The sequence below is a fragment of the Gossypium hirsutum genome, chromosome D08 (genome assembly GCF_007990345.1).
Source record: "Gossypium hirsutum isolate 1008001.06 chromosome D08, Gossypium_hirsutum_v2.1, whole genome shotgun sequence".
NCBI classification, from domain to species: domain Eukaryota; kingdom Viridiplantae; phylum Streptophyta; class Magnoliopsida; order Malvales; family Malvaceae; genus Gossypium; species Gossypium hirsutum.
The window spans coordinates 16,884,761-16,956,849 of record NC_053444.1 but is presented as its reverse complement, the minus strand read 5'-3'; the positions used below and the strand labels follow the sequence as shown (position 1 = coordinate 16,956,849).

Genomic DNA, 72,089 nt, shown 5'->3' with positions numbered 1-72,089 from the left:
CATCCTTTGGCCAATATTTTTCAAGGTATGCTTCCAACGGAGCAAATGACATTGAAAACATATGGAAATGTGTGCACCCCACTTTCAAAAGTGGCTAAAAGTCCAAGTATTAAGTAATTGAGCGCATCCGATAAAATGCCCTTCCCCTTTCCTTCTACAACTATTTAGAGATATAAAAGTCTCAGCCAATATGGTTGGGACAGGATTGATTCCTTGCCTCAAAGTTTCAAAGAAATCCACTACCGCATCTTCAATGTGCTCAAGAACCTTCGAGAAGACGATTAGTTCGTAAATGGCCAAAGTAAACAGATCTATCCTCTTCAAGATATCTAGATGATGTTAAACTAAATCTCAAAGAGAAAACCACGGAACACAACTGAATTCGTTCTTCTTCCTTATCTGTTTTTCAGCCCATGTATCAGTCATCCCCGTCAACCTCACTAGCTTTTTCTTGAAGGTCATTGGTTTAGGCTCCTTCACGTATATGTTGTTGAGTTGTACGTTGTCAATGCGAAGTAGAGTAGAATACTCCTCTATGGTCGTAGTCATGTCCTCCTGATTGAAACTGAAACACTGGTAGGCTGGGTCCCAGAATCGACCCATGGCTTGAATCAACTGGTCGTCCACATTGATTGCAATCAAGTGAGCTATATCCCCGTACTTTTCAATGAAAATGCCTCTAGTATCTGAGTCCCACTGTTTCCAAATCCTAGTCAAATCTTCGAGGTCATTTTGATGACCGTTCGAAGTTGCATACTTGGGAAGATTGGAGATATATCCTTCATTTAAAGTGTCCCCTTTTACTTTCTGGGTCCTCAAAGACCAGTCTCGAACTACAACATTTTTCTCAGTTACTTGTGTAATTGACTCCTCCATCAGAAACCCTTTTTTTTGGAAAATAATCTCTAATCAAAACTTGCCTAATATGATGCCTATGATACATGATAAGAAACAAAAAGAAGACAAATAAACTTAGTTAGTAATCAAGAAAAATATAAACAGAGGAAAAACTATGGTAAATCTAACAAATTAAGCTTAATCATGCATTTTTGGAGAATCTGACCCACATTTTTACCCAATCATGTTTTACGAAGTAAACCTACCCTAGATATCTACCAGATAACCTACCCAATCCAATTTTATTAAACAAACCTAATTCTCTTGTAGAAACAAGCGTAAATGTCAAAGAAATAAAAGTAAAAGACATTTCTCCTATGTACTTATTTGGTGACTATTCAACAGACGGAGGTTCAGCATAACTCTAACTGGGTGGCTCGTACGGTTCACTCTAATTCTAGAAAGGTACTCGAATTATCCATACTGTCACCTACTAAGGCTAGTACAGAGCCTCGGTCATCGCCCATCACAGGCTCGCGAGCTCAATTCGAGAGGTTACATTTACTTATGCCTATGCGGAGGGACAAGTTAACTCACAAAAGCATAAGTCATATATAACCCGGAAGCACTTCACTAGCCTGTACGAAGGGATGAGTTAACTCACAAAGGCGTAGTGTTTTGCTTCCACTTAAACGGTAGAAGCTCGGGTGGAGAGCTCATGTTCTGTAAGAATGCAAGTGCACGGTGTGTGGGGAGAAACTCACAAACCTTTTGGTTTTTTTTTACTAAAAACCAAAATAGTAAGATTTAGAGTTGAAAAGAAAAAGGGTAAAACAAGTTTGAAAAATATTTACAACATGATGCAGATGTATGACTTTTCAAAAACAAAATTCAAGGATCACGATTAAATGTTAATTTAAACAAGGAATTTTAAAAAATTTGACAACACGCGTTTAATATTAGATTCGACTCTTTACTTTTCTCCCCAGTGGAGTCACCAGCTATAGTGACTTAAAATTTTTGCGAACACTAGTCGAGACGATTATTGAAAATTTGAAAAAAAAAATCTCAATTTTGTTTTTAAAAAAATGAGTCGCCACCGATCCTTTTTTCTAGGTGTGATCGGACACTTATTAAATTCTCTTTTTAAAGGAAAAAAATTTGAATTCCTTCACAAAGAGTCGATTTTAGGTCTGCGTTAAAATCTAGAGAAAATTAGAGTTCAGGAGTCAGTTACGCCCAAGGAAGGTATCAGCACCCTCATGACACCCAAAATTGGTATCTCGTTAAACGCGTGTTTTCTTAATTTTCAAAAATATATGTTTAACTTAATATTTAATTGTGATCTGATCGAAAACTGAGAATTTTGATGAATTACGTATTATTATATTCTATGTATACTTCAAAATGCAATTTGATAATTTACAAGTAAGTACAAAAAAATAGAGATTTTATTAAAAAAAATAAATTTTTTGACTTCCTCAATTTTAAAAAGGTGCCCCATATTTAACACAATGATATTCACCCAACATAGCTATGAAATCAATAGCTTGATGTCAAATCGATTCGTTGCCTTATGTATTAAAATTATTTAAATTAAAAATTGTAAAGGAAATATTTTGTAAAAGGCTATTTAGAAAATGTTAATTTAATTAAAATGAGACAATATTTAAATACATGGACTAAATAAAATAATACTAATAATAAATCAAGAGTTTACCAAAAACCCAAAGTTATGGGCTTGATCCAATGGGCTACACAATTTGGGCCCTTTTTCTTTTCTTTTTTTGTTTTTTGTGGTTGTGCAGATTGGGCCGTTGGGACTGGCCTGCTGCTGTGCTGGGCTGCTGGGTAGGGTTGCTGCTATTGGCATGACTGGATTGGGCTGCAGCTGGAGTGGGTCTGCTGCTGGGCAGTTGCTGTTGGGTTACTGCTGTTTGCTGAGTCAGCTGGTACCGGTTCGGGTCGGTGGTGCGGGTCGGGTCAGACCCGACTATTTTTATTTTCTTTTTTCTTTTTCTTTCTTTCTTTCTTTTTCTTTTTCTTTCCTTCTTTTTCTTTCTTTTTCTTCTCCTTCTCTCGACTCCAAGCCTGACCCTAACTTGCCGCCGTTGTATCCCTTGCCCGGTGGTGCCAGCGCTTTCCTTTTTTTCTCTTCTCCTTCTCTCTTCTTTCTTCTTTCTCATCTTTTTTCTTTTCTCCTTTCTCTTCTTCAAATCAAGGTTTTTCAGCTGTTGTTCGAGATTATTTTCGTGGTGGTTGATTTTTTTTACCGAGTGATTGAGATCAGACGATGAGTCATCGAGGGGAATCAGAGTCGGATCGATTGAGTTAAGCCCTAAACTAAGAAGGGCAAAATCGATGTGTTCGGTGTGCTAACGGTGAACCGATTTCTTTAAAATTTTTCTTTTTTTATTTTTTCTTGGCTGCCGCTTTTGGGAAGAAGAATGTCCTTTTTATTGTTGTTGATTTCCTATTTTCAGGTAGCAGTTTGGGGCCATCATGAACCTAGGCCGACTGTTGGAAATCGCAGAGGATAGGTGCGTGAAATGCGCCTGGCGGCTGCAAAACTGACGTAATGTGCCAGAAGGACTAGATTGTAGAGGATGCAAAATTTTTGGGGTCAAAATAAAATTTTAGGAAAAGTTTAGAGGTCAAAAATGTAATTTTAGGAGAAGTTAAGGGTTAAAATGTAATTTTAGAAAAAGTTAGGACCAAAATGTAATTTTAGAAAAAACTGGGGGCCAAAATGTAATTAGTAAAATTTTGTATTTTTCTAATTTTATTTATTATTATTATTTTTTAAATTAATATAACATAAAAAAAACAAAACACTAATGGGCTAAAGCCCAAACAAGTCCAAAATTAGATTAGTAAAAGCCCAATTATCTAATCACAACAGGCCCAGTCATTGGGCCCATATGAGACAAGCCCAAACCTTAGACCCATTGATCCAAAAAACTTCGAGCTCAAAATACCCAAACCCGTAATTTGGAAAAATTAAAACACAAAATCTGAACCGAACAAAATTCAATGATTACAATCAACTTCAAATACTTTATAAAGTAAAAATATATGTATATGACTCTTTTCTTAACGTTTTTTAATATTTCCCTAAACTTTTACATTCTATTCAATTTAGTCCTTAAAACTGAAACCTTTATAACTTTCACATTTAAACCTCAAATTTCAATCCAATTACAATCTTATCCTTTAACAACCCTCAAGTACCTATTTTTATATAAATTTCATACTAGATTCAACATTTTATTATTTTAGTCCCTAAACTCAAAAATAACAATTTTTACTTTAGAAAGTAGCCCTATTCCATAACAAAACTTCAAACTCTATCAATTAACATCCAAAAAGCTTCCAACACAACAATGGTAACTTTTAAAAGTTTAGCAGTTTCGAAAACAGAGGTACGAGTTAGCTGGATTAAGCTACAACAATATCAAAAACATAAATTTTACTTTAAATGGGTTTCAAAATCACTTACATGCAAGGTGGAGAGCTTGGCCGAAACTTAGAACCTCAAAAATGGTGGAAACGGTGAAAGAAGGAAGTAAAGAAGATGAACATGCCATTTTCTAATTTTTTTATGTTGTACTTAATTATCCTTAAGTTTTACATTATTTTAACATAAAATTACCAACTAAACAAGCTTTCACCATCCACTACAATGCATAATGGCTTTATTGCCATAATAACCCTTGTAAAATTCCTAATTAAACCTTTTAACTAATAAAAATTAATAGCGATTAACTTTTACAGTTTTTGCGAATTAGTCTTTGTACCCTAATTAAGCATTCAATATACCAAATTATTAAACCAAAATTTAATATAACGCTATAATAGTCTCGTAAATATTAATAACTAATATTTACTAACTTGATTTTTTTAAAACGGGGTTTCAAAACCACCATTTTTTATACCACTAAAAATTGACTGTTACAAGGAATGTCGCGACTATGAAGACAGTTTACACGATTGTTGCATCTTTTTTTACTCAAACCTGCCGAACACCAATTCCAATTAATCTAAATGACCCAAAAAAACTACCGAAATGGTTGTTGGATAGTGTGATAGGTCTCCGACGACTTCCAACCGATAAAGCTTCTGATTATCTATAAAACAAAGGAAGATAAGCAACGAGTGCTTAGTAAGCTCGTATAAACTTAAATATAACTTACCATTTCCTTTGCACAATTCATAGATTAAGTATAATATTAACCAAAACCACAAGCTTGACATAAGCCTATACAAGCATCACCAACTCACAAGTTAGTATACTTGTCCATGATACAAATGAATTCAACCATAAGATAAGTACGTTTCCATAGATATATATACATTTAACTTATCAACCTTTCCATAAATTCATGATTCATTCTATTTGCATACTTACCATTTCATTTCCATTTCTTACCCGTTGAACCATCTAAAATTGCATTAGATACTCGGGAATACTCACACACATAGTGTGCCTTTCCATATAACCGTAAACTTTCCTTTACATCATTTCTCACACGAGCTGTGGGTCGAAATGTAAGATACACAATGCTGCTCACACGAGCTGTGGATAATATGCAACAAATGCAAGACCTTAGTCATCGGTAGGACATCCAAGACCAACACCCAAAACATGAAATCCTTAATCACATGCCATTTGTATCCTAAGAATTCTTAAGTATCAAACGAGACTCGTTATCCGTCAATTCATCATATCATTGATACATTTATAATCCAATTCATTAATATTACAACAATATAGTAAATAGTTCATTTAACTAACATTAAAACGATCATAGTTCATACAAACTTACCTCGATAATTAGGGCGTAAAAATAGAATCGAACACTAATCCGAAGATTTAACTTTTCCTCGATTTAAGTCCAATTGTGGTTTATCTTGATATAAATAGATAGTTTCAATCAATTAAGTAATTCTAGTATTCAATGTAATCCATAGTTCATATTTATGCAAAATTATAAAATTACCCCTAGTACTTTGATTCTTCACAATTTAGTCCTTAAGCTTATAACTTAAAATCTAACCATTTTAACCTAGATCCATGTTAACCAAAGCTTCAAGAGACCTTGAAACAACCCATATTTACCAACATTTCAAAATAAAATCCATGAATTTATATTTTTAACAATTTAATCCCTACTTCCAAAATTCATAAAAAATCACTTAACAAAACATGTTTATTTTGCAACAAAGATTAATAATCTATCAACTAACATCAAAACACATTCAAAAAAATTCATGAAAAGTCCCTCAAACTATAATTTGTTTTGCAAATTAACCCCTGGGCTAACTAAACTAAGCTAAAACAATTTCAAAAACATAAAAATCATTAAAAAAGGGCTTAAAATCATACCATGCAAGGAATTAGCCCTAGCCGAAACTTCAAGCTCCTCCTTCCATGGAATTTCAGTTGAAACAAATGTAAAAGAAAGAAGATAATAGTATTTTGATATTAGTTTGTATTTATTTAACTAATTAATAATTTACCCTTGCTAACTTAACTTTAAAACAACTAAATCATGTCCATATTTGTCCACCATAAATGTGAATGGCATAATTGCCCATTAGATACATTAATTTACTTTTTCATAGCCATCTAACCCTTTTAACTAATAGAATTCAACTTTTACACCTTTTATAATTTAGTCCTTTTTACGTAATTAACCATTCAAACATCAAAATTTCTTAACCAAATTTGAATACGACCTTAATAAAACTCTATAAATATTTAATAAAAAATTTATAGCTCAGTTTATAGAAATAAGGTCCCAATACCTCATTTTCTAAAACCACTTAACGTTAGGAACATACCACTTGAACCTAATTATTCTTTCATTTAACATAAATCATTAAATCAAAATTTATTATTACACTATATTTGACTCATAAATATTAATTAATAATATTTATAGACTCACACGTCAAATTTGTGGCCCCTAAACCACTGTTCAAACACCATAGAGAAATGGGATGTTACATTCGAAATAAGGCCACACGGTTGTGTTGTAGGTCGTGTGCCAGACAGTGTTACAAACTGAGTTGCACCACATGGCCGTGTCACAGACCGTGTCTCAGACCAGTTCACATATTTACTTGAAACACACGACCGTGTGTGGCACATGATCGTGTGACAGCCCATGTCCCAGGTTGTGTACTTCACAAAATACCCCTAAAACAAGCCATTTCATGCACTAATTCTTGTACACCAAGCCAATCCAATCCCGCATGTATTCATATAACTAAAGCACATTAAAACACACTTCAAACATACCAAATCAACCATCTTATATGATCTAACCAATATGCCAATGAAGGCACCACAATTCACGTATCAAACTTAATTCAATTCAACATGTTAAGATAATAACTTAAACTGTAACAACCCATTTTTAATGAAATCAGAACAAAGGTTTCGGGACCAAAAATATGATGAGTAAATTATTATTTTATTTTTATTTTAATGTCTATGGAATATTAGTAGGGTCATATTAAAATTTTGTTAAGAAATTTTAATGTTTGCATGATTAATGAAGTGAAAGAGACTAAACTGTAAAAAGTGTAAAAGTTGAGTTCTAATGGTTAAAAAGGAAAAAAGGCTATAGAAAGGAAACCTAATGGAGTTAAATGGTAATTAGACCATTTAATGAATTAGTGGATAGTTATGGACAAGGTTTTATTGAAATTTTGATTATTTTTAAAGGGAAAAATGGTAAAATGGTAAATAAAGATAAAAACAAATAGTTTAAAATCATCATCTTCCCCCTATTTGTTTTCTGTTCAATCGATTCTTCAATGCAGAAATAGTTAGGGTTTGGCCAAGCAGTTTTTCACTTGCATGGTATGTAGCTTTGCTCAATTTTTAATGATTTCTATGTTTTTTAGGAGTTTTAGCTTAATTTCGCTATCTCGAGGGTCAATTTGTAAAATTGTTAAAGATTGAGGGTTATGCCATGAATTTTATTGAATGGTTCTTGATTTTAAGTGGTAGATTATGAATATTTGTTGATAAATAAACAAGTTTTACAAAGTGATTTTTGATGAAATTTGGGATTAGGGACTAATTTGTTAAAGGTATAAATTCTAGGGTTTTATTGAGAAATGATAACAAATATGGGTTGTTTCAAGGTCCATTTCATGTTTAATTAACTTGGATTTTGATTAAAATGGTTAGATTTTAAGTTATTAGTCTAAAGAGTAAACTGTGAAATAGTTAAAATATTCTGGGCAAAATAGTAATTTTTCATAAATGTGAAATGTGGACTAAATTGAATACTAGAGGTATTAAATGGGTTGCAATTTATCTATTTAGATCAAGATTAACCACGTACGGACCTAGATTGAGGCAAAGCAAAAGCTTTAGAATAGCTCATTTTAACTTCTACGCCCCTAGTTATCGAGGTAAGTTCGTATAAATGGTTATCATATTAATGTTATTTCAAATTGTATGTTATTGTGTTATTGATAATGTAAATCGATGAATGAATAAATCAATGCTATGACAGTTATCGAGTTTCGGTTGAACCTTAAGAATTCGTAGGATGCAAATGACATGTCATTAGGGATTTCATGTTTCGTATGATGGTCTTAAATGTTCTACCAATGGCTGAGGTCCTACATTTGTTGCGGATACTCCACAGCTCGTGCGAGTAGCATTCTGTAGCTTACGTTTCGACCCACAGCTTGTATGAGTAGGCTTATTTCATAGCTCGTGTGAGCAATGATGTAATGGAAAGGTTACAGTTATGTAAAGGCACACTTCGTGTGAGCTTTCCTAAGTATCCAATGAAATTCTAGATGGCTCAACAGGTATGAAAAGGAAATGAAATGGTAAGTGTTCAAATGAAATGTATCATGAACCTATGGAAAGGAATGGTGATCTAAATGATGTGAGTACATGAGTAAAATTACTTATTATGGATGAATTCATTTGAACCATGTATAAATGCACTAACTTGTGTATTTGATGATGTTGTATAGGCATTATGCCAAGCTTATGGTTTAGTTGGTATTACACTTATGCTATTTACATTATGCAAATGAAATGGTAAGTTGTGTTTATGTTATACGAGCTTACTAAGCATTAATTGCTTACATAGTTTCTTTTCTATGTTTTATAGATTATCGAAAGCTCGATCGGTTTGGAAGCTCGTTGGAGATCTCTCACACTATCCATCATAAATAGCGGTAGTTTTTGAATGTTTTGAGCAAGGCTATAATGTCATGTATAGGTTGAATTGTAATGTCATTTTGTTGAATGGTTAGTTGGTGAATTGACTTATATAAGTTATGGATGTTATCTTGGTTTGGTACCATTTGATACCTTGCTATATGGTGTTATTTTGGGTTAACTTATGATGCATGTTTGGAATGACTTCCATGGTATATTTGAAATCATGTGGTCATGGTCAAGTTGTGGCATGTTTGATAAGTTTTGAACTAGGATTTGATAATTGAAATGTAGTAAAATTTGCATGTTTATGTAAGGGTTATTAAATGCATTTGAGGTGCCTTTGAATGACATATTGGTTAGTTGATTTAGGGTTTTGGAATGGCATATACATATGTATGTTTAGGTAAGGTTTGATGCCTTGAAGTGATGCACAAATGGTCCAAATGTTTATGCATGAATTGGTATTGGAAATGGCTTGTTTCTAGGAAAATTTAGGTCCATAAGGCCTGAGACACAGGCGTGTAACTCAGACGTGTGTGACACACGACCTGATGACATGACTGTGTGTCATCTGAGAATTCCTTTATATGCAAGTCAGTGAGTTACACAGCCTGGCACACGGCTAGGAGACAGCTGTGTGTCCTTAGTTCGAAGGTTACACGGCTAGAGACACGAGCGTATGTCTCAGCCGTGTGAGGCACATGGTCGTTTGACCTCTATTTTCAAGTTTTTGTAACTTTTTCCTAAACTTTTCAAATGATTTCAAATTGGCCTTGAATTTTTTCTATGATGTTTCTAGGGCCTCGAGGGCTTTATTTAGGGACGATGTGTATGTATATGATTGGTTTATGATTTGATTATGTTATTAAATGATAGTAAGTTTAAATTTTCCTAATTATATAGTAATGCTCTGTAACCCTAACCCGGCAACAGATACGGGTTAGGGGGTTACATATACCTATACCAATCATGCCCAATAACCATTCCAAAAACTTGCAATTCTACCATATGATATCTTCTATCAATAGAGCATGTATAAGTGTCCAACCACACATATTTACACCATTATTTACATGCCAACAACTAACAACATTAATCACAACAAGCTTGGCACAACTCAAAACAAGCCAAACCACTAGAATGACCTTATAACCCTATTACATGCCATTTATAAACATTTACCAAAATAGCCAAAAACTACCAAAATGTTGGATGGATAGTGTGATTGTGCTCCAACACAATTCCAACCAATTGAACTTTTCAATGATCTATAAGACAAAGAAAAACAATTACATAAGCAAATAATGCTTAGTAAGCTCGTATAATCTTAAACGTGACTTACCAATTAAGCTCAATTTATATAACTCAGGTATACTACCATTTGCATCATCAATAGTTAACCATTCCCTGTATACATCATGAAACTCACAAGTTAGTGAATTCATAAATGAAACATATAATTTATCCATATCGTGTACATAAACTCAAAACATAGTAATAAACATTACCTTTATCATCTTTCCAACTTGTATCATTCATTCATTTTCTATCAATTACACAAACACTTTCCAACATTTAATTGCAACCATATCATATAGTGCTCACACGAGCTATAAAATGGGCTTACTCACATGAACTGTGGGTCGGGATGTTAGTTACACAATGCTGCTCACACAAGCTATGGAGAATCCGCAACAAATGCAGGACCTTAGTAATCAGTAGGACATCTAGGACCAATACCCAAAACTGTATAATCCCTATGACATGTCATTTGTATCCTATGTATTCATGAGGTTCAAACGATACATATTTCATATTCAATCCTTTAACTTCATTCCATTATACCACTTCTAATATACATCCATGAATTTCACATTTTTCATACATAACCATCACTTTGAATAATATTACCATTTAGTCCAAATCATTAGTTAACATTTTGAAATCAATTAAAATTATACAAAGCATTTCATCTAAAATAGAAATTAACAAGCTTAATCATTATACGAACTTACTCTACCAAAACAATTACAAACTCTTTGCTAACGACTAATCCTCTATTTTAGTTTTTCCTCGACTTGTGTTCGTTTCGATTTTTTATTGATCTAAATAATAATTTCACTTAATTATATAATTCAAATAGCTTAAAGTAACCAATGCAAGCCTATAACCCACTTTAATGTGAATTTATGAAATTACCCTTGATAGTTTAAATTTTATTCAATTTAGTCCCTAAACACGAAACTTGCAAATTCAACATCTTTTAATTAAAGACCATGCTAGCCGATTCTTAATAAGTTTACAAACAACCATATTTATCTTCATTTTTAACCTATCAATATGATATTTTACTATTTTCACAAATAAATCCCTAAACATTAAAATTACTAAAATCACTTAACAAAATTCATCTATTTAACAACCAACCTTAACAATCTACCAACTAAATTCATAAACACTTCCTATTCATTTATGAAAAGTCCCTAAACTTTTAATAGTTTTACAAATTGACCCTCGGGTGTCAAGGTTTTTCTAAGCATTAATCAAGCTAGTTATGGCAGACTGTCGAGCTAAGGCACCAAACATGTCTTCTAGTTTATACAGAGTATTGGTCACGCTTGCCATCATATAGCAACAATCTATCTCATCATACTCTTCCCAGTATTTTCTAGCCTCATCTTGAGTGGTTGGAGGGCACTTAGTATCAGAAATTGTTTTAAGTTTCTCACAATTTAGAACAATTATCAGGTTCTTTTTTCATTCCCTGTAGTTGTTTCTATTCAGTTTGTTTTTAGTGAGTATGTCCAATAAGGGAGTTGGTGTCATTTTTTAATTGAAAATAAAACATTCATATATTAATATCTTTGTATTAAGAAAATATTTTAAAATGTTTTGCAACATTACAATGTGCACTAAGATGATGCATGCGTCTTACATTATACCTTAAAAACATTTTTAAGTCGTTGTAACGATAATTCCCACACGCATTGAATCAAGCCACCGTAGGGTGATCATGATCAACTAGTAAGAACATGGATTTCCATCCAATTAGTACATGAACTTAATTCCTTAGGCATTCACACGTACTAATAATCGTGTAACATTTGCCCATCATTCTAACTTAAGTAGAGCTTTGTGGGGAGTTACTTAACTAGAAGATCTTGAGTGGATAACCATAAACTCAACACCTATCGCATCAAACACCAAAAATGAGTCATCGTGGGACAATCTCACCATGTAACATGCTTTGACTAGTTATCCTCCTTTAAGACATAATTTCTTAATGTATCGCATGATAATACCTACCATAGGGGCTGGTCCAACTATCATATGATCATAAAAAAATTCTGCTTAATTTCAAGTCTCCTCAATGAAATCCACATGACAACGTTTAGTTTTGGGCATATTTATTTCATGCCATCACAAGAGACTATTGATGGAGGTCATAGGTCTTGTCTAGGGACCTTCTCCCACTCAATATTTTAAAAAAATTGCAAGGTTTTTAATTTTCGGTTTCAATCATGTATGACAAATATATGTATGACAAGTACATGTGACATTCTTTCCTAAACTATATAGCATACTTATATCGTGTATACATGACATGCTTTTGAAATTTTAGAATATTCATATTCATTCATTCATAAGAGTTCATCAAACAATTTTCATTCTCCACAGTTTTTCTTTTAGGAAAAAATCGAAGAAGTGAATGTGACTTGTGCACCAAGTAGGTTCCTAGGAAACGGAGGTGAGTCGTATTTGACCTCTTAAAAACCCAGCATGTCCTTGCCAGATCCAATCCTAGACATGCATCTTCTCATTATCACACTTCTCACAGTAATCAAATAGCCTAAAGAAGTGAATGAAACAATATAACACATGAATTTTCTCATTACCACACTTCTTATCTTTCATAGATCAACTGTGGATCATCTCATACATATATATCATAATTATATCATAAATAATTATTAAACAAATATATAAAGAGATGGGTAATAAAATAAAATTGTCAATCAAGGTATCCATGGTTATATTTCTAGAAAATAAATTTAAAAAAACCAAAAAAATACATAGTTTTTCACCACAAGGCATTCCTTATGTCTTCGACCTCCATTGCTCCATCTTCTCCTCATCATGGTATCCTTTTTGGAAAAATTACATTTATATCCTATGTTCATTTTTTACAAACAAGAATTCTAAAAAATAAAAATAATCCTACGTGGAGATTACAGTCTACGATCTATTTCTTAAGAACCACAACCTTGACAAAAAAATAATTATATAATAAATATATATAATATTGCATTCATACACATACATTCTCCTAAACATGTGAATAATTATAAGAATGTCACATCTTATAAAATATTAATCAAACAAGATGAAGAGAGAAATTCAGCCTCAGTTTACACCATAAACATAGCACAAGTTGGTTCTGATACCAATTGTTGGAAAAAATCTGGTTTGAAAACAGTTTTCTTACACTGCGAAAAATTAAAATTTTGAAATTTGACTCGATTTGTGATATTTATAGCAATAAACCTTAACCGAATTCGTACCTATTTTTATGGCTTAGTGAACATTCATTTTTCTCGGCTTTCAACCAAATGATCTTCTACGTTATTCTCGTACCATGAACTACTTCGAGTATGGGATCGAACCAATTGAATTGAAACACAGAACTAGAAAAAGTTTTCTCTCCTTTTGGGGTGAAAACGAATTTTCTCTCTTCTCAGTAGAGATGGAATTTTTTATCCTGAAAAAATATATATGTAATAGTTGAGAATAAACTCTCTATTTTTTGGCAAGACAACAATCTCTCATATATTTATAGGAGGAGAAAGTAGAACCCTTGTTAAGTTGTGGTGGTTTATTTCAAATAGAAAAAAAAAACCTTCCTACATAGAGTAGGAGAGGAGTGGACGACACACCTTAGTATTCCTACTAGTGGTTTATTTCAAATAGAAAAAAAATTTCCAACTTCATGTTACATAAGGGGTTTTGGGCCTCTATCACATTGAGTCAATTACAAGTAATTCCTAGGCCTTTTTAACTTAGTATTCTCTAATGTGATTCAATCTAATTCAGTTTTTCTATTTCCCAAATTAAACTTTAATATTTATATATAAAATAATTTTCACATTCTTATTTTACCCTTAGTAAAATTTTGACAATTTTATTCTTGGTAAAATTTTGACGAATTTGTCCTTGGTAAAATTTTAAGAAAATATGTTCAATATTTCACAAGTCAACATATTCACTATGACCAAATAGTTTATTTTCATTTTTGGGCTTCAAAATAATCCAAAAATATAAACTTATTCTTCCAATCATTTTTTTAAGTAATCTATATAGGATTGCAAATTTTCATCTTCATTTTCATCTTCATTTTCATTTCCATTCTCCATTTCGAAGAAAACCATAATCATTCTCGAATGTTTCTCATTTCTCTTTTTCTATTCATTTCGTTCATTTCTATTTAAACATGCAATTCATTTCTTGTTCTAACAAGCTAACGGAGGGAACGATTGAAAATATGTAGTTGAGGCTCAAATGATTGATAATTAAGTTTTGGCTTTTCACCTATTAATTATAAAATCATTTAGTCACGAAGTCATTCCACTATAGTATCGTAACTGAGCTCTCACCAACAACATACCATTATGAAAGCAACTACTCAATGCTCGTCCAATGACCTTGTCATAAGTGTGTTAATTTCATAGGATATCCTTAATCTCTTTGGGATAATATCTATTCTCCCAATATAATCCTATTTTATCTCATGGTAACCATTACATCTTCCTTCATGAAAAGTCAATCACTATCAAATAGTGGTCAAGTCATCTATCACAAAAGTGGACGACCCGTGGCCACGTTTACTTTTCATCAACCATGTAATTCCAATGAGAGGATATCATTTACCAATGTTTTAGGCTATTAATTTCACTATTTTGAATGACGCTACATACTACAGAAGTCTTACAACCAACACATCAGCTTTCGGTTCTTTATCTATTTAAACTCAAGCTTTTACTTACATCAAAGTGTACGAGTCACGCATACATAGTCCGCCATCCACTCAGGATTTAGGCATGTCACACTATGAACATAACAAGTGAATAAATCCATAAACGGATTCAGGATCTATTTTGCTTAGGTCCTGCCCGATGTACTATCAGTTCAGTCAATCACATCTATATCTCTATCTTTTAGGAGTCATCTGCTCTAATGTCTAAGAAAATGCATCTCCTCAATTTGACTTAATAGATGACATATTAGTCTTTTAACCGATTTTCTCATTTCTGATTAAACTAAGGACATGTTTAGGTTCGTCAACTAATACAAGTTGTTTTTCCGTATTATGTTTCGACCATATAATACCGTTTAGTTTCAGTTTAAACAATAGACAATAAATAAGCAACATTTACTTCTATTTTGTTTTGTGCGCAAAAACCTTGAGGAAAATAATACAAAGTATATTAATTGTAACAAATGAATTTATTTTATTAACCAATCTATTCGAAAAAATTACAAGTGTATATTGACGAAAATACTACACTTAAGGCACCAGATCCAAGAATTGGTTCATAAGTTTTTTACATATATATACAATTATAAATTATACAATTATAAATAATAATTTGATCTATATTGCAAAGCTTAATTCTTGATCTACTTACTAAGCTCTTGCGAGCTTAACGCATTAATTTTCTAACACGTAGGTGGAAAATTGTTTTGAGGCTCAATAGTGAAGGTTGATCTCAACTCATCTTATCACAAATCAAGGTTTGGAAGAGAGTATAAATCTAAATTTTTGGCAATAGTTTATGGCATAGACATAGAATATGTTAAGAATGTTTTTGGATGAATTTAATGGAAGAAATTAATGGTTTTTTATCTTCTTTTGAATTTTTTATCTTGATCATGTATGATGTTTGTTAGGCCCAATATTTGTCCGGCCCAAACCAGAAATAAATAAACAAATAACAAAGACCAAATGAAAATAGTTCAAAAATAGTCCCATTACACTGGGATCAATATGGCCCAAACTAAACACAACCCACTACCCAAAATCAAGCCCAAATATCCCCAACACAATCATCTAAGCCCAAAACAAAATCATAAACAGAAACCCTAGGGTTTCTGGAAACTAAGGCGCCGCAACAGTAGCCCCCATGCGCCACGCCGAGCCGCGCCACATCACCGTACAGCCTTGCACCTGTAGCAAACGCAACAAACACACAGCAACAACGAATAACAGAAAGCACAGCAGCAAAAGAAATGACAAAAAAAGCGCAACAAAAATAAAATAGGAAAAGAGGGAAGAGAAAAAAATAGATGTATTTTGATTTATTCTTCTTTCGATTCGGCTATATAAAGCCATTTTCAGCATTTGTAAGTTTTTTTACGGAGGCAGTATCAATACAAAAAATTGAAAAGAAAGTTTTCTTCTTTCTCTTTACCATTTTTTTTCGGTTGCTTTTCTTTCCTTCTCTGTTTGCTATTAATCATTCGTAATAGAATATATATAGAGATAAAAATAAAAGAGAAAATGGGGAAAGGGGGATCTTACCTTTGCGCGCCATTGGAGCCATCCTCTACTCTGTCCGAATCGGAATGAGAGAGAGGAGAGTTCTGGCTTTCAAGGTGGCGGAAGAGGAAGAAAAGCTTACCCGATGGCCTACTCTCCTTCTACTCCGTCGCAATCGGAGTCGGATGGAGGTTGAAGGGCTCCTAGTTGGATTGGGCATGGAAAGGCGCAGAGGTCGTCCGTTTCCTTTTAGGTTTTGTGGAAAAATGAAGAGGATTTTTTAGGTTTTTAGCCTTTAAACGCAGAGATGAAACGCCGTCGTTTGAAGCCAATACAGTGGCTTCGGAACGGAATCATTTTGTAGACCCAGATCCGTGCGCGACCTGACCCGCTCTATGGGGGATCCACGCGTTTTGATTAATGGGTTATTTACAACCCTGGTCCCTCCCATAACGCAGCATTTCGAGGTGTTGGGATTATTTCCCTTTTAGACCCTCGTGTCATTCGCGTGTTGTAATTTAGTCCTTGTTATTTATTTTAATTCTGTTTTTGTTTTTATTTCTTTTATTTTAATCGCATTTTGACCCGCATTTCATTTAATATTTGTTTTGTTCCTGTCAATTCAATTTTAATTATGATTTAATCCTTTTATTAGTTAGCTTGTTAATTAATTTATTGTCATTACTATTATTATTATTAGCACTGTTGTGGTTCTCTTTTTTACTTATTTAATATATATATTTCGTTTTTTTATTTTTTATATATATTTCTATTTTCCTATTTATGTACACATTGCTTTATTATTTACTATTATCTTTAAACTAGTTTTATTATACATATATGTATGTACGTAATGTATATATTATTTAATTTTGAACTTTATATTTTATATACCTATTGATACATATAGTTGCTTTACTTATTTTAAATATCCACATATATTTAGTTTATTTCACTTTTTGCATATTAGTATACATTATTACTTCCATGAAGTTTTTCACTCCCTATATATTATTCATTCTAAATTAATATATGTATATTATTTTATGTATTTGATTCTCTTCTTATATGCTATTTACTTTAAAATTTATTCGATTCTATCATTTTATGTAGTATTTGTTTTTAACCTTATTTTTAATTTATTTCAAATTTTCATACATACATAATTTATTTTAAATATATTTTAACATTTAACTTCCTTTTCTTCATGTTATTCTTCAAAACTTGTTGCATTCTTTTTGCATCAATTTACTTGGAGCTTCGTTTAAGATTAGTTTTTTAGTTCATTAGCTTTCGAATATTAAAATGATTATTTGTATGTGATGTGAGATAATTGCTCTTACACATATCATATTGTTCGCTCGTATCCAACGATTCTTTGTCGTTCATTAGCATACATTTTAATTTACGAATCACCATTTCGCGTTGTACGTTATTATTCTATTGCATTTTATTCACTTAAAAGGTTATGTTTCATATCATTTAAGTATCAAAACCAATTTATTCAAAAATCGTCAAAATACTCAAAGTTTGGAATCCTCGAGAGAATTGAGCCCTAACGTATTGGGTTCCAATTTTCCTTGTCGAATCTAAATAATCAAAAAATTTTCAAACATACAAATTTCAAATAAAAACCCATTCTCGGGAATTCGACACGTTGTGTTCTAACGCATTAGATAAGACATGTTATTTTCTCGAGATGAGGATTTTAAAAATAAAGGCAATATTCGATATTTAGGAATTTTGTGAAATCGAGCCCTAACTTACTAAGTCTTGATTTTCTCATTTAACCCAAATAATCGGATATCCTTCTCAAAATGCATAGGTTTTAAAAGTCAAGAGATAAACTTAATTTTGAGAGTTTAAAATGTCGCACTCTAACTTACTGAGTGTGACGATTTATTTCTTCGAAATAAGTGAATCTCATCGCCGAATTCATTTTACTCAAGTTTTCTTTTCAACGGATCGTATTTTAAAATCTTTTCAAAATTTTGACATTAAGACATTAAACAATCGATTCGGCACCAATTTTGGGCGTAACAAGGGTGCTAACCCTTCCTCGTGCGTAACCAACTCCCGAACCTGTTTTTTCAAATTTCGCAGACCAAAATTATTTTCAAGGTGAGCCGATCACACAACAATAAAAGATCGGTGGTGACTCCCATTTTAAAAGTCGATCCCCATTTCATTTTTTTCAAATATAAAAAAAAGGTTTCGACAGCTTGGCGACTCCGCTGGGGACCTTTTAGAGAGTCAAGCCGTAAAATTGATTGTTTTTTTTGTCGTATTGTCAAAAATTAATATTTGATTTGAAAATTACGATCTTCTCTTTGGATTTACTTGCATGATTACTGTAAATTGAGCTCTTTACTTTGGCATCATATTGCATAAAGGCTATTTTGGTCTTACCCCTTTAAGTGGGACTGAGAAGCTACTCCTTCGTGAGGTTTTCACCTCCGTGCAGGATAGTGGATCACTTTCGGGATACATCCGTACCTATGTCTTCGTGAGATTTTCATCTCCATGCAGCCATAGGGAAATGTATTCCCCTGAACCGAACTCGGTCTATATGAGCCTATAATGGGTGAAGATCGAGGAATCTACTGGTTTGGGTACCTAGAATTCAGAGCCAAGCCGCATATAGAAGACCTTAGGAACCCATCCTAGGTAGAGCCCCTCAAAACCCCTAGTGGTACCCGACTAGGTACTTTTGTTTTCCTTGTTTGCTTATGTTTTTTTTACTAACCCCTTTTGTTGTGTTTTGATTGCATTGCATTTGCATCTTAGGAAAGAGATATTGATCCAAATCCAATTACTAAATTAGAAAGCTTGTCATGGAATACGGATTCCTTGATAAAGTGGAAAATAATACGGTTGCCTAAATATATTCTGAGAAACATAAGAAGAGCGATGGAAGAGTTCGTGACCTTGCTTCGTGGCCTGAGGATGCAAGGCGTTCGTCTAAGAGCCTCTAACGTTCCAATCCCTTAAAGAAGCTGATGAGCCTTATGAAGACGGGTATATGGTGGATTGCGACCAAGATCAAGAAAAGGAGCTAGCAATGGCATCTAAGGGCAAGATTACCTCAAACGTGCGGATGAAGAAAAAGATTGATATTGTCTCTTGGAATATAAGGGCGAAGCCGTACATGCCTCTGCTTTATGTAAAGGAATTTGCTTTCTAGAAAATTTTTCTAAATGTATTTCAATCAGATTCAACGTCTCTTTAGGCATTCATTTCATGCATTTGCATCACATGCATTAAAGTCCATTGAAAGAACCTAATTGAGTAAATTTGTTTCAGCTAATCTGGAAAACCAACCAACCAAACATCCTCATGTTACTCGTCGCAAAACTAAGGAAATGGATCAAAGATTAGACAAATTGGAGCAAATGCAAAAGGATATGCAAGAATGGTTACAAGTACAAATGCAAGAGCGGCTAGATAAAATTCAAGAAGACATGATGGGAAAATTGATCAAGGCTTAAAAAGATGCGATGGCTGAATTGACCCATCTACTGACTAAAGGTGTAAATAAGGGGAAAGGCCCTATGGTAAATGATGAAGAAGAAGACAAGGATAGACCTATCTATCCTCTAGGCTTTACACCTCTGCATGCGCAAATTCAGACCGAGGTACCTCCGCGCAGATCCTCTGTTTCAATTGGGCCTCAGTGGTTTCAAACCGATGTTTCAATACCGATGAACTTTCTAGCCGGATCAGGTCCTAACCCTGGTGATAATACGGTTAATCTTGCTGTCCCAGATTTCGATGAAACAGCTGAGGAAGGAAAGGCGAATGCAGAATTGCCAAAACAGTGGGAAGATAGGTGTAAATGGTTGGAGAAAAAATTCAAAGCCCTGGAAAGCGCCGATAGTCACCATGGAATCGATGCAAAAGATCTGAGCTTGGTTCCAGACTTAGTACTCCCTCACAAGTTCAAGATGCCTGAATTTGAAAAATACAATGGAACTAGTTGCCCAGAAGCCCATATCACCATGTTTTGTAAGAGAATGACTGGGTATATTAACAATGATCAGCTATTAATACATTGTTTTTAGGATAGCCTATTGGAGTGGCATCTAGGTGGTATAATCATTTGAGCCGTAGCCAAATTAGTTCTAAGAGGGATTTGGCGCAAGCTTTTATGAAGCAATACTGTCATGTATCAAAGATAATGCCTGACAGAATCACCTTGCAAAATTTGGAAAATAAATCAAATGAAAGTTTTAGATAGTATGTACAGAGGTGGAGAGAGATCGCGGTTCAGGTTCAGCCCCCACTTCTAGAGAAAGAAATGACGATGCTCTTTATCAACACACTTAAAGCCCCTTTCATCACACACATGTTAGGAAGTGCTACAAAAAGCTTTTCTGACATAGTCATGAGCGGTGAAATGATTGAAAGTGTCGTGAGAAGTGGAAAGATTGATGCTGGGGAGAATAATAAAAGGTCAGACTTAAAGAAGAAGGAAAACGAGGTGAGCAATTTGAACACTTACAACAAGTCGATTATACAGCCAAGAAAGGTGATTGCTAGTCAGCAAGGTTCATCTAGACAAGAACTTGGTGTGAAACAAGGTACTGAGAACCTCCAATTCACGCCAATCCCGATGTCGTATAAGGAGCTGTATCAAAGGTTATTCGATACGCACATTGTTTCCCCTTTCTACTCAAAACCCCCACAGCCTCCGTACCCCAAATGGCACGATGCAAATGCACAATGCGAATAACATGCGAGAAATATGGGGCATTCCATAGAAAATTGCATTACCTTTAAAAAAGTGATTGAAAGGCTTATCAGTAGGGGCATCATCAAATTTGATGATTCCTCCAGTGCAAAAAATCCGTTACCCAATTATAATTGACAATGGAGTGAATGCAATGAATGAAGAAGAGTGGGAAATGTTCACATCGACAAAAAAGCAAATGAATATCTGCCCTTATAAATCTGGAGTGTTCTAAATAATTAGCTTGCGGAAGAAACCCCTGTAGTCTTTAGAACTTATTTAGAGTAATGTTCAGAACATTTTTGTTATTTTTAGCCTAAAAATGATAGAAAGTTCTTTGTAAAATAGGCTAGTGTCTGAACGTCGTTATTCTAATAAAATACATCTTTGCATTCATTTTCGAGCCAATATTCATTTATTCTTTTTGAGTAATTATTCTTTCATTCTTTTGGATTTTCTCTCACATCATTCATTCATTTATAATCATATTCATAAATTCACACATTCTTTTGTATATTCTTTGGTACTTGCTATGGGTCCTCAGATATCAATGACATGAGTGACACTACTACAGACTCAGATTTTCCTCTTGAGCGAGGCATGTGTTTGGACGGATCTCATGACTTTGAAAATGACATAGATCATAACTTATCTCCGGACTTGTTAAGGGTGGTAGAATAAGAGGATAGACAGATCCTACCTCACAAGAAATCTTTAGAAGTGGTGAGCTTGGCGAAGAATAGAATTGACATGACCGTAAAAGACGAAACGAGACCTCATTGAGTTATCTCAAGAATTAGAGGATGTCTTTGTATGATCATACCAGAATATGCCCAGAACACGCACTGATAATGAAATTTTCACAACGGTACAGTAGTGTGTTCAAGAAAAATTCTTTGTCGGGGCAATGCCTTTCTCGTTGACTCAGCATAGCTTTGCCCATTTGAAGTCGAGTTTCCATCCCTTCAAGATGTTGCGCCCCAAAAATCTCTATGAAAGAAATCTGATACCAAATAAGGTTTTTCACGTACAAGATGAAAGTGGAAGATCTTATGTGGGAGACTTTATCAAGAAAATATTGGTTCTGGTCAAAATGGATAACAATGACTTGCCTAATCCTATGAGTTCAGATCCAATTCAAAAAAAATTGAAAAAAAATCAATCAAAATCAAAATAAAAAACAAAAAAAGAAGAAAAATCAAAATCAAAATCAAAGAAGAGGGAAGAAAAAAGAAAAATAAAAAAGAAAGGAGAGGTCAAAGCGAAAACCCGCAAAGGGCGCTTTGTGACCAAATGTGGTTTTGAGTTGAAAACCCGAAAAGGGTGACTCATGTTATTGAGGGAAATGGGCATGGAAATCACCATTATCAAAGACTTCTAATAGGCATTGCTTCATTTTGAGATCATTAGAGGCTACTTCTTACGCCAATGTCATTACATGCTGATTCCAGAAAGGATGGTATTGGAAAATATATTGAACTCGAATGATAGCACGATAGCTGACGTCTGTGATCAATTCAAAACCAGACATCAGTCCATCACTGTATTGAAAAATGACTGAGACTTACAAGGGCTGGCACGAGGAATTACCATTGGCCCTCATTGCTTGTCGAATATCTGTACTGGGGCAACACCTCTCTATTTGGTTTACAGGATTGAGGTAGTTTTAACCTATTGAAATTCCCTCTCTCCAGGTATTAGTTGAGCTAAAGTTGGAGGGATCCAATCGCGATGTGATCAGTTAGACCTAGGAAAAGGGTTAAAAGCTATTCATCAGGGTCGGATGTACAGAAATAAATTATGTGAGCCCATAATAAATAGGGTCATCTCAGAGAATTCCACGAGAGGGCTGGATGTTGAAAAAGATTCTTCCTCAATGAAAGGATTCTAGAAAGAAATGAATGCCAAGCCGGGAATGTCCCTATGTTGTAAAGAAAACCATTTTCAGAGGAGCACTAATCTTGAGTGAGATTGCTAATCCTATAAACTCGGATCCAGTCAAGAAATACTGCGTTTAAAGAAGAAGGAAATACCAAGGTGAAAACCCGCAAAGGGCACTCTGAGTTAGAAAAAATATGAAAAATCAAAAAATGAAAAACTAAAAATAGAGAGGCTAAGGAGAAAACCCGCAAAGGGCACCTTAGGCCAAAGGGGATTTGAGTTGAAAACCTGAAAAGGGCGGCTCAAATATTGATCAGATTGGGGCATGAGACGATCAGAGCAACTTGTATCTTGATCAGATTGGGGCATGTGGTAATCTTGTTATATCTGAATCAACAGGAAAGGGTAGGCGACATCTTGGGGCATCGACAAAGCACTGTAGATCTCTCAAACACATGTCAAACTCAGAAGGGTCTTCAGAAAGTTTGTACAGAGAAGTTCAAGCTACGATATCTGGGGCACTCAATTCTCATATTATTGAATTTGTTGTTCTTGGAATACTTTTTTCTTTTCCAAGATATACATTCCCAATCAATTTCTTTATTGTCCTTCTTTACTATTTTTGATAATTTATTCATCTTGAGCTATGCCCAGAACCAACTTTATTCTTACCCATTGTTATGACCCTTTTTGCAAGCATGTTGCATTGGAATAATGATTAATGGACTAATAAAACTTTCACAAAGGAAGCTTTGCATATTACTCTGAAAAGTTTCTAAATAATACAGGAACCTAAAACAGGACTATTGTTTAAAGCCCACCAAATTTAAAGTTTGGAAATTTGAGAAGAAACAGTCTAAATTTGGACTTTCTCTTTGGATTTTTGTTGTCAAATGCATTGAACAAAATGATAAGATGACGAGTTAATGACAAAGCTTAAATAAACAAGCAAACAATAATCATCAGGCAAGAGGAAGAGGTTACCTCGGAGAAGAGAGCCTTCATTTGCACGTAAGTCTTTGGTACGACACCTTGGGAATGGTGTAAGGAACTAGAAAGATTAAGATCCTATATCCTTGAATTGTGATAAAAGAGGATTGAGGAAAAGCCACATATTTCTACCATTGGCTTACAGTGGGAGAATGATGGTACAAATTTTGCGCCCCAATGGATTGAATTTTGAGGATTACAGTGGGGGGCAACCTGACTAAATGTTTCTTCAGAAAACGCCAGTCGAGAAGAAAGGTGTTATAGCACCTCAGTGATAAAGCCTTAATAAACTTCGAGTAATGACAACCTAAGCGGGATCATTCTCGAAAAAATAAAATTTTGCATTCATGCAAACACCATTCACACATGTCTAGTTAGGAGCATTTGATTCATTTTGATCATGTCATCCTAATCATTAGGCATAATTAGGTTCATTATACAAGTCATGTTCTCCAGAGAACAAATAAGTGAAGATAGCGGATCTTGCCTTCCTGCAATGATAGTGAAGCAGATCAAAGACACAAGCCTTGCCTCCCTCGGTTGTAGCGGAGCAGGTTGAAGATAACAGATCTTGCCTTCCTGCATAGACAGCGAAGCAGATCAAAGACACAAGCCTTGCCTCCCTCGGTTGTAGTGGAGCAAGTTGAAGATGGCAAATCTTGCCTTCCTACATCGACAGTGAAGCGGATCGAAGAAACAAGCCTTGTCTTCCTCGGTTGTAGTGGAGCAGGTTGAAGACAGCAAATCTTGCATTCCTGCATTGACAGCGAAGTAGATTGAAGACACAAGCCTTGCCTCCCTCGGTTGTAGTGGAGTAGGTTGAAGATAGTAGATATTTCCTTCCTGCCTCGACAGTGAAGTAGATCGAAGACGGCGAATATTATCTTCAAGAGTAAGGAAGCAGATTCAAGCCACAAGTCATATCTCCCTAGTCAGTAGTGGAGTAAGTTAAAAATTACAGATCTTGTCTCCCTAAGCAGTAGCGGAGCAGATCAAAGATGGCAAATCTTATCTCCTTGAGGTTGCGGTGGAGTAGATTGAAGTCGATAATCCTATCTCTTTGAAGTTATAGTGGAGCGGGTTAAAGTAATAGATCTTATCTCTCTAAAGTTGCAGTAGAATAGATCGCATCAAGTCTTGCCGACTAGAGATAGCAAATTTTGTTCTTTTTTAAAGCTACAAGCTACGAATCCTATCTCCCTGACGTTGCAGTGGAGTGGATCGAAGCACCAATTCTAATACCTCTGAAGATGCAGTAGGATGAAATGAGGCAACTCGAATAAGAAGAGCACCAAGGTCCAAGCACGACCGGGCAAAATTGGTCCTTTTTAGTCTTTGCTCTATTCTCATTACACGACATTGGGCAAAGAGGGGCAACTGTAAGGCCCAATATTTGCCCGGCCCAAACTAGAAATAATAAACAAAGAACAAAGACCAAATGAAAATAGTCCAAAAATAGTCCCTTTACACTGGGCTCAATATGGCCCCAACTAAACACAACCCACTACCCAAAATCAAGCCCGAATATCCCCAACCCAATCATCTAAGCCCGAAACAAAATCATAAACAGAAACCCTAAGATTTCTAGAAACTAAGTCGCCACAACAGTAGCCCCCATGCGCCCGTCGAGCCGTGCCACGTCACCGTACGGCCTCGCACCTGCAGCAAACACAACAAACACACAGCAACAACGAATAACAAAAAGCACAGCAGCAAAAGAAATGACAAAAAAAGGGCAACAAAAAGAAAATAGGAAAAGAGTGCAGAGAAAAAAATAGATGTATTTTGATTTATTCTTCTTTCGATTCGGCTATATAAAGCCATTTTTAGCATTTGTAAGTTTTTTTTACGGAGGCAGTATCAATACAAAAAAATCAATACAAAAAATTGAAAAGAAGGTTTTCTTCTTTCTCTTTACAATTTTTTTTTCTTTTTCGGTTGTTTTTCTTTCTTTCTCTGTTTGCTATTAATCATTTGTAATAGAATATATATAGAGATAAAAATAAAAGAGAAAAGGGGGAAAGGGGGATCTTACCTTTGCGCGCCATTGGAGCCATCCTCTACTCTGTCCGAATCGGAATGAAAGAGAGAAGAGTTCTGGCTTTCAAGGTGGCGGAAGAGGAAGAAAAGCTTACCCGGTGGCCTACTCTCCTTCTACTCCGTCGCAATTGGAGTCGGATGGAGGTTGAAGGGCTTCTGGTTGGATTGGGCATGGAACGGCGCAGAGGTCATCCGTTTCCTTTTAGGTTTTGTGGAAAAATGAAGAGGATTTTTTAGGTTTTTAGCCTTTAAACGTAGAGATGAAACGCCGTCGTTTGAAGCCAATACAGTAGCTTCAGAACGGCGTCGTTTTGTAGACCCAGATCCGTGCGCGACCCGACCCGCTCCATGGGGGATCCGCGCGTTTTGATTAATGGGTTATTTACAACCCTGGTCCCTCCCATAACGCAGCGTTTCGAGGTGTTGGGATTATTTCCCTTTTAGACCCTCATGTCATTCGCGTGTTGTAATTCAGTCCTTGTTATTTATTTTAATCCTATTTTTTTTAATCGCATTTTGACCTGTATTTCATTTAATATTTCTTTTGTTCCTGTCAATTTGATTTTAATTATGATTTAATCCTTTTATTTGTCAGCTTGTTAATTAATTTATTGTCATTACTATTATTATTAGCACTGTTGTGGTTCTCTTTTTTACTTATTTAATATATATATTTCGTTTTTTATTTTTTATATATATTTCTATTTTCCTATTTATGTACACATTGCTTTATTATTTACTATTATCTTTAAACTAGTTTTATTATACATATATGTATGTACGTAATGTATATATTATTTAATTTTGAACTTTATATTTTTATATACCTATTGATACATATAGTTGCTTTACTTATTTTAAATATCCACATATATTTAGTTTATTTCACTTTTTGCATATTAGTATACATTATTACTTACATGAAGTTTTTCACTCCCTATATATTATTCATTCTAAATTAATATATATGTATATTATTTTATGTATTTGATTCTCTTCTTATATGATATTTACTTTAAAATTTATTCGATTCTATCATTTTATGTAGTATTTGTTTTTAACCTTATTTTTAATTTATTTCAAATTTTCATACATACATAATTTATTTTAAATATATTTTAATATTTAACTGCCTTTTCTTCATGTTATTCTTCAAAACTTGTTGCATTCTTTTTGCATTAATTTACTTAGAGCTTTGTTTAAGATTAGTTTTTTAGTTCATTAGCTTTCGAATATTAAAATTATTATTTGTATGTGATGTGAGATAATTGCTCTTACACATATCATATTGTTCGCTCGTATCCAACGATTCTTTGTCGTTCATTAGCATACATTTTAATTTACGAATCACCATTTTGCGTTGTACGTTATTATTCTATTGCATTTTATTCGCTTAAAAGGTTATGTTTCATATCATTTAAGTATCAAAACCAATTTATTCAAAAATCTTCAAAATACTCGAAGTTTGGAATCCTCGAGAGAATTGAGCCCTAACGTATTGGGTTTCAATTTTCCTCGTCGAATCTAAATAATCAAAAAATTTTCAAACATACAAATTTCAAATAAAAACCCATTCTCGGGAATTCGACACGTTGTGTTCTAACGCATTGGATATGACATGTTATTTTCTCGAGACGAGGATTTTAAAAATAAAGGCAATATTCGATATTTAGGAATTTTGTGAAATCGAGCCCTAACTTTCTGGGTCTTGATTTTCTCATTTAACTCAAATAATCGGATACCCTTCTCAAAATGCATAGGTTTTAAAAGTCAAGAGATAAACTTAATTTTGAAAATTTAAAATGTCGCACTCTAACTTACTGAGTGTGACGATTTATTTCTTTGAAATAAGTGAATCTCATCACCCAATTCATTTTACTCAAGTTTTTTTTCGAAGGATCGTATTTTAAAATCTTTTCAAAATTTCGACATTAAGACATTAAACAATCGATTCAGTACCAATTTTGAGCGTAACGAGGGTGCTAACCCTTCCTCGTGTGTAACCGACTCCCGAACCTGTTTTCTTAAATTTCGCAGACCAAAATCATTTTCAAGGTGAGCCGATCACACCACAATAAAAGATCGGTGGCGACTCCCATTTTAAAAGTCGATCCCCATTTCATTTTTTTCAAATATAAAAAAAAGGTTTCGACAATGTTGTTTTAAGTTGAATTGGATAATGTTTAAGGTCGGAATTTGGCACAAAAGAATGTTATGTTGGTTGAATTGGTTGATAGGAGCATGCTTGTGGAGTTATGAATTGAACTTGTATAGGTTTCTTGGAGCCAAAGTGCATGCCGCGATGTGGTACCTTTGAGGTCACGATGAGCTCAAGTCAGTGAGTGATGTCACGACGTGGAATCCATTAAGTCACAATGAGCTCTCAATAGTTTGGAACTTCACACTTTGGTCCTTTAACAACCTCTAATCACCATGGGAGCTTTCGTAAGCTCGTATTAAGCTCGGATAAGTATTTGAATAATATTTTAATCATATTTTGATCTTATCAACATAAATAAAAATGTTCAATTGAATTGGAGCGATTGTAGTTGCTTCAGCAACGAATGTGACATCCCGATACCTTGACTGAAGATCGGGTCAGGTAAGGGGTGTTACAAATAGAGAGTTAAAAATTGTTGTGTTTGTCACATTAAACCTTTTTTGACAAAAATAACATGTCATCATTTATATTATAAATACGAAAAATCAAATTGTCATGAACAAAACCTTTTAACAAAGATATAAATATAATATTATAAAATAAATAAAATAATTCATCACTAATAAGAATTTACATTAATGACGATGAAAAATTATCGTAAAAACACTTCTCACCAAATATTTTTTAAAGATAAATTTTGACACCAAATATATTTCAAAAAAATTTAATTATTACGTAAATTATACCTTCAATGACGATTATTTATTTTGATCACATTTATAATATATCATGTGCCATTATTTTAAGCGTGATTCAAAAAAATTATCATTAATTGATAGATTTATTATAGTGATATTATTATTAATTCTTTGCAAAAATTAGTTAAGTAGAATCTTGCATTCACTTGTACATTTTGTAATATCCAAGTTTAAGATTTCAAGAATGTGAAGTTTATATATTCCCTATCATTCCTTGTCATTTGTGAGGGAAAAAACACATAAACCACTATAAATACTTTAAGTTGCTCTATATTTGTTTTTTTTTTTTGACATGACCATGTGTGAATGTTTTTATATTTATTTTAGTTTAATTTTTATAATAGTGTAAATTACATCAACAGTCACTCAATTTTGGGTAGCTGACAAAACAATCACATTATTTTCATTTCAGTCACTCAACTTTTAAAAAGTGACAAAACAGTTCTTTTTGTCGTTTTCCGTTACAGACGTAACGATAAAGTGACGTGGCAGATGACGGCTTGCTTGGTGCCATTAACCATCCAGCTGGCCAGTTAGCATCAATTTAAACAACCATATCAGCAGCAATTTAGGGTTTATGCAGTAGAATAAGAAGAGAAGAAGAAAAAGAAAAAGAAGAATGAGAAGAGAAAAAATGGAGACGCTTGAAGATAAAACAGATGAAAACATGTTCCCTCCTCTGTAAATTCTATTAGACTTCAATTTCCCCTTTCATAAATCTTTGGGTTTTCATGGAGGAAATCAATTGGGATACCTTTTTTCTTGAGGTTGACTTACCTGATTTCGGGGATATCTTAGATAATGAGCCAGAACAGGTAACGAAACCTCCTCTTCAACCTTGTTCGACCCAGAATCCCGATGAAGAACCGACGTTGTCTTCGTGGATCGAGGAGATCAAGAAGGTTTTGATAGAGGATGATAATTTTGATCATATGGTTGAGACTCAACTTGTCCCCGATGATGATTTCTTGGTCGATTTATTGGTCACCTCCTTGTAGCGGTAGCGATATCGTTGGCGTTGACGGTGGTGATTTGCACAAACAAAGCCAGACCCACACCGACGTCGATAAAGACAATCCCATTGCTAAGAAACAGAAAAGGTATAAATTGATATTCCCAATTTATCGTATTTGTTTATTGTTCTTTGAAACTTCATTTTGTTTCAATTTTGTTAGTTGCATGTTTAATTTGAGGTAGAGGTGTAATAGCTTACCTGAGGAACTCAATCTCAATCTAGTTTTACTTTTAAAGATTGATTGATCTTCCCAATTTTCATACAAACCCAAGTATTTTGTAAATACCCAAAACTGAAGATAATAAATGGTATTACTTCAATTGATGGATTTGAATGGTTTCTTTTTCAGACAGTTGAGAAATAGAGATGCAGTTGTGAGATCAAGGGAAAGGAAGAAAATGTATGTCAAGGATCTTGAGATGAAGAGTAGGTATTTAGAAGGGGAATGTAGACGATTGAGCCATGTGCTTCATTGCTAAGAATCAAGCTCTTCAGTTTTTCTTTTCCTCCTCCCCTTAATCACAATCAATTTTTGTTGTTTTGCCTAAACCAACCCAACCCTTCAGATTTTTTCCCTAAACCCACCCCAAACCTTGACCCATCAACTACTTCACCAAAGTGGCAAGTTAACTGGTCACATCAGCTAGTTAACTTGCCACATCAGCGGTCCTGCTAGTGTCTTAATGGAAACGGTTAATCAATAACTGTTTTATCACTTTTTTATAACATTAGTAATTGTTTTGTCATTTTTTAAAAATAAAGTGATTGAAATTAAACAAATGCGACTGTTTTGTCAGCTACCCCAAAATTGAGTGACTGTTAGTGTAATTTACCCTTTTATAATATGTGAGATTTATTAGGATATATTTTAATTGTCGGTCCAATCATGAATTTTAATGTTGATTAGAGTTATAGTTATTTGAATATAAACTTAAAGAAATAATCTATTTTGCAGTCACGCAAATTGATAAATTCAGACGTATTTGCATTTTACCGGTCCTTATTCAGCATCATAACAAAAACACCACTGCAAGGCTTGGTTTCCTAGCAGAAACGGGGCAATGTGCTTATGACCCTTGATTTACAACTTAATAGGCGATCATATTGGAATTAGTATCATCAGCAAGCAAAAGGAATTTCAAGTGATTATCAATCCCTAACAGAACCAGCATGACATCCTCCACACGCAAATAAGACATGTCTCCTGCAATGAATTCAGACACACTGCCATCAATTTCAATCGAACTACAGCCTGGTACCTTTTTGACCTTCTTAGCCCCCATCTCCTTCCTCACCTTCACTACCCAATCCCATTGGTTAGAAGAGGCATACATGTTAGACAGCAGGACATGAACCCCACCATGGTCGAGACCTCGCTCAACCAAGCTCTCAACTGTCTCCTTCCCCAACTCAACATCACCATGCACCCTACAAGAATTGAGCAATGCACCCAGCACATAAGAGTCAGGTTCCATAGGCATCTCTCTTACTAATCTCTTTGCCTCTTCAAGCAGACCAGCTCTCCCTAAAAGATCTACCATACAACCATAGTGCTGGACACCTGGCTCAATACCATAAACCACACTCATGCAATTGAAGATTCTTAACCCTTCATCCACCAATCCCATTCGACTACAAGCGCTTAGGACACATATAAAAGTAACTTCATTAGGAATAACCTTTTCACTTTGCATCCTACCAAACAACTGAATTGCATCTGCACTTTGACCATGATTAGCTAGGCCTGAAATCAAAGAAGTAAAAGCAAATGCATCCTTATCTGGCATCTTTTCAAATACCGAACATGCTATCTCGATGCAGCCGCACTTGGCATACATGTCAACAAGGGCAGTGCCTAAAATCCTATCTAACTCCGTTCCATTTCTATCCACATATGCATGGATCCACCTTCCATGATCCAAAGATCCAAGATATGAACAAGCAGTGAGGGCTCCTACGATCCCGGCATGATTTGGACGAAGACCAGTAAGCTGCAAATCATTAAAGAGTTCCAAAGCCTCTCTAAACATCCCCATATGCACATACCCAGTAATCATTGCACTCCATGAAACTTCATTTCTTTCGGGCATTTGATCAAACAGTTCCCTTGCAAACTCAACGTGGCCAGATTTAACATACCCATTAATCAAAGCGGTCCACGTAATGACATCTCTGCAAGTACTTACATCAAACAGTTTACGAGCTGCTTCCACTGAGCTCCAATTGGCGTACAAATGGATCAACCCGTTTAGCACAAAATCATAAGATTCCCAACCCAACTTAATCACTTGAGCATGAGAAGCTAAGCCCACAGGAGAATTGTCAGTGCAGGCTCGAAGAACGAAAGAGAAGGTGTAGTTGTTGGGCAAGAAGCCAGTTTGAAGCATGTTTTTGTATAAAGAAAGGGCGGTGGCATTTTCGTTTTTCTCCACAAAAATTCTGATGATGGTGTTCCAAATAAAGGTGGTGCGGTGTGGAAGAGAAAGAAAGAGTTTGTAAGCATGAGAGATATCAGCGTTGGAAGAGACAGCGAAGAGGGAAATGATTTTACCGGCCGCAAAAGGGTCCAAACGACTGGCTGAAACGATAAGATGAGAGTGCATCTGCTTGATTTGAGACATTGTCCGACATTGCTCCAGCAAAGAAAGGCACCTTTGGCTAGCCTTCACGTATTTGGAGGCTGACATTGTCAACTTAAACCATCTTAATTGTTTATTTTCTGGTTCTAAGCAAATGTTCGTGTATTAGTATTGGGCAAGTGAAAGAAAGGGAAGTGGCTGATGAATTGAATTTGAGAGAAAATGATCTACTTTATTTTCACCAATGGACACCAGCTTAACCTATACAAATTCCAACAGTTTTACAACCATATCGTATCAGAATAAGATGAGTTAATGAGAGCAACTTTCGTGTTTCAAATTACCTTTTAAACCTAACCTCAAAAGTTTTTGGCTTTTCAATGTAAAATTATTAAAATATCCTCATTTATTTTAAGTTTTCACTTAACATTTAGCAAGGAGCATGTAAAGTTAAATAAAAAAAACTTTTTTTTTCTAATATGATTTATATTAGTTTCTTAAAAAGTATTTACATTTTATATTTATATTAAATTATTTAAATTACCATTTAACTTATTTTTTGCACAGTAACGAAAAACACTTTAAATTAATAAATTATACTTTTTCAAAAGTACTTTTCAAACACTGCATAATTAGAAAACTAGCCATAACAAGACTTAACAAACTCTTTTTTTTTCTTTTATATTTTACATATTACAGTAGGAAATTATGACTAAATTACCAAATAAAGTCCTTTTTAAAAAAATTACGAAAATAGACCAATTTTTTAAAAAAAATTACAAAAATAGGTCGTTTTTTATAAAAAAAAAAACACTTTCAACTGTTGTTGTTTTCAAGGAAAACTCAGTAAAACACTTCCAGCTAGAAGTGCTTTTCCCTTTTGACCAGTAAAACACTTCCAGCTTTCTAAGTTTTCCCTGGAAAGTACTTCCAGTTGAATACGTTTTGATTTTTCCTGGTTGTGTCACTCAACACATCTCTCGGTACAATGTCGCCAACACGGCAGACCCCAACTAAGTTCGCCCACTGCTCTAAAATCGACGAGTTTCAGCAGCCACCTTAGATAGACGAGATTTCGTGACTTATCTGGCACTAGGATACCGCCAATGATCTAAAGGATGTACACCCGAGCGTATTGTTTTATTTGGACTTTAGTCAAATCCTCAACTAGCTCCATGAAATTTTTTCATATCCAAGCCATTTCGATACGACCTCCGTAAATTGTCTTTGGAGCCGCACCCAAAAGATCACCACATACGACTTCCTAATCAGCAAATTGAGCAGACCTAGTAACTACCGACCTGTCCACGGGTAACCCCAATTGTAAATGTACGTCCTCTAGAGTGATAGTACACTCGCTGCATGGAAGATGAACTGTGTGCGTCTTGGGTCTCCACCTCTCCACCAACGCGCTTATGAGTTTCGAGTCCAACTTACACCTCCGGCCTACAAGGGCCACGTGCCAAAAATCGACTTCCCTCAATTATGGTTTGATCAACAGTGATGGAGGACCGGGTAGATTACGAATATGGCATTTTAAATTCGATCTTCTACCTATTTACGTAAAAATTATAAAAAAATATTAAGTTAAAATATAACAATGAAATAAAAAAATTAAACAAGATTAAAAATTATTCTTACCATTTACAATTGATTGACGGAGATGTGCTTGTTATCAAGACGGATTAGAAATCCGACCATTGCTAAATTATATAGAACACGAAAAAATATTAATAAAAAATATTTATTAAAAATATTAATAAAAATAGAATTTAGATAGAAATAAATTTTAGTAAAAAATTTAAGAGAGAATTTGAGAGATTTTTGAGAGTTGATTGAGAAATTTGAGAGATTTAAGAGAGAAATGTGAGAAATTAGTAAGTAGGGGGTTATAGTTTTTTCTTTTTTCACCTTTGGGGGTGGGAATGCGCTGAGCTAGATGCGTTTTTGTTAAATGCGCTGAGCTAGAAGCACTTTACTGGTTAGAGCGGAAAAACGCTTCCAGCTGGAAGCGTTTTTGAGTTTTCCTTAAAAACGACACCAACTAGAAGCGTTTTTATCAAAAACAGTCCATTCTCATAACTTTTCAAAAAATCGACCTATTTCCATAATTAAAAAAAACCTTTATTTGATAATTTAGTCGGAAATTATATTAATACAATTTAAATTTATGCTCAGTTTAGTTTCTAAAATAACTTTTATTTTTATATTTAAAAACCTATTTTCATTTCCTATTTTTAAAAATTGAAAGATACATTTAATAAATAGAAGTTAAGAATTTTTTTTTAAATAATAAAAAAATGTGTGGTAACTTTATTTCTATAATGGAAACATGAAAAATAAAATAAATTTTTTATTCAAATCATGATATGAAATTTAATATTTAAAAAATTGCTTAAAAAATATTTTTTAGTTTACATAGATTAGATTTGAATTTATAGTTAAAATCTTTTTATTTTCATCATTTACTTTTACAAAATACTTTTAATGAAAATAATTTTTAATTTTCATGTATTTTCATTTTTCAAAACTCATTTTTAAAATTTCAGCCACAAACATTTTTGTTACATCCCGACATCTAGTACAGGTGAGAGATGCCATTAGAGCAAAAACAAGGTGATCATCTAAAAAATTCTTTAAAATTTTAAACTTTGTAAGAATTATAAAAATTGAGAAAAAATTAATTTGGAAGTTTTAAAATCATTTAAATCACTCTCCAAGATTTGATGGGTTCGAAACTCACAAAACAGTGTAGTGACACTATCCAAGGGGTTAGCAACTGACTTGCAATTGAGTACCAAAACCTGGACCTCTGAGGCTAAAAGCTAGTTAAAAGCGACTTAAATTTAGTAAGCAATAACTCAAATCATAAATAGATATAGAGTATGCATCAATTGGACATTCTAATTAAAAGAAGACTGTCACTGTGGCCAAGTGGATATATCCAATCAACATATTTAACCATGAAAAATTAACACTAACCTGGAAGTGTAAATACCCAACTTTTCTGAACCATTAAAAAAAAACTAAATTTGCATTTAGAATGCTAGAGAAACTATGGTTTAAAAAATGATTAAATCCACCTTTTTGTTGCCCAAATAATAACTAAACTTGACCTAGCCTCAAACGTAAAAAAGATAAACCTCAATGGAAAAAAAGATCTACATGAAAAATATCAGAAAAGATGCATTAGAAGTTTCAGATTCCAGCATGATGCAGAGTGGAGTAAAAGAAAGCAAGACACAACCCTAACAAATACAGATGCATATAAAATAAACAAGACAAATTCACAGTTTGCCTTATAGATAGCAAAATTCATAGCTTCAACTACACCTCTCAACAGTTTTCATCAACCTGAAGAAGAATGATGCCCCCCGATTAGTGTTGTACAACCGTTAGCAATAGGAGGAGAAGAACAGAAACCAAAGGCAATGGCATCTGGCCACACCCAAACCTCCGTCCTGCAGATTCATAATAGGGCTGGATCATTATTGGAAATTTGCAATTTCCCACCGTAGGGGTGGGATCCGTTTTCGTTATAACTGAAACATTTGGAAATTCGCAGGCTTTTTCAAACTGGTTATTCTTCTGAAAATAACTGTTAAAGGCATAAGAAATGTTTCCCCTAGCATCTAGGTTTCCACAAGATGTCCCATAACCGAGGCTAGTGCAGTCAGCAAGGCCACATGCATAGCTCACACTTTGTGCCACTTGTGGGTCATCAAGTGGGGCTGAAGGCTTCATCACGCACCACTTCCTTTCCAAGTACTGTACACCTTTTGCAGGAATTAATGCTCCACTGTTTGTAGTTCCAAGGTTGAGAGGGTATTTAACCTGTCCATCAAAATAAAAAATACCCCAGTGGCGTTCAAAATTCCCTGGATCAATGCTCTTTTCATCCTCATCAATCAAGCTAAATAAATACGCATCTATCGGTACGGGTCTCATTGGGGTTCCTTTCCCACCAGAAATATGAGACATAAAACCTTGATTGAATCGTCGAGCATATTCTATGTTAGCATTTTGGTCTCCATCAGTGGGCCACCCAATCTCCCCAACTATAATGGGCAGATTTCCAAATCCATTCTTTTGTAATGCATGTGCAAGAGTATCAAGATTAGCATCAAACATGTTGTAATATAATGTCCCACCATCATTTAGAGGCGTTGCGTTGCCATCAAAGAATGCATACTCAACTGGGAAATTGGAATCAGTATAGAGACTTATAAAAGGATAGATATTCACCGTGAAGGGAGAATTACTATCATTCAAGAACTTGACAATTTTAAGCATGGGGTCAAAGATATCAGTACGGAAATCACCACCAGACGGATAGGTATTTGAACTTGCATAAACATCAGCATTGAGAGGAACAGTAACCTTTACTTGGCTGCCAATCCCAGCTTTGATCAGGGCAGACTGGATATTACTAAGAGCAGGGAGGGTTATATGAAGATAGCTTCCATTATATGTCTCTAAGAAAGGTTCATTACCAACAGCAACATATCTGTAAAGAAAGTCATGAAAATTAGAAAATGAAACTTGGCAATCCTAGAGTACGAGCCAAAATTTATGTCACAGTCCAACATCTTTAGACATGCAGGCCAGTAGTCATATACATCTTAAGAGATATTCAAAAAAGGATATTTATGTGGTTAACAAGAGGATAGCTATTATACTTGCAACATCTAAACCAAATTTCCCAGCCAAATGCCCTGCCACACATACAGCAAGGCTAAAGAATTTTAAGACCAAGAAGTCGATGTCTACTTAAACAAGTCATTGCAAAAGTTGAGAAGCAAATAAAGTTACAAGCACATTTGCAGGATAATCACAGTGATAGACGCATATCAAGCTTAAAACATTTTTAACCACAGGAGATGAAAAGATCAAAGCATCCAAATCAAAACCAGCCAGAATTTGAATTACATATTAAACATGGCTTCACTAACTAGTCAAGCCTAAAGGTGATTGACCATGTTCCAGAGGGGAACAAGCCTTTTAAGGATGTTTTAACCATGTAAGTCTCAGACTATATCCTTTTAGTTTTGGTTAATTTATTAATAAATTATTTCCAACTCATGAACAAATTTTAGATGTACATTGTAACAGAAGCCATGATTTAATCCAAATTAATATTTGGATAGCATAGATGCGGTGACATAGAAATCCATATTATACAAGCAATCCAGAAAGGAAAAGAGAAAGGGTAGACAGGAGGGAGGGCGGAATAGCTGGCCATGGAAGCGGCTAGTTAGAGAAAAGCTAGTATTATAGCATATTTGAATTGGATCATAGAAGCTTGGTAGCACATAACTAAATACAAGTCCTCGAGAGAAAAGTACCACACTGTTACCTATTCAAAGAATTGGTTTAGAGAGCGTGAGATCATGTAAAACAAGGTTTTCTACTGATCATGCTGGGGTTTTCCCATGACTGTTCCAGTTTCCAGTCTCTGTTTCTAAAGAAACTTCCCTTACACACACTTTACATATCAATCCTTTCTGTATCATATACACATCGGTCAATAGCCATTCCACCCCTCTCTCTAGTCGCAACCTCAGCAAGAGATCCTCTTGCACCCGAACACTAAAATCTTTTCAGCCCTCCCTTCTCTCTCTTTAAAAGACCAGTGCAATAGTTTCCATTTGCCACTTTTACACCTAAACTACTACGTTGCAAAAGCTGAGAAGCCTAGCTCACACTTAGAACGATGCACAACAAGGATTAGCCTAACAATTTACCCTTTTTTAGACCTAAACTACCATAACATAAAGGACGATTACTTTCAATTTCATTAGTAGAACTTTCACAATCTCTAGGGAGATTTGACATCTTTTTATGCAAAATTAATTAGGAATCCTCCTTTGATTTCAACAGTAACACATCAAATAATACAGAGTAAATTGATAGGTGAAGTGAAATCAGATTATTGGAATCAAAAGGACACTTTAGTATAAGAAATGGTTGTTAAATTCAAAAGACCACCACAATTAAATTACTGAAGCTTCAGCTCTAGATTCTAGTAACAGATAAAAACAATTAGGCAAGAAGGATCTTAGCAACATATAAGAACAATGATAGGAAGTGAATCTAATTGAAGACAAAAAGAAAGAAAGCTGACCTGATGTTGACATTATTGGAGGAGATATGTTCGGAGACATTTTTGGCAACCCATTTCTCAGCAGCCTTCATGCTGCCACCCACAGAAGCGAGCATGTCATTTGGGATACCCACCATGACCTCAATCCCAGTCTTACCTAGAGCCTTAAGTATACCATAATCTGCATCAAAAAGCTTCACTTTTTGAATCCCATTCTCTCTCAGCATCCTTACTACTGTGTCTGGGGGCAGAAGGTGGGATGCCTGTGTTCCCCAGTTAACACCAATTCCGTTCACACTCCACAACAAGGTAAACAAACATACAATCCTAATAGTAACTGTAATCCACCCCATATTTTTCCTACCTAGTTTAGGCTTCCTTTGTTCCAAGCCTGTAACGGCTAACACTGGGAGATTAAATGGAACCGGGGAAGCAAATCTAGCAAAAACCGGAAGTTCAAGCCTACGAGGGAGCGGATAGTGTAATTGGCAGAAAAACCGAGCAACAAGCTTGAACTCAGAAACCCATAAAAAGAAACCAGGGAAATGACGTAACAGTGAAAATTGAAATCTACTAGTAGCTATTACTGATAACGAAAATAGAATCAAGGCACCGTCGTTGGTGTAAGCTTATTCAAGAACATATCTTTGCACTGTAGTACTTTGAAGAGAATACAATACTAGCAGAGATTCTTAGAAGATGGAAAAAGTTAGTAAGGAATGGATGTGATGGGTTTAAAGAAAAGGAAAAGAAACAGCAGTAGTAGTCAGAGTGAAACCCAGATTCAGCGGTACAAATAAAATCAGGAAAAAAATGAAAAAGAATAAGTGTGCTTAAAAACGAAGAGACAATGCGGTCTTGAACAAGTTAAGAATCCACCGTTGCAGCAACTTGAGTGAGAAGAAGTTGAGGAATCAGTGAGAGAGAAAGCAAAGCAAAGCAAGTGAGGAAAGAAAAGGACAAAGACAGGAAAGGAAGGGAAATGTGAAGGATAAAACCATGGTGGGAGCCTACGTGACGTGCGAAATGTGTAGACAAGCACGAAACCCGAAAAGCAAACCAAAATAAAATAGGAAGGGGGGGCCCGTGGGAAGCTATAAATAATACAACAAAACTGCTCTAGTTTGACGGAGACATGATGTCGTTTGTCTATTTGATAACTAATGAGAGAGTAAAGTGCGGAACGGCGACCGGCAGTTTTAGGGTTAAGCGCTTGCAGCTGGGATTGGGCCATGCTACAGCTAATGGAGCCTTCGCTCTTATCCAGCCCTCTCCAATTTGAAGGTCAAAATCTCAGGTTTTTCGTCAAGCTTAGTTGTGTCAATAAAAGTTGACATCTTCAAATTTTAAGCCATTACATTTGAATATGATTTCTTTTCGGATTTATTTTAATTATTTAATTTTTTTTGTTGAAGTAGTTGATATAATTATTGTTTTTAATATTTAAAATATTTTAATTTTTTTAAAATTTTTTAAAGTATTCATTAAAACGAGTTTAGTAATTAATTATTCACCTTTTATGGGTTCAGTAAAGGGGTATAAATTGGCCATAAATTTTAAATTTACTCCATATTCGATAAATTTTTTTAATTATAAATTATTAATTATTGTAAATAAACATAATGGGAGATAAATTATTATTTTTATTTAAGATAAATCTTTTATTTATCTCCATTTATCTCTTATTCATCTTTGATTTTGTAAACTTTATCATTACTTTTACCTCAACATTTGTATAATAAATATGTGATTAAAGAGAAGGGGAATACAACAACAAGAGTTACATTCTCTATTAATCTTTGTTCTTTTCTAATTTTTATTTTATTTTCATATATTAGTTGTTTTTCATGACTCTTCAACCAAAATGCAAAGATTTAAAAATATATATATTTAATGTTTCATATCTAAATTATTTAATTAACTAATTATGATTATTTTAATTAACTAACTTGACTATGTAAAAATTTTGAAGAGAAAAGATTTAGAATAATTAAAAATATTAGTAGGGATAGTTGAACACTAAAAAGGGTATTAAATGAGATGAAGTATAATTTTATCTTAAATTTGTAATTTGGGTGACAAGTAGGATTTGATGGAATAATTTCCCAATTTCTAAAATTGGGTAAAATGTGAAAGGACATAAAGATGGGGAGTTTAATAGTTTGAGAGAAAAGAGAAATAAGATAGGTTAAATGAGAGCCCTTTGATCAAGTCTATAAGAGAACTTCATTTTGAGCTATTGGTGCCATGGAATTGGATTTTTAAGAAGAAAATGAGGAATCTGAAAATTCCTTTACAAAACCATTTTCACCTCTTTCTTCACCTCCCACCTTAATTTTAAAAGGTTACAAAGGTAAAGAAGCAATGGGTTCTTCTCGTATCAGTAGTGTAATCTTAATTTGAGTATGTAGTTATTGAAGAGGAAACAAAGGCACTGAAAAGATTGTAGAGTAAAAAGGAAGCAGTTGGCTTTTGTCAAGTTATGTTATAAATATATTATGGATTAAATGAAATATGCCTACCAATTGATTGAATTAGAGTATGATTAAATGGGTAAGATTTAGAGAGTTGTTTACCATGTGGATGTGAAATAAATTTTATTTGTTTTTTTGAACAATTTCTAAAATTACTTATAATCCCTTCTCAATTTTTAAATAAGAAGATAATGTAGTTTAGGTCATTTTCTGTCTTTCAACTGATTGATCATCTCTACTATTCTCGAACCTCTAATTGCTTTGAGTGTAGACTTAAACAAATCGAATTAGTTCACATAATCAAATGTTTATTTAACTTTCAATAGGAAAGTTAATTCTCTTTATAAATTGAAAATTATAAGTATTCTCACGAATAATAAATTTTTTTTTAAAAAAATAAGTTGTCACAAATAATAGAATATCAGTGTACTACAAGTATATAAGTCAAATATATAATTTTAGATTTACAATGGAATACTTTTGTATTCCGAGGATAATACCCAAAAGAGGTATGAACTAAAATTGAATCAAATAGTAACAAAGAACATGTAAAGCTGAGTCTAAATAGCTACTTCCCTAATACTATAGTATAACTAAACATAAATTGAGAGTATAAAAACTAAATATTAATAAAAAAATCTAATTGCATAAATAGTAAACTAGCGGACAAATCAATCGGAAATGACAAATAGGAGTTGATCAATTTCCATGGTTGTAATTAATGTAGACTTAGTAATTTTTATCGGTTAACTCTCAATTGATTCAATTAATACCTTTCGACCTACAATTTTACCAATCTTACAATTTAGTCCGCTTATCTTTCGACTTGATGGATCTAAACTAGATAATTGAATTGGTTCTGGTAAAATCTCATTTCGATCTCATTTACCTAAATTTCCACCTAGAGTATTTAATTTTAGGGTTTTAAGTTCATTCAATTTAATCATATTATCAGTTAAACCCTAAGCTAAGATAACTACTCCACTTTAATTACCTAACTTCCCTAAGATTTTAGTTACAACCCATTCTAATGTCATCAAACTCGTTTAATTCGTAAATCATTAATAAAGCTAATGATAAGGAGTAGGGTTGAGAGATGCTCACTAATCTAAAGACTTCTAATTGTGGAGATCGCCTTTGGACAACAACTGAAATTCTTGTTATGGAAGCATTTGATCACTCTCACCAATTATAAATCCGCAGCAAACGAAAGTGAGAAAAAATAAATAAAGAAAACTAAAGAACAAAATTTATAAAAACTAAATTTTCTAGAAATAAGAATCAAAATAACAAAGTAGTATGAGAAATCTTAAAAACTAACTGCTTAACTACTATGAATAGTAAAAAGCCTTCTTTAATTGTGTTTAAGAGTTAACATTTATAAAAACTAATGATGTTTGACCTAATTGAGACGACTTTGCCCTGAATTACAAGTAAAAAGTTGATTGTACGGACATAAACACCTTTACAGATTTCCATCAAGCCTCAATATCGTGACATCATAAACCCGATGTCAGGACTTTCCAAGTAATTTTCTCAAATCTTTGAAGAAAGACTTGGTTGTCGCGACTTTGCTTCTCAATGTTGCGACGTTGCTGCAAACTTGTGATCAACTTCATCTTTGGCTACTGTCATGGATGTCGCGACTTTATGTTCATCATGCGGTGACCTTGGCCATAGTCTACAAGCATTGTCAATGTTGTTCAAAAATCCTTCTATGTGTATGTGCAGCTTCAGTGTCACGACTTTATGTTCTCCATGTCACGACATTTTGGGCAGTCCCCTAACTCTATTGTTATTTGGTTCAAGTCATTTCCTACACGACTCCATAACTTCATTAGAACTCATTAGGCTCGAGTTGGCCAATTGGTTGATAAACATCATATAAAGACTTGTTTTATTCAATTAAGTATAAATAACATATAATTCATAAAATTATGAAAATGACATAAAAATGCTCAATTACAAGCTCCTTAAATATTGAAAAGAATGTAATTTACCATATCAAATTATGGGAGATCAAATTCCCCTACACTTAAGTCTTTACTTGTCCTCAAGCAAACATATAAACAAACAACATGCAAAATATGACAACCGATCCAGTTTCCAAGAATCACAATTTTGGGCAAAATTACTTTATAACATAATAAATTAATTAATACATTCATCCACATACATAACAATAAAAAACATGCATAATTAAGAATGCCACCTATTATCTCAATTTAATCAAACAATGAGAGAAAGAGAGAAAATTCAGTATCGTTTTATACTATAAACATAACACAACTTGATTCTGATACCAATTAATGGAAAATCGGTTTAGAAAATAATATTTTTAGGCACAGTAAAATTTAAAATTGTTCTTAAAACCTAGCCCCTGTGGTATTTGTAGTAATAAACTATTAACCGAACTTATACTTGTGTAACATCCTATTTTTTTATGGTGTCGAAAATATTAGTTTCGGAACCACAATTCTGACGAGAGAGTTCATAGATATATTTAATTAATATTTATGAGTTAAATATAGTATAATAGAGAGTCGCAATTTAATAGATTTTATTAATTGATCAATTAGTCAAGGTACAAGTGGTGTGTACCGAAAGTAAAGTGGTTTTAGAAAATAAGGTTTTGGGACCTCGTTTCTGTAAATCGATCCCGTGAATATTTTTATTAAGTATTTATGGAACTGTTATATAGGTAAACTGAAGTGGTCCAAAAATTTTAGTGATTGGATGGTTAATTAAGGAAAAAGGATTAAATCATAAAAATAGTAAAAGTTAATCGTATTGGTTTTTATTAGTTAAAAGGCTAAATTAATTAATGTTAAGGGGTTGAAGTTACAAATTTCCCTTTTATTTGTTGGTGTCCAGTTGTTAAATGTCTTATTGAATTTTATAGTTAAATTTTCTATTTAATTTTAATATTAAATTAATATTATAATGGTTAAAATATAAAAAATGAAAGTCATCACTTTGATTTTGGCTTTCTTACTGAAAAAGAATTCAAAAACACCATGGGAGAAGCTTCATGGCTAGGCCAATTTGTTTCTCTTGCATGGTAATGTTTTCTAAGCTTGTTTTTCGTAATTTTTATGTTTTTGATATCGTTGCAATTAGTTCCAACTAATTTGTATCTCTGTTTTTAAAACTGTTAAAGATTTATAAAATTTCCATTGATGTTAATTGAATTTTTTGAATGCTTTTGGTAGATTTTGAAGCTTAGAAATGAAATAGGATTAATTTGTTAAGTAAATTTTGTTAGTTTTGAGTTAAGGACTAAATTGTGAATATGTTGAAATTGGAATAAAATTTTTGTAAATTGTGATGATAGAAGGCTGTATATGGACATAATTGAACTGGGTTTAAAATTTGGAGTTCAAATTTGGAAGTTATAGTAGTTTTGGTTTTAGGGACTAAATTGAATAAAATGAGAAAGTTTAGGGGATTCAAATAATAAAATTAAATTAATATATACTTATAATAAAATGACATATGATATTTAGAATTGATAAACTGAATCAAATTATTGAATAGATAAAAAAATTTGACCAAATTGAAGATAATCAAGGAAATGGCAAAATTTGTTGATTAATCCTTAGAGAGTTGTTTGTTTGTTGTCTTGACCAGGTAAGTTCATGCAATATATTTGTGATTAATTTTTAATCATTTAGAATTTTAATTGTAATTATGTTTAATTAAAATTTTAATTGTTTACGATTCAATACAAAAAGGTGAGATAGAAGATTAAATTAAATACGATGAATTGAAAATTGAAATTAATTATGAAAATGACCTTAAATTGGAATGTAATAGGATATGTTATGTGAAATGCTATCATATTTGAGAATTATTAATTAGTTATTTGTGCTAAGATTGAATTGAATAAATTCAGAAATATTGAATGTTATTTGAAATGTGAAATTGGACTTATGTTGTGATTAACTATATTGTTTATATATATATATATATATGAGAATGATGGATTTTTTTTATTGAGATTATGATAATGAAATGGGGAATTGATTGAAAATAAATGTAAGAAAATGTTACCCTATTAATTGTTCGGGCGGGGTTGGGTATAATTGGCATGTCATAGGATCGAAAGAGTTTAGGGTTATATGACTATGTGTTAGGGAGTGTTGGGCACATCTATTTGTTGATTTTACCAACCAGCACAGGGCGTAATTTATTATTTTTGGATTTATTCGATAGACACTGGGGGCCAAATTGTTGTGTTGGTTGGATCTGTGTATCCGTTCGAGTCCAAGTCAGGTTAATAGGGACATGAATAATGTAAATGGAATAAATGAAATTTATATTGAGTTGTTATGATAATCGGGTGATACATTTGCATATCGAGAATTGATTATACAAGACCAGAGGGGCTAATATGGAAACGTGACAAATTGATGAATTTGATTTGGAATTCACATTATGAAACGAAGTAGTAATTGAAAATAAATTGGAAATTGTTTGTATATTTGGTATAAAGATGAATTAATATGATATGGGAATGAAGTTCATATGATCTAATATGAATTTGATTGAAAATTCAAATTATGAAATGAAGATGATGTTTGGTATTAATTTGAAATGATATGTATTGCGGGTAAATAGATTGTATGATATGATATATATAGTGAACTGATTAAATGATTGTTTGTTTTGTGAATGATATTAAAATATTAATTTAAATGAATTAAAATGTTATGTGATTGAATACCATATGGTTTGATAAATGTTGAACTCACCTTTTGATTTTTGAATTGCCGTGTTAGGCAAACTATATTGAGCTAAGTAGCATGTAGTTTTATATTGTATCTGAGGTAAGTTATTGGTTTAATGCCTATGATCTTACTAAGCATTGTATATGCTTACCTCATTTGCTTTACCATTTCCCTGTAAATTGTCAACTTGCAGAACAAGTTAAGCAGATCGTTCGAAGCCCATGCTATCCCGGTATTAGTTCGGTAGTCCTTTGATCGTATTCATGTTAGAGTATGCCTAAAGACCAATCATGGCATGTCTGTAATCACATGATCGTTTTACCTTGTTTGTTAATATAAGGCATTGCCATTGTTATTTCAGTTTCTTTTCTGTGTGTATAAATAAACTGGTTAATAATAAAATCTTGAGGATAATATGATTATTCTTAAAAGGTACTTAGTCAAGTATTATTGTGAGCTTGGATAACGATAATGCATTGAGACTAATGTGTAGTTGATTGATGAAAAAGTGTTGTCATTGACATAGGGATGTCAAAATCAATGAATGAGTAGGTGTTAGAGAACAACATACCGGATTAACCTGCTATGAATATGTTTCTTAGATTATTATGTAATAGTTACAACATTACTCATAGTGATAACTTTGTATATGATCCTCAGACTTGAGATCATCATTATCCCAACATCGTGAGTTGTATATTTTGACACAGCCAAACGTCTACCATAACAAGTAATACTATAAAGGCTGATGTTGGGTATGCCACAATCTATGTAGTGGGAGATGACTGATCAAGATAGGATTTATCCCTCATACATAATGGGAGCAATATCTTAGGTCTCTTGATAAAGTGAAACTAGAAATGTATGACCATGCTCGAATAAGTTGATATGAGATATCACATTTATTTGTTTATTATAGTCTACTCAAGATATCAAAAAAATATGAGATTGGATTATGCAAGTGTGACTATTCCATGACTTGTGTCCAATCTAGATATTAAGGACAAAAGGATATAATACCTGAAAAAACTATCACAGACACGTTATGTTGAATCATGACTTCTTGTAACTTAGGTAGCAATGATGTATTGCTAGAAGCCATTCATTGCTTGTAATATTAGAAACGTTCTAGTATTACTATTAACGTTAGAATAGCCTACAAGATCACACCCTATAGTTGAAGCAAACATAATCCAAATACATTTGGTATTGTATTCAACTATCATATGAATTAAATTAATTATTGAATTAATTTAATTTGATGGTTAAATATTGAACACATTATACGTACAAATTTGTTGTACACAAATAGAGTACATATTTAAAATTAATATATGAATTTGATTCATATAAAATATTAATTGTATATATTTTACCGAAATTATTAATATAAATAATTATAATAATTTCGGTCAAAATATAAAAGGATATGGAAAATGATATTCTTTTAGAAAGAATATAATTCTTTTTCATGACTTTCCATTTATTTCTCTAATAATACGAGAATAATCTAGTTTTTCTTTATGATAGCTAGTATCAAAAGAAAATAAAAGGAAGATATCCCTTAGTGTTAGAGTTACCAAGTAAACACCCCCCAAAAAAGGTTTAGTAGTCATTCTTGAAAATTCTCTCTGAAAAGTTCAAGAGAATTTTGATGTTTGTTCATTGACTGGGTGGATTACGTAGAGGCTGAGACGTTACTATTACGACTTGGAATCAACATCTCTGGAAGGGATCTTATCAACAACCTTACATCACTTTCAGTTCCGAAAGGTATATTTTCGAGCCTTGTTTCAACCCGATCTGTTCCTCGTACATGGATCTTTGGTTGACGATCGTAGGAATAATTTTTCCGCTACGCCACGGGGCATGTCGACGATCCAACAATTAAGGCTTGGTTATGTGTGGTATGTACCTAAGAAATCTTAAGCTTGTGCAAATGTTATATCTTGAGTGAGTTTGACATTTTGAGTTTATGTTTAAGTAAATATGTGTATGATGGCATTAGTCATGAAAATGGTATATTGATGAGAAGTTTGACTTATATATTTGCTTGCTTTGATGGTGTCTAAATGATATGCTAGAAAATAGGTGTACAAAGATGAGTTTTGAGTTTAGGTATGTTTGAAATGATTTTGTAAGCTTGATGCTTAAGCATGAGATTGTTTGAATGGCTATTTGGTGCTTGATTAGATGATAGTGAAAGCGTCATTGAAGGCTTAATGGGTTGGTATGTATATGTATTTTGGTTGATTTTAAATTTTTTATTGATGTGCCAATTGTGACATATTGGTTAGACATTTAGGGTGGCTGATGTAAATGATGATTTTGGTTGATTTGGATACTTTTGAATTGGTTAAGATGTGGTTTAAATGGAAGCTTGTGGCATCGGTCATTTAAGGTTGAATAGCTTATTTTGTAAAGTATTTTCTAGGTACACATGGCCTAGAAGATGGTTGTGTGCCTTAAATGGCTTATAAGACGACTGTGTGGCCTGTTGGTTTTGGTTGATTTTTGTTACACACGACTACAGAGAGTTACACGGCCCAACGAAATGGCCGTGTGACATATTTTTTATTGTTTGCACTTTTGACCCACACAACATCAGGCTGTTACATGGCTTGCCCACACAACTGTGTGTCTCATCCCACACAGTCTTAACATTTTCACACATTTAGGGGACACGGCCATGTGACCACTGTTTGTATATTTTTACCATATTTTTGTTTTAATTTCAATTTAATCCTTGTCTGTTGTCGGGTTGGTTTAAAGCTTTCGTAAGCTCGATATTAACCTGAAATTGATTTAATTGCATGATATATTTGTTCTTATACGATAGAATGATATTTAGTTGAGTTTTGTAATTATATGTAATTGTTTGGTATTTGTTCGTAACATCCTATTGCTTGGGTTTGGCGACCAGACTGGGTAAAGGATATTCAACTTGTGCTTTGCGCGAAGGTGATCTAGGTCATTTCTCGGCTTTTAGTTGATCAATATTCTTCGCTATCTTCAACCTTCGAATTGTTTTGAGTATGTGCTCAAACTATTCGAATCAACACACAAAATGAAAACTTTATTTAAATTTCAGCAGGAAAGTTAATTCTCTTTATAAATCAGAAACTATGAGTATTCTTGCAAAAATAGAATTAATTTTTTAAAATAAATTGTCACTATTTTTTGACAAAATTTCGGTGTTCAAAAGGTGTATGTTAAGTATGTCTATATGTCTATTCATAGTTCTTATTTATAGAGAAATGGTACACGAGTTTTGTTCGACTAAGGTCTAATTAATTAATAATATTTTAATAAAAAACACAATATTCTATATAAGTAGAATATAGAGGGGCAACAACACAAACTTATTCGGATTAGTGTTTACTGCCCCTCACACATGGGATTAAGCTTTTAGACTCATCTCCTGTATTGGGTACAATTATATGTGTTATCTTCACTTTTATCCATCATTTATAATTTACTCAACCCAATATCTATTTTCTATTACCCAAAATATTAATTAATTAATTAAACTAAATTAACTTTTCAACCCAATTCTAATTCCATTAAAGTCATGACAACTTTACTATATTAGAATCCATGAGTAAATTAATCTAATGGCATTATTTAACAAATTTATGATGACTAATTAATTTTTCTTACTTCAAAGTTCAATTATTTAATTACAGATAATTAAATAATAATTTGAAGAAATTAAATTAATTTCTAAGTTATCTTTTGTACTTAGTGAGAAAGCACATTCACTGCGGATATTGATACATGCAATCTATTTCGTTTACCTATCGTTTTAATTCATTCCACAACCTTTCGATTCTATATGCTATTCATTTTAGGTTATCTCGAGCTAGCGGAGAGACCGATTTGGCATATATATGGCTCAAATAATTTGTAATTAAGTTTAGACTTTTCGCCTATTAATTACAACTTATTTAATCATGGAGTCATTCCAATATAGTACCATGATAAAAGTCTCTCTTATTATATACCATTACGAAAGCTATTATTAAGTGCTTGTCTAATTACCTTGTTATAAGTGTGTTACCCTATAGAATATCTTTAATATTTTTTGGGATAAATTTTGTTCTCTCAATATGATCCTATTTTATTTCATAGTTTTTATTACATCTCCCGATATGAAAAACTCAATTACTAACACATAGTAATTAAATCATTTGTCTTATGACAAATGACTTGTGGCCACATTCCTTTTTAGTCAATTAAGTAATGCTTATGGGAGGATATCATTTATCCTTTATTTAGCTATGAATTCTATGGTTTTAGAGTGATGCTGCAACATTTAGAAGTTACATACCCAATGTAGCAGCTTTCGGTTCCTTGTCTATTTGAACTTAGACTTTCATTTACATTAAAGTATATGAGTCAAGCATACATAGTCCATCATTCACTCAGAATTAAGATATGCCACACTCTGAACATCACAAGTGAATAAATCTATAAACAGATTTCGGATAAATTTAAATTGGGTCTTATTTGATGTATTGTCAATCTAGTCAATGACATCTATATCTCTATCTTCCAAGAGCCATACACTCCGATACCCAAGACAAGACATCTCCTGATGCGATCTCAGCCGCATCATGTCATGACACAATTCGACGACATCGGAATTGGCCCAAGCACGAAGGGCCCATATGTAAAATGAAGTTTTAATTTCTCAGATTGTTAAGTTGGTTACTGGAATTATCGATCACTCATGGAATTACAATTCGAGCGTGCCATGCAACCTTCTCCAAGCTCAAATCTAGCTCAATTTTATTTTGTTTTAGCTCAAAGTTTATTTGCTGGAATAAAATAGTTAATTCGATTCTATCTAGTTAATTTGAGCTTTAAAAAGGTCCTAATTTGAACATGTTAAATATGTTTTAAACTTATTAATTCTGTCCAATTTCATACAGCTTTATTATTTGTTTTAATTGGGACGACATTCATACATGTTTATTTCCGACCTATTAAACTTGTTCATGTCTGGACAGATTTAATACATGTTAAGAAGTCAGCTTTCTTAAATGTGTATTAGTCTATTACATTTTTTATTTTTGTGATTAATCAAGTGTTTATTGTATCCTTACAGGTTGTCTTAAGGTTCGGCTGAACCTTCATGTATATTTAGATTCATTGGAGATATTTAATGCGAGACAATGCACCTGAATGTACATGCATTTGAAGTTGATCACTACACTCTCCTAGGTGCTTGTTTGGTAAGAGAATGGATGAACATTGAACTCAGTCTTTGCTGCACAGCCAACCCTTCAAAAACTGGTGTTCACACTTAAATCTATTCATTTCCAAGTGTTCACATTACTGACCATTCGGTTGCCACCATTACTGTGCATGAATTCGGCAACTTCAAGGAAGGATTAATTCAAGCCTTAAACACTTGGCTGATTGAATACAATGCTCTCACAACTCAACCATTAAGTCTATTCACATTAGCTGTTTGGAAAAACCAAATGACAAAGTACCAAGTCTGTTCGGGCATAGTAATGGACAGCTGACCATTAAGTAAATCATTGAACCATTTCAGCTGACCATTCGGGAATGGCAATGGCCATGGCTGGTGGCGTCTTCAAGGAGTAGAAACATTCAAGAAATTAAAGCTCAATTTAATTGGCTGCTAGCTCAACTAAGATGATTTAATTTGCTTTTACTTAGTGTCCATTCGACTGGATTTTGTAACAGCTATAAATAGCTCATTGTAATCTGTTTGGAGGGTTACTTAACTTTGAACTCTTTATGAAATTTAAGCAAATTGTGAGTTATTCAACTCTCTTTCTTCGTTTGAGACTCGATTGACTTATCTAGCTAAAGTCTAGTGGTGTCAACCCGATTCTTTTTTGAACTTATCACTTCTAGCAAAGTGTGGTGTTCAACCCCTATACCGTTTGGTTCCTATCTCTTTAGATAGAGGGTCATGGTTTTGTTATTTCAATCAATCAATTGTTAAGTGTTGACATAAGAGCAGGGTCAATATTCATTTATAATATTGGTTCACCCTTCAACCTTAATTTTTTAATTTCACTTAACCAAATTGTCCATCCAACATTTTCCTTTGAAAACCGACTAGCTTGAAAACCATTTCAAAATTAGCTTTCAATTACGGTACTTCTTAATTTGCGATTGGGAACATTTGCAACTCGTCATCAACTCCGAGCACTGGTTTGCATCATCTCCCCAATGGACTTGATAGATGAAATTATAGTCTTTCAATTGATTTCACAGTTTCAATTAGACTACAGACTGTTTAGTTATCTACTAATATAATTATGATCCGGCCACATAATGCAACTTAATATTAGTTAAAGATTAGATAATCAATGGGCCAATATTTGCTTACATTTTGCTTTGCATGTAAAAACCATTGAGGATATATACAATGATATTAATGTATAATGAAATTTTATTTAGACCAATGTGTTTAACAAATTACAAGTATAAATTGATGAATACACTATATTAAGGACACTAGATCCTAACAATGTTGAATGAATTTATATGATATGTGAGTTGTAATTAGCCCTAGTGATTTTCATGTCTTTCAGTCATTATGTATTTGGTATGCTTATAGGAATAGATAGCACTTGTGGTATGAGATAAGAGATTTGTACGGATATAATGAGTGCGAGTTATATATGTTGCGGTGCTTTGATTCGTTCATATTGGTGTGCTGGTTGGATCACTATGACTTATTTATATCGTTGTGTTTGTTGGAGTACTTTGATGTGTACATTGATGTGAGAGATGGTTATATTCCACACATTCAACACAAGAGTCACCAAATATGAGGGCTAAAACTGAAAATTTATATGTAAATGTGAATTTCTTAAGAAATACGAGGTTTTAAGGGTCGTAATAATGCCTTGGTGATAGTGAAAGTGGTGTAAAATAATTCGTTGGGTTTAATATGATAAAAGGTAGATTGGTAAATAAATTAAGAGTGATAAAGGTAAAACTTAGTGTTAATTTTGTAAAATGAGACATTAAAGGAAAATGCCTTTCAATAATGCCATGATTAATTAGGTTCCTTGAATGCATGCTTATAATTATAACATTTATATTTGAAATGGTTAATGTGAATCTTTATAATTGTGGCTTGAAAATAAGGTAACAAATCCTCCACACTTACTCTTTAGCAACTCCTCCAATCTTCTTCTGCCTACAATATCTTATTTTAGTGATTTGCAACGTTTATTAACCTCATAAAAACAAACCCTCTAAAACTAAAAATAAATTTATTAAAATGTGTGAGACCTAAAAAATATCAAATCATTAAACTAAATATAAGGTAATAGAATGGGTAAATTTTAAGAATAGTCATCCAACTATGCACTTGGTTCTATTTTGGTCATCCAACTATTACTTTTATTTAGTTACTTAATTTTTCGAAATTAAATATTTTAATCACGCTCTTATTAGCTTTCATTAACTCAATAACAAAAGTCTAATGTTAATTTTTTTTATTGGCCTAATAACAAATTTAGTCCCCCAATATTTACACATTCTATCAATTTGAACCTAAATTTAAAAAATTTCAATAAATACAACCCTCAATATTTATAAAATTTATCATTTCAATTCTAATCTTAATTTTTTTTTTACATCCCATTAAGATTGTAGGACAAACATTTTTTGACTAAAACAAAACCTGGCCGATTGAGTTGCTAAAAAAAAAAATCTGACTACAGTTATGATTGTTTCATATTTTTGTATTTCAAATATTCATGCAGATATTAAATCCCATCACAGAATTGGTAGTTGATATATTTGCGCAGATATTAAAATAGTCTTGATTGTTGTAGTTTAAAGCAGAATAAATTTTTATTTTATCCGAACCATAACAAATATTGATTGATGGTAGGGGCGTTATGTGATTAAGTGTATCTAGTTGTATATAAGGACTTGAATATCATAATAGAATTGTGAGTTATGTTCACAAACATTGATTGTCAGGGTGCTAAGGACTAGGAGGCTTCACTATATGGTGATTAATCAACCATTATCTACAAGGTAGATGAAAGTTAATAGACATCGTCAGTTTTGTAGTGATTGTTTCTAAAATATATTTAAAAATCTTGAAAATAAAACAAAACAAATATAAATTATATATATACTAAAAATGATAATTTTTGTAAACATCAAGGGTCAAATTTATTGAGTCTTTTAGTATTAGGACTAAAATGTCAAATTTTGTAAAATTGAAGGCTAACTTTGTTAAACTTTTTTAAGATCAAAATGATAAAATGTGTAAACATTGAAGGGCTAAATTTATTATTAGGCCAATAAAAAAAAGTCTACATTAGACTTCCATTATTGAATTAATGGTAACTAATAAAATTAAAATATAAATAAAATGCATCGCATAGTTGAAGGACTATTCTTATAGTTTATATATTCTAATCTTGAATAACCTAGTTTAGGGTTTAAATCCTCAACATTCCCCTCTTTCTCTCCCCCCCCCCCCAAAAAATATAAGAAAAAGTCGAGACCGTAAAATTGAAATAGCAAAAGGGACTTGGAACAAATTATAGATTAAACTAGGAATGGCACTTAAAAATATTGGAATATCTTGATGGAGCATCACAAAAGAAAAAGAAAAGCAACTAATCTCATCTGCAAAAGCTAGTATAGTTTTTTTTGCAAAAGGAAATACAACCACCATTGATTAGTGTTTTTCCTCTTTTCCCTTTTAACATTTATGTCGTAGGAAAATGTACATAACAATGACCAGTATACTTTTTACAGTATAATTGGCAAGAAGAGCTCAATCATAGCATCTTCGCAGTACTCACCTACAACACAATTTAACTTGTCTTAAGAAACCAATTACGTATTATCAGGACGCAGTATCACTAAGTTCTCGTCCTTTAGTATCATAGGGGAAGAGTTGAATACAAACTAGTGAAACAACTATAACAGCCAAATATATAGCAATAGCTTCTGTTTGATGGTACGCATTCACCAGTGCCACTGAAACAAGAGGACATACCATACCGCCAATTCTTCCCACAGCACTTGCAACTCCCGCACCTGTTGTCCGCACCGAGGTTGGATATAACTACACAAAAGGAGATTTCATATATTGAAATCAACAAGGAACGCATACAAAGATTAAAAGGGAACAAAATATGTGGCCAAATCAGACAAAAAAGGAGATTTGTTTTTCTATCAACTCTTTCATTGTCTTGTTCTAATAGAACACTTGACAACCAACCCCATTAATAAATTCCTGTTAAGCCAACACCAACATGAAAATAAAAAAGAAACGAAGCCTTAGTGATGTTTAAAATGAAGAAATTGGCAATTAGGGAGTGTTGAAACAACCCCTCTTAAAACCACTCACTTAAGTTTAGATAAAATATTAAATGGGCTTACCTCAGGGGCATATATAGAGGCGACAGTAAAGGTTGCCATGGCATTCATGCGAGCTCCAAATAATAAGCAAGTAGTTAAAACAGCAGACTGACGTGTTAGTAGTGGAAGAAGGAAAATAAATGCTAAGCCAAACATAATTGACATGGTCTGCTTGCGGCCAACCCTATCGACCAATAATGCTGACAAAAAAAGCCCAGGAAGCTCTGCAACATAAACCTAGGTCAAATTTTATTTCAAAACAAAGCATAAAGAAGAATGCGAGAATGAGCCATAATACCTGCGATACTAGTGATGAATGCATTTACATAGAGGCTATCACCTAGGAGATATCCACTGCTTTGAATAGTTGGGAAACACCCACTTTCTCCACTACTTAGCTTTGAGGTAAGCAATATGATACCATAATATGAAAATGAATCTCCAAATAATAATACCCATAGGAGCGCAGTTGTTTTAATTAATTTTGACGAGAAAAGCATAAAAAATGACGACAAGCCTAATTTTGATTGCATGCTACTTTTACTCAGTGAGGGGAGTAATGGGATCCTATCTTCTGACGGGGTAGACTCTTCAGCCTTGTCAGTTGATCTACTAGAAATTAAGACACCAGCAGGAAGTTTTGTTCGGTTCACTGAAGCTATCTTCTCTAGGATTCGAAGTGCATCACCCGTCCTACCTTTCATGCATAGGTATCTTGGAGACTCAGGTGCAACACCATACAAAAAAAGCAGAACAAAAGATGGCACAGATGACAATGCAAGTACCCACCTCCAGTTTAATTTAGCCATGACAATCTGTAATAGATAGAAAAGACAAAATCATTCTAACACTCTGAAAGTAAAATTTGTGTCAATAATTTTCTCATTGCACGAACAGGAAATCCATATTTTTCAAATGTCCATAGGTCCTTGAATTAAAACTTCAAACTTAACAGTGAAAAAACTTTTAGTAGCTAGCTAGCAACACCTAAGTTCAATATTCAAGAAATTTTCAATGCTCAGATAAGTTTCTATGCTGATAGAATTGATGAGGTAGCATAATAGGGAATAACACTTTAGTAACAAGCATCTATGTTTGTTCTATGAGCTTTGAGCAACAGGTTCAGGAGAGGGGAGGGGAGGGATCCAGTTACATGGAATTTTACTGAATAATTAAAGTTCTAGCTGAAGTTGTCAAAGGCACAGGGCAAACTCTAAATGCTAGCTAGGACCCTTTCACCACTCTAAGGCTTTGTTAACCATTTAGGTTGAAAAGCACTTTTCAACCTAAATCATGATTTTAAACAACAAAAAAAAAAGCTGGTGAACAAGTAGCTTTCATATAAAAGCTTGATTTTAAATCAATATCTTAACCCAAGCCAAAAAGGCAAAATTTTTAGTTCTAACCTTTAGACATTATCTTTTCAAAAGCTCTTGTTGACAGCAATAGTAAACACTATCAAACTTTCGCAGCACTTTTTGAAAAGCACTTGTAAACCTAAATGGTAAACTTGTCTAAGCACAGGGCACGAAAAAAGTGCTTGCCTGCTAGTACTGGCCGGAGTGAAGGCACTAATTTAAACAAGATCATTAATATATACAGGACAAAGAAAATTCTTTGTATGATATCGAATAAGCTTAAGATTGATGGGTTTTACTACGAAAAAAGTGCTCGCCTGTATTGCCAAATGCATTCCAACAACTACAATTTAGCATAATATCACACAAGAAGTTGGACTGTATAATTTCTTTCCTTTTCCTTTTTTTTGCTTGTAAGCACAGCTGAATTGCCATTTTTTCTTCTGGTTATTGAAAGGACAGAAAGATATCAAAAACTAAAGAAGCCAAAGGGAAGCATATGTTAGAATTGCTTCTTATGTGCCTGATTATGGTGCTGCAGGACACTTAATTTGGACCATGACTCAGCAACAAGTATCATGGTTGCACACCTTGGTATCATTGTTTCATGGTGAAAAGTTAACATCTAACACCTATACTTTCATGTCTGTTTCGTTGTACCTTTTTTAGTTTACAAAAACGTGAGATCTGAGCCTCCATAAGGTAAAGAGATAAAATTAAAAGACCCTAGCTTTAGGTGGAGGGAGAAAAAGCAATGATAATGATAGCCTTAAATTGTGTCATAGAAAATAGACATACCCAAACAAGAGTTGCCTCAAAAATTGATCCAAATGTCCAAAAAGTTGAAAATACAATCATCCACATGCCTCTACTAGAAGCTGGAACGAACTCCAGAAACCAGGATAAGAATACAGATGTGCCACCAAGGCCAAAACCAACGAAACCTCGAAGAATAACAAGTGATAAATAGTTTGGAGAGAATGTGCTCAAGAATCCAGCTCCACTAGTTACAATAGATATAGTAAGAAAACCTGTCCTGATAGGAGCAAATTTAAATAAAGGGTTAAAGAAGATTGAAACAACAATCAAAAGTCGAACAACAATTTGGTCAACATTCAACTATAGACATGCTTACTGGAAAGAAATAGAAAATAAAACTAAAAGGCATGATTAAGGATTCATGATTTAGATAAAAGCAAAGGACACACCTCCTTCCATACGTATCCGATATAGTACCCCATCCGTAGGCTCCAATTACCATACCAGCAAACACAATGGTGCTTAACAAGCTCTCCTGACTCGAGGAAAGTCCCCACTCTGACTTAACTGCTTGTCCGATGAAGGAAAGAATCATAATTTCCATGGCTTCAGCAAACCAACCCAGCCCCGCGTATGCAAGAACAAATGCTTGGAATTTCCCGAACCCCAGGCTTTCAAGGGCTTCATCCAACGTATATAAACCAACCTGTTCATTATCCATCTAAGCAATTCAAGAAATGAATTAGTCATAATATAATGTGTATATGTATATAGGCCAACAATTGCACCTATTTCACCAATAAATGAAGCAAGAAACAACAGTGAAGCACACACAACAACTAGCAACAACAGAAAAGTCCATGTTAGTAGCTCTAACTTCCCTCAAGTTTTTTTCTCAGTTTTAAATTTAAAAAAGAAAAAAAAGAAAAAAGAAAGAGTAAAATTACATACGCAACTTGCATATTTAAAACCTTCTGATACTTTCCACCTGGATTAGACCCTAAGATTCGTTTACTTAAAAAGTAGAAATTGATCCTTTACAAGATTTTTGTCTTCATTTTTTTATTCCAATCATAATTGTAAAATTATATGAATAATGACAAAAAAATATGCAAATAAAATATTAACGATTGAAGTAAATAATATTAATTCAACATCGAGTTAAAATAAAAGTTAATTTTAAGATGGAAAAATAAATTTATAAAAAATGGAGAATTTTAAAATAAATAAAAAGATAATTAGAAAAAGATAATTGCAAAATTCAAAACCTTTTTTTCAAAGATTTCGTATATAAGAGAAAGAACTCCCAACTTCAACCATATGACGGAAACTGAGATTTTCCGGGGGAAAAACCCTCCAAATTTTCTTTTTTCTTCAAAATGCAACCATAAATTCTTCTATTCCAATCTTTGCAAAAAAAGGAATCCAGAAATATCTTTTCAAAATCACATAAAAAATCCCTTTCCTTAAACCTGGAATTAACTCTCTAGAAAGATTGCAAGATTTTTTCACCTTCCTAAAAGCTTGTCAGTTTTAATTATATTATTAAAATCCGAAACAAACACAATCAGCAAAACAAAAAAAACTTCCTTGCAAACTTTCAAACATGGAAACGAAGAAAAAAATTCAAAAAAAAAAATACCTTCTCAAAGACAAGGAAAACGAAAGCGTCGTTATAAAAAAATCTATTTCTCTCTGCCCTTTATGATCACATTTGTGTGTGCTTAAAAAGGGAAATGGTTTGGTTCTAAGATTTTCCATAACCAATTTTAGACGTGTTTAACAATTTCGAAATTTCCCTCTGTTTTCATAACCTTATTTTTATTTTCTTCAATTCAAGACAAATATAGAAAATATTAAACAATAAAAGAAATAAAAAATTGTGAAAATAATCCACATAAATTTGAGCCACCGTTCGACATCAATGTAATTTGAACTCCGATTCTTGGGACGATATACTTTTTGAGACAAAAAAGGCTCCAGGTATACTTAATGTCTCTTTTAGCCCTCTATTATACTCAAGTTATCATTTTCATATTTGAATTATTCTACTCTTTTGTGATTTCATGTTCAAACCAATCACATGTTGCCATGTGGATAACTTAATTTTCACATTCATCTTTATGCTAAATTAATTTAAATGTAAAAAAAAGAAGGTGAAATAATAAATTAAAATTTAATGAAATAATTATTGTGGATTTTTGAAATGTTAGAAATTTAAGGATTGCTTCAATAATTTGAAATCCTTTTGAACCAATGGTTATTTGGTATTAGGGGGGAAGTCATATTAAAAGAGTAAGAAAATGGTTCCTCTTTTCCTTAAAAACCCAACCCATTCCCCCTTTTTATCTGTCTCCATCACTTTTCACCTCAAAATGGCTGGTTTCACCTTGGGCCCTTACAACTAATTAGAAAAAGAAGAAGAAAAAAGGCATGGTGATGAAAAGTGACTTCTCTTCTCCTCGATATGATACATTTTTTGAGTTCTCGCTACTGACAATAGTTTTAGAGATTTTTACTAAAATATTATAATAAAAAATAAAAAAAATAACCAAAATATTATACATTTTTTATTATTTACCAAAATAATACAAAAAAATAATAAAATAGAAAAAAAAGGCTACGACTGACGTGACAAGACACTGGAGGGGGGGTGCCATAGGCAGCACTAAAGGTGCCTTTCCCATAGGCGGCACCACTTATGTTAGAAGAAGAAGAAGAGAAAGAGGAGGTGCTGCCGGAAAAAGAGAGAAAAAGAGAGAAAAAAAAAAGAGAAAAAAAAGTATTTTTTAAAATAATTGATTATCTTGTTGTTATGTTTTTTTGTTTAATTTTTATTATTTTTTGTAGTTAGTTTAGTTATTAAGATTAATAAAAACTCAAATTGATAGTTTTAGTTAGTATTATTATTATTATTAGTTTTTAGGGTTTAGATGTTACTTAGTATTATTGTTAGTAAAAAACTAATATTATTATTATGGTTAGTTATTATTTTTAGTAAAACCCTAATTATTATTATTAGTATTATTTTGAGTATAAAACTATTATTATTGTTATTGTGTTAGTTATTAGGATTAGTGGTTAAACGTTGTTCATGTACAAAATGATAACTGAAAAAGTATGAGCTTAAGGATGAAAAATTGCATATTGAAACATTAATTTTTTTATTTAAGTAATTTATTTACCGTTCGAGATTTTTTTGAGATTTTGTTTATTTTTTTGACAGATTGAATATTGAAGATGGATGATAAGTTTTTTTGTATACGTTTATTTCGATGGAGTCATCTTGACAACAAGTGTGGGATGTGTACTTGAATGTCGGCAACAAATAGCAATGAGATTTAATAGAAATATCTCGTTGGATGGAATGAAGGCAAGGGTTAATGCAAAAATTCTTAGACGTTGTGGGAGAAGGATATCAAAAATTTTCTACAAGTTTCCAGTTTCGACAAATTCGGTCAAATTCACCGAAATGGAACTTGTAGACGACGAAGGCGTGGAGACAATGGTCGCTCTTTACTGTGGGAATGGGAGTGACAAGAATGCACCGATTCACTTATTTGCTGAGTTAGCCGGTATGGAGCAAAATGAAGATGTCAATGCATCTGATGAAGAACATGGAGCTCAAGAACCGTGGATGGTGGCTCCAATATCATACGTTGATAGTGAATCGACTATGGGTGGGATCAGTATCGATCTGAATATTACGCCCGATATTGATGTGGTTGGTGGTGAAGAAGAAGGTGGTAGCAATCATTTGGAGGAAGAGGTCGATAGTGACGATGATCTCGATGTGGACGATGTACCTGATGATTTGACGATGAAGATGTCAACAACGATGGAAACATTAACGCTTCTTCGATCTGGGACCAGATGCAGCATATTTTGATACACAATAATCTTGGCCCACACATTCGCTCATAGACCCCGACGCAACGTATGTAGCTGAGTTCCCGGAGTACCTTGAAATAGTTCATCCTCACGGGCTGGCCGTAAATTCTGATCATGATGAGTTATTTATTCATAGGCCAGAGATTCAGCTGTAAAGAAGAGTGCGTATTTGCTATTAAACGGTACAACATGAACATATTAGTGGATTATAAAGTCGCAGTATCTATTCCGACAATATATATTGGGGAGTGTTGGAAGGCAGCGGAAGGTTACAATTGGCGGGTACAAGCTACATTCATTAAAAGTTCTCAGATGTGGGAGATACGAAAATTTGTTGGTCCTCATACATGCACATCAACACATATGACAGAAGATTATGGAAAACTTGATTCGAAAACTATCTGTACGTGTATCATGCCAATGGTGAAGGACATGCTGACCATTAAAGTTTCGATATTGATTACCGAAATACAAGCACGATTCCACTATCGAGTATCATATCGAAAGACATGGATAGCTAAACAGATGGCAATGGAGTAACTGTATGGGGATTACGATTCGTCGTATAACGAGCTACAAGGATGGATAGTTGTTACGCGGGAGTACGTACCGGCGACTGTGATTGAGTTACAGACAATGCCTTATTACGGCCCGGATGACCAGTTACAGCCGGGAAAAAAGATTTTCCATCGGATGTTCTGGACGTTTGAACCATGTGTGCGGGCATTTCCCCACTGCAAGCCATTTGTGCAGGTGGATGGGACCTGGCTATATGAAAAATATACACAGATCCTACTTCTTGCGGTTGCTCAAGATGGCAATAGAAACGTGCTCCCGATAGCATTTGCCATTATAGATAAAGAGAACTTGGAGTCTTGGGAATTCTTCCTCACTAAACTACGGAGGTATGTTATTAGCAACGATAACATTTGCATCATCTTCGATAGAGGGAAAGGTTTAATTGCAGTAATTAGGCGTTCCGGTGTGCCATGGAGATCCGTTTATTGCATCTGTCACATTGCGGCTAACTTCTACAAAGATTATAAGAATGCAGACTGGAAAAGACAAGTCGTGGCAATGGGTAAATGATAACCTTATATTTTCAATATAAATTGTAATGTTTTATGTTATCGAGTTACTAGAACTTATTTTTTCTTAATACGTATGCAGCGTACGAGTTAGAGCCATATATTTTCCAGTAAAGAATGATTCGACTTAAGAGTTACATGGAGGGACAAACAAACACATCTTTCCGACAATGGTTGGGCACGTTGGAGCCGTGGCAATGGGCTCAAAGTTTTGACGAGGGCTTTCGTTATGGCCAAATGACCACAAACTTAGTGGAGGGGATCAACGCTGTGTTGTTGAAAACACGTCATCTTCCGATTGCATCTGTCTTTTCTGCTACATTCTACAGGTTGGCTACCTTAATGCCAAGAATGGGTCAGCAACAAGTCAACCAGATGGAGGCAGGACACGTATTTGTTGAACATGCCAGTGATGCAATGGTTGCAAATCATCGGATGGCAAGGTCAATGAATGTAGAAATATATTCACGATAACTGAAAATGTTTCGAGTTACTGAGACCATCAGTCGTCGACCTGGTATACCAACTAGGTCCTATGGAGTTGATCTTCGGAACAGACGATGCGAGTGCAAGAGGTTCGAAACACTTCATTATCCATGTGCACATGTCGTGGCAGCGTGTGCTAAAGTGAACCTTAATGTTGAACAATATGTCGATGATGTGTACACACTCGAGCGCACATTGCATGTCTAAGAAAATGAGTTTCTCGTCCTACCTGACCTATCTATGTGGGAGGTGCCTCCGACGACTTTCGAGCTTCTCCCAAACAGAGGGCTACGAAGGAATCCAAGAGGTCATCCACAATCAAGCAGAATCCGTAATGAAATGGACATTAGGGAGAAATCTGACGGTAAGCGTTATGGATTATGCAGGTTAAGTGGTCATAGCTAGAATAAATGCCCTCATCAAAACTTGCATATTGGACAGTCGTCCGGATCGGGTCGAAATTGACCTAATGATGTAAAATTTTTATGTGTAGTGTTATAAAAAGTATAATTCATTTGAAATAATAAAAATTATTCAGCTTATGCTTATGCTTAAATTGTATCCAAATTAAGTTATAAAATAGTATATGACATTTGGAATTATTAAAATTATATCGAAAATGGAGGCATTTAACCTTAAATTCAGCTTTAATATAATGAAAAATTAGAATAATTAAATTTATACAAAAAAGTTCCTAGTAAGCATACCTAAAATTAGAATAATTAAATTTATACAAAAAGTGCAATAAACCCCTAAAATTGATGGTTCGGTGGTGTGGTCCTAGGGGTATACCTATTTGGAGGTCGACGGTTACCATCTGGGTGTTCATGACGACCAACATCATCATTCGGCGCACGTGGGGGTGTGGCAAACATAGAGGAAAAATCTTGTGGCTCATTCGGCATCGACGAACTTAAACCGGAAGGAGTCTCATGATGCTGCGGATACGGGCCGGACGGGCCAGGCATGCCGTACTGCCGCAGGTAGGACCCAAAGAGTTCAAACTCGTATGCGTATTCGCCCCTTGAGAAGCTCGAGATATAGTCACTGCCCGCCAAATCCGGATGATAGCTATGTGGATCCACATGTGAATGTGATTGTTCGAGATCTGATTGGGGATCCTGCTCGGGCTTTGGTTCCGGAGCATAATATGCCACAGGCTCCGCCTCTATCGGGGCCGCTGGGTACGATCTCCCAGGTCGCTGCATGTGCGGGGGGACTATAGTCGACTGGCCTCCAAGTATATATGGCTTCCCGCAACTATAGTACCATTGTATGTACTCTAATGATGGTTGCAAATCAGAAGCCATAACCATCTGAGGTCTTCGACGCATCCGATCGTTCCACAGCGCAAAAAATTTTCGGTGCTTAATGCCCCAATCCAACTACGGTTTTCCTCTCTTATTCATGTCGTGAACCGCCCCCACCTCGCATGGCGGATCCAGGATATGTTGGATCCAGCCAAACTGTCGTAGCACCCGATCCCCGTGGTACCACTCGACTACATTGAAATTTATAATTGGTGCGTTAGTGCACCATATGTCAGAATGAACGTATGCAGACGAGGGTACCACATCTGTAATTTCTGGCCTACGGTATGGCATCGATATAAACTGCATGATTAATAACATGGTTATAATTAGCCATAATGTGTGAGTAAGATATAGAAAGTAAAATGTCATGAATATTAGAATAGCAGTTACCCCTTCCTCAACATGTTGTTCGATCATGAGTCGGTAAATCGGGACAGTGTGCGACCTCCCGATACCCGGATAAAGACTCTACCTACAAAAAAAAATATTGGGTTTAGGGTTGGTAACATTAGTCAATATACTATGACTAAAAATAATGACAAGTAATATTTTATCACCTGTTCACTAGTGGATAAACATACAGTTGGTGACTAACCGATGCCAAAAATTGCATCCGATAGAGCGCCCAGGACTGCAGCAATGTGAGGCATCCTCCCATCTCTACAACATCCTGGTTTGTCATCCGACAAAGCTCCCGATATAACACTGCTAGAACAGCGGAGCCCCAGCTATACGAGCGGACATTGGACAAATCAGCTAATAGAGGCAAGTACATCATATGTACCTTGTTGTTCGCATCGGGCATCAGTACTCCCCCTAAGATATGCATGATGTATGCTCGAGCAGCGCACATCAGCTCGCCTTCAGTGGCATTCGCTGATAACTGTCCAAATTTGGCTTTCAGCCATGTAAATTTTAAGCTCGTAAAATTTGACTCTTCGTCCTTTGGCAACTCTCCAAGTAGATGATAACAAAGTGCAGCTGGATCTGTAAATGAAGATACTCCTGTTATGGGAGTCCCGTGGATTAGGAGCCCAAGCTGCATCGCAACATCCTCCAAGGTTACCATGCACTCCCCACACGGAAAATGAAAAGTGTGGGTCTCCGGGCGCCACCGCTCAACTAGCGCAGATAATAAATCATGGCGCAAGTCGAAGGTCCGGATCAGTGCTACTGACCCAAATCCGACTTGCTCCAAGTACGGCATCAATCGTGCATCCGGAGCTTTCTTTAAACCATTCACACGGCCCTTTATTACTCGGTACGAGTCTTGATAGTGTTAAATTACAGAAAAAATATTACGATCACATGATTTATTTCTATATATTACGTATATCCTTTTTAAATAGAACATGTGATTAATAAATAATAAATCATACCGCGTTATTAGCCGCATCAGATATGTGTCTACCCTTTTGAATCAATGGAGCCATTGCGATGCCTGCAAGTTCAAAAAAAGTTAGTAAAAAACTCTCATTTCGGCCATTTATTCGTACTATTTTCTTAAATTTTATTACTTTCAATAAAAATATATTATTTTCGTATTTTATTATTTTACATTATTTTAGTACATTATGTTTGAAATGTATTAATTATTTCTTTTTTCTAAAAAAATTAGTAAAAAACCCTTATTTCGGCCACTTGTTCGCCTTTTTTTCCCGAATTTTATTACTTTCAATAAAAATATATAATTTTTGAATTTTTAAAAATTATTTCTGAATTTTTAAAAAATTTAGTAAAAGACTCTTACTTCGGCCCTTTGTTCGTATTTTTTTCTCCTAATTTTATTACTTTAAAAAATATCATAATTTCTAATTTTATAATTTTACATCATTTCAATGCATTATGTTTGAAATTTATTAATTTAGTGTGTTTTTTGAATTAATTTAGTGTAAAAAAACTCTTATTCCTGCCCTTTGCTCGTATTAATTTCCCGAATTTTATTACTTTCAATAAAAATACATTATTTTCGTATTTTATTATTTTATATTATTTCAGTATATTTTGTTTGAAATATTTGTATTCATTATTTCTGAATTTAAAAAAAAATAGTAAAAGACTCTTACTTCGGCCCTTTGTTCCTATTTTTTTCTCCGCATTTTATTACTTTAAAAAATATAATACTTTATAAATTTATAATTTTACATTATTTCAATGCATTATGTTTGAAATTTATTAATTTAGTGTGTTTTTTAAATTAATTTAGTGTAAAAGAAATCATTATTTCTGCCCTTTGCTCGTATTATTTTCCCGAATTTTGTTACTTCAATAAAAATATATTATTTTCGTATTTTATTATTTTATATTATTTCAGTACATTTTGTTTGAAATATTTGTATTAATTTTTTTCTGAATTTTTTAAAAATTTAGTAAAACACTCTTACTTCGGCCATTTGTTCGTACTTTTTTCTCTGCATTTTATTACTTTAAAAAAATCATAATTTTTAATTTTATTATTTTAATTATTTTAGTACATTATGTTTGAAATTTATTAATTTAGTGTCTTTTTTAAATATAACATTTTTTTCGGATTTTATTACTTTCGGTGAATATACAATTTTCGTTTTTTTTTCTTTTCGTATTTTATGTTTTCTTAAACATAGTTTTTATCATTTTATTTTTAATTCTATTTTAAAAAAAAACTAATTACAATATCCTAAATAAATTTCATAAAAAAAATTCCTAATCAACATATAATGTACATAACATGGATTTTTTCATGCTAAATAAATTTCATAATATATATATGCTAAATAAAATAATAAAACACATACAATATACATAACATAAATTTTTTACACAAATATTACAAAATATTTAAATTAGTAAAACAAAAATTACCTTTTTTCTTTCTTTTTCCTTCCTTCCCTCTTCTTCTTCTTCTTTCTTTTTTTTTTCTTCTCCTTTCCTTTTCTTTCCTTCTTTTTCTTTCTTCCCTCTCCTTTCCTTTTCTTTCTTTTTCTTTCTTTCTTTCTTCTTTCCCTCTCCTTCTCTTCCCCACAACACCAGCCTAATTGGCCATTATATAGTCAGTACCGCCTCTGGGAGGGGCACCATCGGTGCCGCCTCTGCCAGAGGCACAACTGGTGCCACCTATGGCACCTCCTCCTCCAGTGTCCCGTCACATCAGTTGCAGCCTTTTTTTATTTTATTTTTTTTGTATTATTTTGGTAAATAATAAAAAATGTATAATATTTTGATATTTTTTTATAATATTTTAGTAAAAATCTCACAATTCTACTTAATTGAAGATCCATAAAAAGAAGCTCAGAAAGTGTTCTTATAGTCTTCGATTTTTAATTACTTTGAAAAGAAATAGCTTAGAACGCACTACTTTTCTATGGGAAAATTAACAGAAAATGCCAAATTTAAAAACTTATTTAGCAAAGTAAGCCTTTTTTTTCTTTTCAAATTTAGGAAAAATAAATCAATTTTGGAGAGAGAAATAGAAAAGGATGCAGTTTCAGTTGAGGTGGTAGAAAGCGCGCTTTCAGCGTCCCTACTACCACCTCAGCTGAAATTGCGTTATGTTAGACGAGTTTTTGTCCAACGATAATTTTTCCCAATGATAAAAAAATCCAAAGGCTAATTTCCAACGGGTGTTTTTCAAACAACTAAATTTTTTTCTAACTGCTAATTTATTTGCTATATAAACCCAACTCATTTTCTTTCTTTTGCATTCAAATCTTATCCTCTCAATTCTCTCAACTATTTAGTTCTCAAATTTTCATTTAGTTTCTCTCAAATACTAGTTGTTTTAATTTTATGTTTCATAATTTCTTTGATTTTTATAATTTATAAAAATGTTAATGTCGCTTATTCATTTGTATGACAAACACATTATCGGCGTCCAATGGTAAGAAAATATTATTAATTTTTTTAGTTTTAATGAAGCTAATTATTAAGTTGTTAACATTATTAATTTTATAATTTTTTTATGTTTATATAATCAGCCTGAAGATCAAATTATGGAGACGTACATACACAATTTAAGTGCGAGGGCACTGTGTGTTATTAAACAACACTTTCGATTAGTTGAAAGACGCCATAGTGTCTTTGAAAATTTATTTCAAATTCGATTGTTATCAGTTGCAATTTAAGGATAATGTCCTGCTGTTTTATGGTTAATTCAAATTTTATTATTATTTCAAAGATGCCATAGTGTGGAGTAGCCACACGACCATGTTTTGAGCCATATGGCCTGGGCTCTGTCACACGGCCGTGTGACCCCTGTTTTCAAAACTTTTCAAATTATCCCTATTTTTTCTGTTTTGTATCAAAATGACCCCTGATTGTTCCTAAATTATTTTTAAGGCCCCGTAGGCTCGATTTAAGGTAAATAATTATATTTATGCTCTGAAAGACATTTGAATTTGATTATATATTATTTAATTTGATATTTGAATGGTTAAATGTTAGTAATTGTTATGATTTGCATTGTAATGCTCCATAACTCTAGTTCGACAACAGAGACGGGTTAGGGGTGTTACAGATTTTTAGGCTTGCGACACAATGTAATATCTGATACCAGTGCTAATGGAGCGCTCGAGATAGGTGGCCATATACTTTTATTTGAGACTGGTGGAAATTCAAATTTTCATACTTTATATATGCGTTTTAGTTTGTATACTTCATGAATATAACTCATGCAATCCACATGTGTCGAGGCACATGCAACAATTGCATATGCACATGGAAAATGAAATGCTTGAAATCTCCCACAGTCGCAGGACCTTAGTTCCAAGTATGCACGGTACGATCCCTTATTAATACCTTCGTCGAGTCTATGGAACTCCGTAACCCAAAGTATTTGATTTGGACGCGAATAACACATTGCAGACATAGAGTTTGCTCTTTCTACATTTTCTCTAATTTCTTTCATCACCTATTCAAACCAAACGTGACCACCTTTTATTTTTCCAACATATTTTTTTTGCCTGTTTTGGGAATAAGGCTGCTAAGCGGAATTATATATATTTGACTATTAAGGTTATCGACAAATGATGCATCCCCTTCAATATAGAATTTATACATTCTGCTAGGCTCACTATTATGTACCTGTATCGTATACCTCCATCATATGATTGAGTCCACTGCTCCTTGGGTATCCCATCAAGGTATTGCGCACCGTGTTCGTTTATAGCCCGCAAGTTCTCTAACATTTCATGGAAACGATGTTGGACAAGTTCATACCCTGTTGAAGAAAATAAAGAGTATATCCATGAATGTAAACAATGTATACGTTAAAGAGTGGTATAGAAAATAGTAGCTACTACATACCCTGTTAAAAACATGTAGCTGCTCAGCATCCCTATGATATTGACCGATGTATTTAGACCCTATATGCCGTATATAATACCTATAGTGTGCATAGTTCTAGAGGCTTCCACGTCGATCAATTGCAGCCTGTATTACGAGTCCCGTATTAAAAATGATACATATATCTAGTTATAGTACAACATGCATTCTCAAGTTAGTTACGAAGAAATCCCAAACATAAGCAGATTCTCCTTCTGTTATTGCAAAAACTATTAGCAGGAATTTTCAATTACCATATTGTGCAATAGCAAACAACAGTCGGTGCTCATATCTCTTATACACGAATATGCCATCAATTTGGACTAATGACTTACAGTACTGAAATGTTGTAATACATTGCTTGAATTTCCAAAAAAAAGAAGAAAAACTATTTTCCCTTGGACTAATTGATTGCCATAATACACAGGTTTCGTTTGTAGATTAGTTATAGTACTTGGGACGTACTGGTTCAGTATCTGACATCTTTGTCATAAAATCATTATATGATTTGTCCCACTCGTTATGCATATTTTCCATAGCCTTCTGTTTTGCGACTCAAGCCTTGTAGTACGACACAATGTAATTGTACTAACTACAGATATTACAATTAAAACTGGCATGGGAATCTTAGGACTCGTTTTCATAATAGGTAAGATAATGTTAAAGATCATGTCAAAATCCAATTTGGGATGATCCTATTACATACCTACAACAACGTGAGAATTTCAAAATGAGTAAGACAATGTCAAATATCAGGTCAAAACCTAATCTCAAATGTTCATGTGATGTACCTGTAACAACACAATTATGTAGAGCGTTATATTTCTTAATTGTCCAGAACCACGTCTTCTTTCTCACAAATGCCATGTTTTTCCATAGACATCTGCTGTCAAACATTGCACACTTGGCCTTAAAATTTTCTGATCAGAATTTTGTAACATGGAAGTTGGCCCCATGCTTTATGCTATACCGCTGCACTATAACAACATAAGCATCTTTCGAGAAAAACTCTATTCCAACTTATAAATCACCAGCATTTAATGAGAAACTTACATGGCCCGATCTTTAATGAGGAAGTTATAAAAATACTATCCCACCTTCAGTATGGAGGTCAACATTAAGCATGTGGGGTGAAGGTGCATATAGCATGAAATTCGGATGGGTTCTTTTAGTATTGTCTGAACCTTCACCATTAGAATCACTTTCTTCTGTTTCAATAGGAACCGACTCTAGTTAAGAAAATAATACAATTTTTGGACCATCCAGCCTAGAATCTCGAGTTGGATTATTATCAATTTCAAATCCCTCTTTGTTACCATCTAATTGCGTGTCCAGGGTTAGATGCCTCTTCGTCGGTACAAGTTGTAGGGAGTACATCATCCATTCTTGTAAACCCTGTGTTAAAACCAAAATTACTTGTGGATGGCCCATTGGTGTAACTTGGTGGCATACCCGTATAAGTGTTTCCAGCATAGAATATCGACGTTCAGAAGTTGAAATCAAAAGCACACATAGAATGTTGTGTAACAGTGTCGAAGTTCGGGTTACCAACTAACCTCGACTATTAGACGGATTGTGTGCCAAAGTTGAAATCTTGGCCTGAAACCGATGAATGCCTTCTCATTGATGATTTCAGGATTTTCGGATAGGAGGTTTGTAATAATGTCATGAACCCACTATACAACTATGCGGTTGGACTTTCTACTTGGTCCTGATAGACATTAACTAAAAGTATTATCAAACTTGAAGTACCTTCATCGACATCGATAAAGTGGGCATATAACTCTAGTATAGCATTTCTACTAGAGCAATACGAACCGAGCATCACCTTGACCTCTATGTTGCCCGTGAGCTCAAATATATCATATCTAACAAGGTTTAGTGATGTTAGATATATATACATCAAGCTCAAAAACCTTTTCCGGCTTGAACTTGCCATATTCCTCCTAATGTTTAACCAAAGCTCGTGCAAATTTATGCTACCGTTGGAACCCAGTTCTGAAGATTGGGTTGATACAAAAACAACTTCAATTTTGGTGTCACAAATTTGAATATAGTAAAAAATAACAACTCTAATTCGTTTACTTATCTTCAACCAAGTCACGTTTTGTATATCAATAGATGAAATAAGGGTATGGAAAATAAGACAGGGATTCTCTACCTTATTTCACATGTTTAAAACCATTATATAGAAAATTGAGTATGCATTATCCAAATTAAAACAACGACACTTACTTGCACTAATTTACTTTGTTGGGTCAATTTTTGAATTTCAAATTTTTAACATAAACAATCTTCTCCTAATGTAAATCTCCTTATGAAAACAATCTGCTTGAAATTTCAATATGGAACCTCTACACAGAATGTATTCATTTTTACAGGAAATACTACCATCGGATATCAAACATAACTTCAAAATGTTAGAAAGGATTGGACATGACAAGTCTAAAAAATGTTTCTAACAAGAAGCATTTT

General features: G+C 33.6%; 4 protein-coding genes across 5 annotated transcripts; all 4 read right to left on the bottom strand.

Moving 5' to 3' along the window:
• Positions 1-31,097: 31,097 nt before the first annotated feature.
• On the bottom strand, positions 31,098-32,925 carry LOC107954719 (pentatricopeptide repeat-containing protein At5g66520-like). The gene has a single exon (NM_001327626.2). The coding sequence runs from the start codon at positions 32,833-32,835 to the stop codon at positions 31,237-31,239; it is 1,599 nt and encodes a 532-aa protein (NP_001314555.2). The 5' UTR covers positions 32,836-32,925; the 3' UTR covers positions 31,098-31,236.
• A 2,964-nt stretch (positions 32,926-35,889) lies between these two features.
• LOC107954720 (glucan endo-1,3-beta-glucosidase 6) lies at positions 35,890-40,337 on the bottom strand. Its single transcript, XM_016890365.2, has 2 exons — positions 38,852-40,337; positions 35,890-37,234 (listed from the first exon to the last, which is right to left on the bottom strand). Exons 1-2 carry the CDS (start codon positions 39,181-39,183, stop codon positions 36,106-36,108), a joined length of 1,461 nt encoding a protein of 486 aa, XP_016745854.2. The 5' UTR covers positions 39,184-40,337; the 3' UTR covers positions 35,890-36,105.
• A 14,339-nt stretch (positions 40,338-54,676) lies between these two features.
• LOC121220288 (organic cation/carnitine transporter 7) lies at positions 54,677-59,323 on the bottom strand. Of its 2 annotated transcripts, XM_041099938.1 has the most exons (6): positions 59,181-59,323; positions 57,988-58,259; positions 57,578-57,815; positions 55,720-56,236; positions 55,443-55,645; positions 54,677-55,125 (listed from the first exon to the last, which is right to left on the bottom strand). In XM_041099938.1, the coding sequence occupies exons 2-6, from the start codon at positions 58,257-58,259 to the stop codon at positions 54,904-54,906; spliced, it is 1,452 nt and encodes a 483-aa protein (XP_040955872.1). In that variant the 5' UTR covers positions 59,181-59,323; the 3' UTR covers positions 54,677-54,903. The 2 variants fall into 2 exon arrangements, with proteins under 2 accessions (XP_040955872.1, XP_040955873.1); XM_041099939.1 differs by lacking the exon at positions 59,181-59,323 and having other exon boundaries at positions 57,578-57,810; positions 57,988-58,123.
• Positions 59,324-64,388: 5,065 nt separating this feature from the next.
• LOC121220305 (protein MAINTENANCE OF MERISTEMS-like) lies at positions 64,389-65,523 on the bottom strand. The gene is made up of 2 exons (XM_041099981.1): positions 64,912-65,523; positions 64,389-64,616 (listed from the first exon to the last, which is right to left on the bottom strand). The coding sequence occupies exons 1-2, from the start codon at positions 65,521-65,523 to the stop codon at positions 64,389-64,391; spliced, it is 840 nt and encodes a 279-aa protein (XP_040955915.1).
• Positions 65,524-72,089: the final 6,566 nt, after the last annotated feature.

Coding starts and splice junctions, on each gene's coding strand:
- LOC107954719 (NM_001327626.2), bottom strand. CDS start 32,835: ATGTCAGCCTCCAAATACGTGAAGGCTAGCCAAAGGTGCCTTTCTTTG.
- LOC121220305 (XM_041099981.1), bottom strand. CDS start 65,523: ATGCCGTACTTGGAGCAAGTCGGATTTGGGTCAGTAGCACTGATCCGG. Junction 64,617..64,911: donor GGATGCAATTTTTGGCATCG/GTTAGTCACCAA, acceptor TTAATCATGCAG/TTTATATCGATGCCATACCG.
- LOC107954720 (XM_016890365.2), bottom strand. CDS start 39,183: ATGGGGTGGATTACAGTTACTATTAGGATTGTATGTTTGTTTACCTTG. Junction 37,235..38,851: donor TCCAATAATGTCAACATCAG/GTCAGCTTTCTT, acceptor CTTTCTTTACAG/ATATGTTGCTGTTGGTAATG.
- LOC121220288 (XM_041099938.1), bottom strand. CDS start 58,259: ATGGATAATGAACAGGTTGGTTTATATACGTTGGATGAAGCCCTTGAA. Junction 57,816..57,987: donor TCGGATACGTATGGAAGGAG/GTGTGTCCTTTG, acceptor TGCTCCTATCAG/GACAGGTTTTCTTACTATAT. Junction 55,646..55,719: donor ATTCATCACTAGTATCGCAG/GTATTATGGCTC, acceptor TTTATGTTGCAG/AGCTTCCTGGGCTTTTTTTG.